At 32.3% G+C, this 60,948-nt stretch overlaps 7 protein-coding genes across 10 annotated transcripts; 5 read left to right on the top strand and 2 right to left on the bottom strand.

Annotated features, from left to right (window-relative positions):
* The first annotated feature begins 5,964 nt into the window (after positions 1 to 5,964).
* Positions 5,965 to 7,773, top strand: LOC118035691 (serine/threonine-protein kinase WAG1). The gene has a single exon (XM_035041305.2). It carries the CDS (start codon positions 6,054 to 6,056, stop codon positions 7,545 to 7,547), a length of 1,494 nt encoding a protein of 497 aa, XP_034897196.2. The 5' UTR covers positions 5,965 to 6,053; the 3' UTR covers positions 7,548 to 7,773.
* Positions 7,774 to 11,294: 3,521 nt separating this feature from the next.
* LOC118035686 (uncharacterized) lies at positions 11,295 to 18,725 on the top strand. 2 transcript variants are annotated; one of them, XR_012171129.1, is made up of 4 exons: positions 11,295 to 15,262; positions 15,376 to 15,762; positions 15,878 to 15,990; positions 18,677 to 18,725. XR_012171129.1 is itself a non-coding variant. In XM_035041300.2 (3 exons), the coding sequence occupies exons 1-2, from the start codon at positions 12,316 to 12,318 to the stop codon at positions 15,738 to 15,740; spliced, it is 3,312 nt and encodes a 1,103-aa protein (XP_034897191.1). In that variant the 5' UTR covers positions 11,295 to 12,315; the 3' UTR covers positions 15,741 to 15,762; positions 15,878 to 16,181. The 2 variants fall into 2 exon arrangements, 1 of the variants encoding a protein (XP_034897191.1); XM_035041300.2 differs by lacking the exon at positions 18,677 to 18,725 and having other exon boundaries at positions 15,878 to 16,181.
* A 1,227-nt stretch (positions 18,726 to 19,952) lies between these two features.
* On the top strand, positions 19,953 to 22,870 carry LOC118035689 (reactive Intermediate Deaminase A, chloroplastic). The gene is made up of 6 exons (XM_035041303.2): positions 19,953 to 20,221; positions 20,679 to 20,794; positions 21,036 to 21,080; positions 21,428 to 21,501; positions 21,604 to 21,653; positions 22,443 to 22,870. The coding sequence occupies exons 1-6, from the start codon at positions 20,032 to 20,034 to the stop codon at positions 22,571 to 22,573; spliced, it is 606 nt and encodes a 201-aa protein (XP_034897194.1). The 5' UTR covers positions 19,953 to 20,031; the 3' UTR covers positions 22,574 to 22,870.
* A 1,013-nt stretch (positions 22,871 to 23,883) lies between these two features.
* On the top strand, positions 23,884 to 28,804 carry LOC118035687 (OVARIAN TUMOR DOMAIN-containing deubiquitinating enzyme 2). Of its 2 annotated transcripts, none has more exons than XM_035041301.2 (9): positions 23,884 to 24,040; positions 24,423 to 24,506; positions 24,614 to 24,659; positions 25,894 to 26,002; positions 27,175 to 27,266; positions 27,364 to 27,426; positions 27,783 to 27,901; positions 28,318 to 28,393; positions 28,498 to 28,804. In XM_035041301.2, the coding sequence occupies exons 2-9, from the start codon at positions 24,442 to 24,444 to the stop codon at positions 28,552 to 28,554; spliced, it is 627 nt and encodes a 208-aa protein (XP_034897192.1). In that variant the 5' UTR covers positions 23,884 to 24,040; positions 24,423 to 24,441; the 3' UTR covers positions 28,555 to 28,804. The 2 variants fall into 2 exon arrangements, with proteins under 2 accessions (XP_034897192.1, XP_073268781.1); XM_073412680.1 differs by lacking the exon at positions 23,884 to 24,040 and adding an exon at positions 24,130 to 24,318.
* A 7,089-nt stretch (positions 28,805 to 35,893) lies between these two features.
* On the bottom strand, positions 35,894 to 38,790 carry LOC118035692 (N-alpha-acetyltransferase MAK3). The gene is made up of 4 exons (XM_035041307.2): positions 38,490 to 38,790; positions 38,271 to 38,394; positions 37,832 to 37,887; positions 35,894 to 36,483 (listed from the first exon to the last, which is right to left on the bottom strand). The coding sequence occupies exons 1-4, from the start codon at positions 38,670 to 38,672 to the stop codon at positions 36,235 to 36,237; spliced, it is 612 nt and encodes a 203-aa protein (XP_034897198.1). The 5' UTR covers positions 38,673 to 38,790; the 3' UTR covers positions 35,894 to 36,234.
* A 279-nt stretch (positions 38,791 to 39,069) lies between these two features.
* LOC118035683 (uncharacterized) lies at positions 39,070 to 42,260 on the top strand. The gene is made up of 5 exons (XM_035041296.2): positions 39,070 to 39,592; positions 40,531 to 41,242; positions 41,326 to 41,566; positions 41,762 to 41,824; positions 41,936 to 42,260. The coding sequence occupies exons 1-3, from the start codon at positions 39,214 to 39,216 to the stop codon at positions 41,504 to 41,506; spliced, it is 1,272 nt and encodes a 423-aa protein (XP_034897187.1). The 5' UTR covers positions 39,070 to 39,213; the 3' UTR covers positions 41,507 to 41,566; positions 41,762 to 41,824; positions 41,936 to 42,260.
* Positions 42,261 to 42,479: 219 nt separating this feature from the next.
* LOC118035682 (heat shock 70 kDa protein 16) lies at positions 42,480 to 48,290 on the bottom strand. Of its 2 annotated transcripts, none has more exons than XM_035041293.2 (10): positions 48,145 to 48,290; positions 46,355 to 47,685; positions 45,700 to 45,912; positions 44,900 to 44,995; positions 44,662 to 44,808; positions 44,189 to 44,392; positions 43,454 to 43,600; positions 43,244 to 43,372; positions 43,025 to 43,155; positions 42,480 to 42,786 (listed from the first exon to the last, which is right to left on the bottom strand). In XM_035041293.2, exons 2-10 carry the CDS (start codon positions 47,522 to 47,524, stop codon positions 42,708 to 42,710), a joined length of 2,316 nt encoding a protein of 771 aa, XP_034897184.1. In that variant the 5' UTR covers positions 47,525 to 47,685; positions 48,145 to 48,290; the 3' UTR covers positions 42,480 to 42,707. The 2 variants fall into 2 exon arrangements, with proteins under 2 accessions (XP_034897184.1, XP_034897186.1); XM_035041295.2 differs by having other exon boundaries at positions 44,189 to 44,389.
* Between the last annotated feature and the right edge of the window lie 12,658 nt (positions 48,291 to 60,948).

The following is a 60,948-nucleotide window of genomic DNA, read 5'->3' as shown; positions in this document are numbered from 1 at the left end:
CAATCACAACCACACTATAATAAATGATGATGAATGTATATTTTAATTGTTAAATTTTATAAAACAAAAATTACACTGTATCTTTTAAAAAAATTATAATTTTAATAAATTTTTTAAATAAATATTATTTTAAAAAATAATTATTATTACATTCTCAAACACTATTTAAAAATATTTATCTCACCTAGCGGTGGTCTAGCATCCTCTTGAGCGATCTTTGTGACAACTTTCGAGGCCTGGCTGATGGCTCTCCACGCATTCCCCTATCTAACGCTGAAGAGCAGATCACGGGTGTCTGGACAAAGGACGACGTCGCCTCAGAAAGTGAACATTTATTACATGATAAAAGATCAGGAGTACTTGCTGCGTGGAGCCTTTTGAAACCACGTAAATTTCATAAAAAAAAAAAAAAAAAAACGTAATCCTCCCAACTTAAAATATTAAAAAAATGTTTTACATTGGAGTGATAGTTATTTTTTTTTTTAAAAATAGATTAAAATAATATTTTTTTAATATAAACAAATCAAAAAAATTAGGAAATATAAAAAAATTAATTTTAAATAAAAAAATTTCAAAATTTATCTAACCCTCATTTAAAAGCAATACCAAATAAACAAAAGAGAAAAAAATCTTTTATTAATAGGTTTTTTGAGATTAAAATGTTATAATAAAATATAATTGATATGTGGATGAGTGACTTTATTTAACAAAAAAAAAAAAGAACAGTAAGATTGAAGTCTAGTAAATGACTTTGTATTGTTTTTTTATAAAAAATGAATTAAATTATTTGAATAGTTTAAGCTATTGGGTTGAAATAACTCTTTAACATGGCATCAGAGTATTAACAGTCAAGTGGTCTAAAGTTTAAATTTTATCATTCTTATTTATTTGATAAAAATTAAACACAATATAATTTAGGTTTGTGTAAGTTTCAAGTCTAAAGACTTTCACTTGAGGAAATATATTAAATAATAAATCATACTATATAGTTTACCTAACAGTTTAAGTTATTAGGTTGACATGCTTCTGGTTATTGGATAATATATAGTGTTTTATTAAATATTGTGAAATTTTAACAAATCCAACCCTCTTTTCATTTTTATTTTTTTTTTAAAAAAAAGAATGAAACAAATTCAAAATGTATTAGCTAAGGATTGCCAGACACGACCTAATTTAACAGTAGTCGAGTGCAATAATTGAATCATAGACATGGAAGCTAGCTACAAGAGAAATAAATATAAATATAATAAATGAAAGAGCTCGGAAAAAGAAAATCACACAATTTATTAATATGTAGAGTACGTAATGCACAGGCATAAACAGGGATGCCGATCGCTGATTTACGGACGCCTGTTTCCTAGCCTGGCTAGCTACCATCTGTGCATGTACGAGTCCTTTTCAGCCATTTTTATTTTTACAATGCAAGAGGACTTTCTGTCAGAACCAACCCACCCGGCAGTGCCCCATTTGGAAACGAGAAAAAAGAGTGCCCGAGAGATAAAAATCTAAGAAAAATAGAGCTAAAAAGATAACATAATTGGAATATAATTACTCTCGATATTAAGAGGGTATTTGGGAGTATGGTAGCGGTTACTTTTCAAATAGCTTTTCGTGTCGAAAAGCATGTCAATAATATTTTTTTATTTTTTATAAATTATTTTTAATATCAGCACATCAAACGATCCAGAAAGTACAAACCGAACTCAATTTTAACAAAAAAAAAATTGAATTTTTTCAAAAAAACTGTTTGGACTGGATTGCTAAACAGCTTCAAAAATTGTACACAACTGTACTTAGAAATAGTTAATGTTTTAAAATTAATGATTCTCTCGTATTGATATTACCAAGTACAAAAACCGACCTCACATGAAGCTCAAATGATTCCAAACAAGAACTTAATATCGAATAATCAAGAAGAAGAAAAAAAGACAAGGTAATGTGATATTGCATGGGAAAGAAAAAGGAAAGAAGGATTCATTGTGGACATTAATACTGCTAGAAAAAAAAACTATAATTACATCTTGAAAGATTATGAAATAAAGCCATAATTAATTAGTTGTTTGGGGTTAATTATAAACTCGCTTGATAATATTCCAAAATATAGTTAGAATTATTTTATTAAATTTTTTGGTATATCCCTAATGACTCATTTCTTCCCCATATCTCTCATATGCAACACAACCTTATCTCTTTTTTATTTGTAAGCTATTGAATCTTAATCTTATTTTTTACAATTGAATCTTTATAAAATTTTAAGTTAATTTTTATTTAGATTAATTATTTTTTAAAAAAAATATTCTAAAACATAACTAAACAACATTATTTTCTACTTGGAATAGTGGTTGTATATAAAAATAATATTCATAAATATAATTGTGTTTAAATCATGCTATTTTTCTCCGGCTTATATTATTTTTAAATTTTTTTTTACCAAACTATTATATTTTCATTAACATTACTAAAGTCCTTACTTGAAAATCTAAGAAACTCAGGAAACACCATGACTATAGATGAAATCTCATTTTTTTTTTATATAAAAAATAATTTATTAGATAATAAATTATTTGAGTTTGAATTAGTTTTTATCGAGTTAATTAAATCACTAAAAATAATATATTTAATTTTATTAACCTAGTTAATATTTTTTTTATTTAACTTAAATTTGATATATTTTAAATCATGAATTTTTTTAAGTTGTTAATAATATAACACATATAATATCAATTTTGAATGTAATTTAGTTTAACATGCTTTTATCCGACTCAAAATCTCATTCGGATCGAATTTCGGGTCATGACTTCTTTAAATCGTTACCACTTAAACAACTATACAACATCAATATTTAATGGTGGCTGACAAGCTTGCCCTAATGTTTTCTTTATTCCGATTAAAATCCCATTCGGATCAAGTTCCGAGTCATGAATTTCTTAGATTTATAAGAATTAAAAAAGTTGGCTGGCAAGCTCAAGAAAACAAGTTGCTTTGATGCTTTTTCTTCTTCTCCGGGTACATTGCATCTTGCTCAGCAATAATGATTAAAGTTGACGGACAAAATAGTACCACGAGTTATGAGTTATGAGTTATGAGCATGGATGATGTGATGTATACAGACCCCACGGCGTCGCAACCACCACGCCATCTGCCAACAATGGCGTCCATGATGGAATTGGAATATATGCTCAGTGTATTATTTCCACCATATTTCTCTTGAATTTAATTTTTGTTCTTATTAACTAGTCACTCACTCCCCGAGCAATTCAATCAAGTAGTAGCCATGCATATTCAAGTTTTTTTTTTTTTTTAATTAATGTGGATGTCTGAATCAACTTATATTTTCTCGACTAATCCCACGAACTCTAAAGTTATCGATCATATAAGCTTTTAGTGGCCATCATATTAGCAACCACATGGCTTAAACTTGAGATCATATAAAGAGCAAATCTCTTTATCGTAAACTCTTAAAACTAAACCACTTATTAGATTGTTGTATATTCATTGTCTTTAAAATTAGTCTTGATAGATACAAGTTAGTTTAGATATTTATATTAATAATAATAAATAAAAGGTAATAATAATTAGTCTTGATAGATACAAATTAGTTTAGATATTTATATTAACAATAATAATAATAATAATAATAATAATAAATAAATTCTGAATGGTATAATTTAACTAGTCAGATTTTATGTTTATTTTTTAAAAGTTATTAATTCGAGTCTTTATAAACTTTATGAATCACTAGAGATTTATATGTTTATTATTTTTATGACCATAAAGTTAATCAAGATACATATGAACTGATTTAAATAACTACACTAATAATAATAATAATAAAAAAAAAACAGCAATGGATAAAACTTAAATACGGTAGGAAATTAGGCCGGCACCTGCAGTAACAGAAGGTATATTGAGTCCCGACTTGCAATCATGAAATATTTAAAGGGTGTTATTCCGCCGCGGGGTCAAGTTTTTTTCTAACATGGAAAGTATTTATCCAGGTAACTATAGTGTTTTTAAAAGAATCTAAGAAATTAAGAGCTCGGATCATTTATTCAAGTAGATTTAGTGAGCTTGTTTAATGCGTGTTAATCTTAAAACTTGTGTTGGGAGTTAAGGTAGGAGGTTTTAAAATTATCAAGTTTAATAATAATATCAAATTTTTTTTTTAAAAAATTATATCTTTTATCTTTTTATTAAATCACTTTTTTTTTAATTTTATCATTTAATTTTTAGTTGATTTAAGACTAATTTTTATTAATTTATTTTTTATAAAATTATTGTAATCTCAAATAAATATTTTAATATTTATTTAATACTTAATTTTAAAAGTATATATTTCTAGTGTCATATTATTAAGTAAAAAATAATTTTTAAAAAAAATTACTTAACCCAATAAAATTAATGATTCAACTAAATGTTTGATGATTGAAGTTATAAAAGCTCGGATTGATCTATAATATCATCTTTAAATATAAAAAATAAAATATTATATTGAATTTTTTTAAAATTTTAACATTGAAGTTATAAAACTGGGATTGATATGTACCTCATCTCTAAATATATATAAAAATATTATATTGAATATTTTAAAAACTATATCTTAGAATTTTTGTTTTCTCGATTCAAACTTGTTTGATCCAGATAGAGGTACAGTCCTAGAAGTCGGAAAAATCCTAATTCATGGTGGATGACGTGAGAGAGCGTGAGCTGAAATAACATATGAGAAATCCAAGCAAACGAGGGAGACACAACTTTATTGCTGTAATCATGTAATTGGTGGAAACTGATCTAACCCAAGAACACGGCAAGCATAGAGCCGACTGACCGTTGCTACGTTCTCTTGTAATTTATTTTACACAGAATCCAACACCAATACGCGGCCTTGCTTCTCCTTTCCTCTGTCAGTTCCTGGATTGGAACCACCACCCCCTCTGTTTTCATGCATCGTTTTAAAAACTTTTTTTTTTTTTTTTAAAAGTTAATATTTTTTAAATTGATCTAATGTACTTATATAAAAAAAAATTGAAATTAAAAAAATAAAAATATTTTAAAAAATAACATTATCAGCGGTTCTAAACTCCTGAATTGCTTTTAAAAATTCTCGTGGTTTTGCTCCCGTTTCGTGTTATGTTCTAAAGGAGGAGTTGGGTAAAATTTAAATTTTTTTATTTAAATCCAAAACCTCAATTATTTCTTAGACCGAACTAAATTTTAAAATTATATTATTAAGAGTTTTGAAACGTTCATTTTTTTTTTTCATGAATGCATTATAAGTTTAGGTTTAAAATATTTATTTAAGATTTGATATTCTATATAAATATTCCCTTTTTTTAAATTTAATCCCAACACAAAAAAAAAAAAAAACAATATAGAAGTTCATATTCTATATAAATATCATGATCCCATCAAGAAAGGGATTAATCCGGTGTCAAGAGAGGTTTCCATATCCTTAATTTTTAAACTTAAACATTAAAATCTTCATTTAAAAAATATTTTTTAAAAAATATTAAATTAAAATTAAAATATTATATAAATGTCATAATGTAATATTATATATTATAATATATAATAATACATTAAAAAATGCTTGATCTCGTAAACTAAATATGTCATTGTTATCGTTTAAAAAATATTTTTTTAAAATAAAATTTTTATTTTAAAATTAATATTTTTAAAAAATAAAAAACATATTTTTAATATATTTACAAATAAAAAATACTTTAAAAACATAATCATAATTACACTACCATCCACGTTCAAATGCATCACAAAGTCATCGTTATTTTGTCCTTAACCCAAAATAAGTTTAGCGTCTAATGATATTTTTAAGAGTTAATTACAATTTAAAAAAAGAAATTTGCAAAAGGGTCAACCTATCACCAGCTTCCAATTTCCTTTCCATCACCTACCTGCACAGTTTGGTCAACCAACTACAATATTTAATTATGTGCAGCCAGCTCCCTCTGTCACTCCCTCTCTTCCTTATAAGCCAGCCAACCAGCACTTGTATCTCCAGCTCATTTCTCTCTGATTTTTCTCCACACGACAAAACCATGGATGTTGAAGAAACCCAGCTTCATCACTGCCCATCTGATACCGATCTTGATTTCAGCTTCAACTCCACCGCCACTGACCGCACTTTCGCCTCCTCAAGTGCTCGCTCTAGCCTTGCTCGTTCTAGTCTAACTCTCAGCTTCAACGACCGCCTCTCCACAACCTCCACCACAACAACAACGACCACCATCAAAAACTCTCTCCACCATCGTAAATGTGACCCACATTGGTCTGCTATAAAAACAGCCACCAACCTCTCTACAGATGGCAAACTCCACCTCCGACACCTCAAGCTCCTCCGCCACCTCGGCACTGGAAATCTTGGCCGTGTCTTTCTTTGCCAACTTAGAGACTGCAACAATGCAAACTTTGCTCTGAAAGTTATAGATAAAGATTCCTTAACCAATAAAAAACTATCTCATGTTCAGATGGAAGGTGAGATTCTCTCCATGCTAGACCACCCTTTCTTGCCTACGCTCTATGCCCATCTTGAAGTCTCTCATTACACCTGTCTTTTGATTGATTACTGTCCTAATGGAGACCTCCACTCTTTGCTACGTAAACAGCCTGGTAATCGGTTACCAGTTCAGGCTGTTAAGTTCTTTGCTGCTGAGGTCTTGGTGGCTTTGGAGTATTTACATGCCGTAGGTGTTGTTTACCGGGATCTAAAGCCGGAGAACATATTACTACGTGAAGATGGTCATATAATGTTATCTGACTTCGATTTGTGTTTCAAGGCTGATGTTGTCCCCACTTTTGACAGAAGGGTCCACAAAAAAATAATGGCGGGGTCCACGAGAAGAGGAGGTGGTTGTTTCGGCACGGTTAATCGGAGGGGAGTAGAGGAGGAGGAAGTGGTGGAGGAAGAGTTTGTTGCGGAGCCCACAGCAGCTTCGTCGAGATCTTGTGTTGGGACCCACGAGTACCTGGCTCCCGAGTTGTTGTCTGGAAACGGTCATGGTAATGGGGTGGATTGGTGGGCTTTCGGGGTTTTGGTCTATGAATTACTGTATGGAACGACACCGTTCAAGGGAGGGAGCAAAGAGAGCACCTTGCGCAATATAGCATCGAGCAAGCACGTGACCTTCCGTGTGATGGAAGGGGAGGGTAAAGGGATGGAAGAGGCCAGGGACTTGGTTGAGAAGCTGTTAGTCAAGAACCCAAGACAGAGACTAGGGTGCATCAAGGGCGCCACAGACATTAAAAGACACCCCTTTTTTGATGGGATCAAGTGGCCTTTGATAAGGAACTATAAGCCACCGGAGGTTCGTGGCCTCGTGGCAAAAAAGGGGAGGAGCCACCCAAGTGGTCACCTGCTAGGGAGCGTCTCTTCCCCTCGGAGGAAGTGCTGGTGGAGGTTGTGGAAGAAGGGTGGTAGCGGGCTTGCAAACTTGCTGAGAAGCAAAGGATCCAGTCCAAGATATTATCCTCTGAGCAACAGCCAACATTACAATGGCAATTATCATCATTACAAGTTCAGGAAAAGTGCCTAGTCGGAGGAGGATCCATTCCAAGCTAGCTCCTTCAAGGTTGAGACCTTCGTAAGGGCATCTCAAATTATACTTTTAGCTTTGAAAACGTTGTATAATTAGATCATAGAAGGGTGACGGGCAATGTCAATTTTGGATTTGTTGCCAATTTTGCTGCTGCAGTTTTTCCTCGACACACTGTACATGAGTCGGACTACTATAAATGAAGATTCATACTCTTAGTTGTTAAGCTTTTGTACCTATTGAAATATACAAACATTTTATGCAATTTTGTGTCGGTGCTCACGAACTGTAATTGTTCTTTTTGAAATTTTACCTCACCGAATCTTTCTTCCAATTTTTCTCATTATTCACCCTTCTTTCCTGAAAAAAAAAAATAAAATAAAATAAAAAAAATTCATACTCTCCTCGAAGCAATGGAAATTTACAATGGGTAAAATTCATTTTGGGTAAATAAGTAAATTTTTTTTTTCGGGAAACAACTTGAACCCATATCTAGAACTACATAGTCTACGCAAGCGTGTTAAGCATAGTTATAAAGCTGACTTGGAAATCCACCGAGCTCAATACCAGGGGTAAGGGTTGGGGTGATTAATTCATAAATTAATGGATTAATCCAAGTTCTGATTTAAAAAAAAAAATTAAACAATTTTGCTTCCTTTTATTTTCTTTAAAAAAAAACCCATGAATGGTTTTTTTTTTTATATAAGAAAAATAGGGTTTTTTTTTTTTTTACTTACCAAACTCGGTACAGGTCTTATAAATAGAGTATTAAGAAGCTTCGGAAGCTTCTTGGAGAGATACAAAATAATTAGTACTTAACGAGCTATTGGCAGTTATTTTCAAGGGCACAATAAATCTTTTGAATAGTTTGTTTTTAGTCATGAAAATTTTTATAAGGAACAGAAAGAAAAATATATTTATTAATTTAAAATTTATTTTTTTAAAACACATGTTTTATAATTTCTTTAATTCTCTAAACATAAATAAAATATTTTAAAAATACATTTTTTTTTCAAAATCTTCTTTTTAAAAATAAGGGTTATATTCTATTAACCTCATTTTTTTTGTGTTTATTTCTTTTTAAAATATTTTCAATGTAAACCAAAAAAGATTTTTTTTTACCTCTATATTTAAAAAAAAATTGTATTTAATAAATATGTTTACATAGTTTTAGTAAATAAATTTTTTTATTTAAACAAAAAATATTTTAAAATGAAAAATTAATTTTTTTTTTAAAAGTCAACAAAATTAAGTACCACCTTTAAGTTTATTTTTTCTTCAAAAACATGTCTATATTGCTCTCTCATTTCTGATGCAGGCGTAAGTTAATGATAACAAATAAACATAAAACATAAAAATTTAATGAGAAAAAAAAAATTGGAGATGTGAACTCTAATTCACAATTTTATTTTTTTAAAAATAATATTGTTAAAGTTTGTCTCTTTAGAATGTTTACAAAAATCTTAATTAGACAAAAAACCCTATCTCAATTAGGCAAACAATAAAAAAAATAATACAAAAAATAATAATTATAAAATTCAAAACAATGCATTGAATCCAAGAAAAACAAGAAAAATAAAAAATTGGCTCAAATCAAGACTTTAAGATATCTTAAAATTTAACGTTTGCATAGTGTTGAAGGAGTTATCATAGAAAAAATAAGTTTTTAGAAATTTCTTAAAAGATTTAAGTTTTCAGTTTCAATTGTTAAATAAAAAGTTAAGGTTCTTTTTAAGTTATTATTTAGTCTAAAACAACAATTTTTTTTTAAAATTTAAACATGTTTTATTGGTATATAAATATATCTATTAAACCATTTATATAATTTATCTGAAATAAATTTTCATATAGTTATAACATATTTACATTTATTTACTCATATTTATTTATTATCTCAAACCCGACTGCATCATTTTCTCACCAAGAAAATGCATAAGTTATATATCTCAATCATGAGATTTATATTTATGTAAAAACAATTGTTCAAGGAGTCTTAAATGTTCTACCTTTTAATATCTTCATTAAAAACCGCATGAGCTGAAGCAAGCAAGTGTGATGATGAGTCATGATTTCTCTAACAATTCTTTTTACTACAATTGGTATCATCTTTCCAAGAAAATCTACCCAAGTCAAAAACCATAAAATCTTGCAATGTCCTCAGTATCGAAACTTCCATCATGGATATAAAAACATAAATAATAATATTTTCTAAGAAAAAAATACAACAAAAAATCCTCAATAAAAATCTAGGGTTCAAAAATCTGAAAGAAACAATAATACTAGAGTAAAAAAATGAGTTTCTAAACCTAAAACTTCATATATAAACAATTATCTAATTATAAACATAAATAATCAAGTGTAAATCAGAATGTCCTTTATCTCAAAACTTCATAATTTTCACATTCAAATAATTATTTTTTTAAAAAGTGTATCATGATTCGTAACAAAACTTTTAAGAGAAAATCTTGAATGTAATTTGACGAAAAAAAAACTCTATTTCTCTTAACCCTTAATTATTTTCACAACATACATTTATGAGATAAAAAAGTAATAGTTTTATGAATTAACCTTTTAGACATCACACAATAGACATAATTTTAAGCACATGCAATTAAACAAGTATACGTGTATAAATATTTGATTTATTAAGATATAATATTGGGTACAAATTTTATTTAAAATATTTTTTACAAAAAAAAAATAAATTATCTGATTCTTTCCTTAGATTTGATCATATGTGGCAACTTGATTTATATTTTGTAAAAACATGATTTTGAAAGTGGATTGTGGAATGAAATTTGGTGATATGATATAGTAAAAAGTATTTTTATTTGTCTTTAAAATATTGTTGAAAAATTCTTATAAAACGTTTAAACTTGATCCAACAAAACTTTGTTCTTTGTCAAATATAGATGAAGGAGGTTTGAAAGCTTTTGAGAGAGTTTCTTTACTTGAAATGCTTGTCTTAAAGAAAATTTTGCATCTTTAGAGATCTTTTTTTTTTTTTTTTTTATATCTAAGACGAGATTATTTATTTTGTAGGGGCTTTCAAGTTATTTTTTAATGTCATTGATATTATTTTATTGATTGATATTTTTTATAGGATTTTATATTTATATAAAATATCTTAAGTATCTATTTTATATGTCAACCTTTCATTGAATCAAGAAATATAGAAAGGCCTATTTATTTTTCATATTATTTATTTCAATTTTGTTCTATCTTTTCATGTAAAAATGAAATAAAAATCAAGCATAACAAATTTTAAACAGTAATTTTTTTTTTTAGTTCTATAAACATCCCTCAAAAACCGGATTATTAAATAGAAAATTATTTCTCAAAATTTATCAGAAGGTGGCTGTTCACTATTGAGAATCTCCCGGCCCTGCTTGATGCTTTATCTCACAAAAATTGACTACAGGTAATCCTAACGATTTGCAACAGGCCAGTTCCTAAGCAATCCTGGACAATTTCCTGTTAGTTTTGTTGAAACTTTTTTCTTTATTTAAAATGATTGTTCTTGTTTTATATGGTCCGTGTTCTAGAACAAGAAAATAGACAAAGACATATTAGGATAATGATAAAGATATAATCTAAATTTGTTTTCGACATAGTTGTTGTTAGATACATTATATATCCTCTTTATTTTTTATATTATTGAACTCTTTATTTCGAGATAGTAATCATTTTATAGTCTTCGAATCAGCTGTCTCGAGATAATAATCAATTCGAGACATTGCTCTTGTTTAGCTTAGTTGTTTCCTTAATAACAGAATATTGGGAGCTTATGAACTCTCTACTGTGCGTCGGCAGAAGTGACAGGCGGAATCCCTGCCGACCCACTAAAACAAGAAGGGAGAGGCACACTCAGATTACAGTCTTGAAGAAAATCATTACACGAGGAGAAATGCTCAAAAACTCCATTTTGGCAGGTCTGGCAACAGTGGTAGAGAAGAAAAAAAGGTTTTTGATTGATGATCAAAGAATTTCCACGTCTCATCTCAATCATTTTTCACTCTTTGAAACTTCCAGGCAACCACAGGTCCCATCATTTCATTCTAAGTCTCTAATCAATCAAGAAGCATTATTGATGATAGAAAGTTGAGCAAAATTGGAATAGGTGGAATGATCATAATCGTAAACTGAGAAGAAGAGCAGCAAGTTGTTGTAGAAGCACCTAGGCTGTAAAGTGTAGGCGTTGACTCCGGAAAAACCGAAAGAACCTTTACATCGTGACTCTCATGGCCTCTCTCCACTTTCTTGCCCATATCAGTCTCTCTTTTTCTGTTTATTATCTACCTCTCACGTTCTATCCGTAAAGGTTGTGGGGAGGTCTCTGTCCTCGTCTCTCTTTCTATTCCTTCTCTTGGCCTTATTGATCGCTTCTCTGGCTTATTTATGTTCTGTGTTCTGTCACTGCCTTCGACATTAGTTTTCAGAGCCAAAACCAAATACCTGTTCTTAGAAGTAATTTTCAAGTTCGGTTTGTCCAAGGCCTTTATTCAAAGTTCTCTCTCTGTGCTTTCTTTTTCTTTTTTCTGTCAGGAATTGGGTGAGTGTAGAGTTGGAACCAGGGGCATGCGCTTTAAACTACACATTGCAGGCTTGATTTTTTCATTATCGACTGAATTCTAGTCATTCTTGCCTCGGAAAGTTGCAATGTTGGAGAGGACTTGATTTTAACTCTGCTGTCTTGTGACTTCTTCCATCACACTCTGAGTGCTCCATAACCGAGCTATTCAATTCTGCATCTTCATTTTTCTTGAATATGATGCCAAGCCAGTTGAATTCTCCCATTCCTTACAACCTCTTTTGCTTGGTCTTTTTGATGCTTTATTTCCATTTTGTATTCGTAATATCATTAAATCAAGAGGGTGCTTTTCTTTTGGAGTTTACGAAGTCAGTCATTGATCCTGATAACAATCTTCAAGGCTGGAATTCTTTGGACTTGACTCCTTGCAACTGGAAGGGAGTAGGTTGTTCTACCAATCTTAAGGTAACGTCTTTGAATCTCCATGGCCTTAATTTGTCTGGTAGTCTGTCTACAACTGCAAGTATATGTCATAATCTCCCTGGTTTAGTCGTTTTGAATATGTCCTCCAACTTCTTTTCTGGTCCCATTCCAAAGTATCTTGATGAGTGTCATAATCTAGAGACTCTTGACCTTTGTACCAATAGGTTTCGTGGGGAATTTCCAACACATCTGTGCAAACTTAGCACTCTTAGACTGCTTTATTTCTGTGAGAATTACATATTCGGAGAAATCTCTAGGGAGATAGGAAATTTGACTTTACTTGAAGAGCTTGTCATCTATAGCAATAATCTCACAGGCACAATTCCTGTATCAATCCGTGAGTTAAAGCATCTTAAGGTCATCAGGGCAGGTGTAAACTATTTCACAGGTCCAATACCACCCGAAATAAGCGAATGTGAGAGCTTGGAGTTACTCGGGTTGGCACAGAATCGTTTCCAAGGTTCTCTTCCAAGGGAGCTTCAGAAACTTCAGAATCTTACCAATTTGATCCTTTGGCAAAACTTTTTGTCTGGGGAGATTCCTCCTGAGATTGGAAACATCAGCAACCTAGAGGTGATTGCATTGCATGAAAATTCCTTTAGCGGGTTTCTTCCAAAAGAACTTGGCAAATTATCCAAGCTAAAAAAACTGTACATATATACCAACCTGTTGAATGGAACAATTCCTCGGGAACTAGGAAATTGCAGCAGTGCTCTTGAGATAGATCTTTCTGAGAATGGGTTAAGTGGGACTGTTCCAAGAGAGTTGGGGTGGATTCCTTGTCTCCGCTTGCTTCACCTTTTTGAGAATTTCCTTCAGGGAAGTATTCCCAAAGAGCTTGGAGAGTTAACACAGCTGCGAAACTTTGACCTGTCCATAAATATCCTGACAGGTTCAATTCCTCTAGAGTTTCAAAACCTAACATGTCTAGAGGAGTTGCAGCTTTTTGACAACGATCTTGAGGGTCATATTCCTTTTCTCATTGGGTATAATAGCAACCTCTCTATCCTTGACTTATCTGCCAACAATCTAGTTGGTAGCATACCTCCATACCTTTGCACGCATCAGGATTTAATATTTTTGAGCCTTGGATCAAATAGGTTGTTTGGAAACATTCCTTTTGGTCTGAAAACATGCAAGTCTCTTAAGCAGCTAATGCTTGGGGGTAACTTGCTTACCGGAAGTCTCCCTGTTGAATTATATCAACTTCAGAATCTTTCTTCTCTTGAAATTCAACAAAACCGATTCTCCGGGTTTATACCCCCTGGTATAGGCAAGCTCGGGAATTTGAAGAGGTTGCTCTTGTCAGATAACTATTTTTTTGGGCAAATTCCCCCAGAGATAGGAAACCTGACGCAGCTCGTTGCATTCAACATTTCTTCCAATGGGCTCTCTGGAGGTATTCCTCATGACTTGGGAAAATGCATAAGACTTCAGAGGCTTGATCTCAGTCGGAACCAATTCACAGGCTCTCTCCCGGAAGAAATTGGCTGGCTGGTGAACCTGGAACTCCTGAAGCTTTCAGACAACAGAATTACTGGAGAAATCCCAAGCACCTTAGGCAGTCTAGACAGACTTACTGAGTTGCAAATGGGAGGAAATCTTTTTTCTGGTGCCATACCTGTTGAGCTTGGTCAACTTACCACTCTCCAGATTGCTCTCAACATTAGCCATAATCGCCTTTCTGGTACAATTCCCAAAGACTTGGGGAAACTGCAGATGCTAGAATCACTCTACTTGAACGACAATCAGCTCGTCGGTGAGATTCCTGCGTCTATTGGTGAGCTGCTGAGCCTTCTAGTCTGCAATCTTTCTAACAATAACCTGGAAGGAGCAGTGCCAAATACTCCAGCATTTCAAAAAATGGACTCAACAAATTTTGCTGGCAACAATGGCTTGTGCAAATCAGGTTCTTACCATTGTCATTCTACGATCCCATCTCCTACTCCTAACAGAAACTGGATCAAGGAGAGTTCATCCAGAGCTAAATTAGTGACCATTCTTTCTGGAGCTATCGGGTTAGTCTCTCTGTTTTTCATAGTGGGAATCTGTTGGGCTATGATGCGTCGCCAACCTGCTTTTGTCTCACTTGAAGACGCAACAAGGCCCGATGTCGAAGACAACTATTATTTTCCTAAAGAAGGATTCTCGTATAATGACCTTTTGGTGGCCACTGGAAATTTTTCGGAAGATGCAGTTATAGGAAGGGGAGCCTGTGGCACGGTGTACAAGGCTGTTATGGCTGACGGGGAGGTAATTGCCGTAAAAAAGCTGAAGTCTAGCGGTGCAGGAGCTAGTTCTGACAACAGCTTCCGTGCTGAGATATTGACCCTCGGAAAGATCAGACACCGTAATATTGTTAAGCTCTTTGGATTCTGCTACCATCAGGACTACAATATCCTTCTATACGAATACATGCCAAATGGGAGCCTCGGAGAGCAACTTCATGGAAGTGTCCGAACATGTTCACTGGACTGGAATGCTAGATATAAAATTGGTCTTGGAGCAGCTGAGGGTTTATGCTATCTACATTATGATTGTAAGCCTAGAATCATCCACCGTGATATAAAGTCGAACAATATCTTGTTGGATGATTTACTTCAGGCTCATGTAGGAGACTTCGGCTTGGCGAAGTTGATTGATTTTCCCCACTCCAAATCCATGTCTGCTGTTGCAGGTTCATATGGTTACATTGCCCCAGGTATGCCTGTCATTCGAACAAAAGGAGCCTAACTTTTTCCCATCTTGATTGTGCTTAAATATTCAAATTCCATCATGTACAAACTGTAACTTTTAATTGATTTTCATGTGCAGAATATGCTTACACATTGAAGGTGACTGAGAAATGTGACATCTATAGCTTTGGAGTAGTTCTACTGGAACTAATTACTGGGAAACCGCCTGTTCAATGTCTAGAGCAAGGAGGGGACCTGGTCACTTGGGTTAGAAGATCAATTCAGGATCCAGGGCCAACATCTGAGATATTTGACAGCAGGTTAGACTTGAGTCAGAGAAGCACCATAGAGGAGATGTCTTTAGTTCTCAAGATTGCTTTATTCTGCACCAGCACATCTCCACTTAACAGGCCAACAATGAGAGAGGTCATTGCAATGATGATTGATGCTAGGGAGGCAGCAGTGAGCTCTCCATCACAATCTCCAACAGCAGAATCCCCTTAGATGAAGATACTTGCCTTCTGAGGTTAGAAATGCAATTTTCTCTCTTCATTTTATTTTTTGAATAGTTATGCACAGCACAGGCTTCAATTACTGAAATGGTTGGTTCAGGTAACAAATTTTTTTACTTTTTTTTGCAGATTGGAAGGGAGTTTAGGGATTTATTCAGAGACTACGTGCAACGTGAATAGTTTCTTCTGCCATCCATGTGTTGATCCTGTGAGCTTGTTACCTGGATATACTTCCTGACAAGGTGTATCTTCTCTCCTTTCTTTGTTCTAATACTTTTAATCCGCCTCATTTGGGCGTTGGAAATACTAAGCTCACTTAGTTGATACAAACCTAAAACTACTTGCTTAATGCCAAACCAAAGCCTTCAAAGTAACATCTCTTTGTAATTGTCCCATCCATCTTCCTGTTTATGTTGAAGTTTATTTCACTTGATGGTTTAATGATTTAATGCCATGTCTGCAACTTGTAGAGTCCTCTAAGAACCTGGCTAATAAAGTTGGCAAACACCCTATTAGCCTAGGAAAAGCTCGAAAATTGTCAGACCTGTCATCTGTCATTCCCCCTTCCCACTTTTGTTCATTGAAAGTATAATTTTCTCATATGGATTTCATATCTAAAATCATGTGTGGGATTTTCTGTTTTGTATATTAATTGGTCAAAGAAATATTCATTTGATGTAATTAGAGAGATACTTCAAAAATAATGTTAGCCCACTTCTGCAATTAATCTTGTGCTTTTAAATCAGCTGTAGATGCTCTTAAATGGCTCAGGCCTTTTCTGGGCTTCAAGCTTGCCATCTCCATTAGCTTCCCGTAATTGATTCTCTTCATTAACGTGAACTTAATTTCCTGGTGGGATTTGATCTCCATTAGATGGCATGGCATATTGAAAATACTTTCTGTGGCTGTACTTGTTCTGCAAGACATTTGCAGTTGAAATTTAATGGCAGCCAACTAAATCAAGTTTAAGTGCCATGGAGCCCTAGGAGAGGAGCCTTTCTTGCATGATAAGGAATCCCAAACCCTAATCAAATGTACTCTCATCTCAAATATTAAGTTAAACAAACAAAATGCCAATTAGTGAATGTTCTGGGCTTGATTTTACTCATCCAACGAGGTAACGAGGTATTGGCATAGTTTACAAGGAATAATAACAAAAATCTTTTGTTTTTGCATTTTAAAATTTATTTTAAAACAAAATTGTGTTTTGACGACAATGATGAATAGTTTCGATTTAAAATATTTTTTATTTAAATTTTTATAAGAGATTTTAAATACAATTTTGTATAAAAAACCACTTTTGTCATTTATTGGAACATTGCAAAAATAGATTCAAAAGTTATTATTTTGCTTTCTTTTTTAGTTATTTTCAAATTTTTAATTATTTTTCTCTGTTTAGCTCTGCACTTTTTAATTAGATCACATTTAGACCTTTATATAAATACTTTGATTTTTTGTTTATTTTTCAGAATTTAAAATAAATAGTTTGAGTTTTCTTTTTATTATTCAGAATTTAATAAAATATCAGATATTTTTCTTTATAATATTTAGGACTATAATTTTAGAGTTTGGAAATCTTAATTTTATCTTTGCAACACCCGCGTCACGAGCTAATTTCACTAGAAAATATCATCTTATCCCTGTGGACACAGCATTAATTAGATGGGACACAAAAATTGCAAAATGTCAATGCAAGATTCAATTCATTGAATCTGAAAGAACAAGTCCATGGTTTTAATTTATTGGATAAGCACAAAATACCATCTCAAGTAATCTAGCTATTTTTTTAAATAGTTTTGATAATCAAGTGGTCATGGATTTGAATCTCATCATTTTTATTTATTTGATAAAAATTAAACACAAAAATAATATAAACTTATATAAATTTTAAATACAAAAAAACTTTTACTTTCATATATTATAAATTAATTAAATAATATCTAAAATCTCACCTAAAAAATTAAATTATCGGACACATTAATTGAATTAAAGAACCACTTGGCCCTTCCTCTACTTCATCAGAATGCCCATATTTCTCAAAATATCCTCGTTTCCAGCCCACTGAAGCACTATCCAGTATCCTGTAGCACCCGGTTTTTGACATTTCCTTCTCGCCGTCCGGCTATTGGCCCCCCTTGCTTTGTTTCACTGCTGACACAGCCAATTTGGCCTCTATTATCAAGACAAATAGAGCACTCTTAGCGAGTGATGAAGCCTTTCCACCACAGGCCACTGTGTATTTATGCATGCAATTGATGAACGAGAAACTCCTAGTCAAGGAATTTGTAGCTCACCTGCCGTCTATTTGTTTCGCCGGTATCCGACCCAGTTGAGGTGCCGGATTGTCACGTTAACTTACGTGTCATTAGTTCAACTCAATTCTATCATTTATTAACTATCATCCTTTCTTGGTGGGCTTTCTTCCAGTGGGAAATGGACATTTTAAGTCCCTTTCTTAAGAATTCAAGAAGAGAAGAGTCCATTTTAATGGTTGTTGACTACCTTGTAAAGTGGGTGGAAGCAGGAACCTTTACAGAAATAACCATTTCCAAGGTGGTTTCATTTTTACAGAAATAACCTAATTTGACAGTAAAAAGATGCACGAACAAGTTCTCCTCGGTCACACACCTATAAACAAACAAATGGATTAGTAGAGCTCACAAACAAACTATAATTGAATAGTTTGAAGAAGAAAATAGAAGCAGCTAAAGGAGAACGGGCTAAGTTGCTTGATAAAATCTTACGGGTTTGCAAAATCACCTGGAAAACTTCACCTTGTCTCCTAATTAACATATGGAACTGAGACTGTTATCCCAGTAGAAATAGTGTTGAAGTTAGAGGGTGTTGTTTTTCTCTGCACCAGGGTTCAAACTTCATTGTGCACGCCTGTCATCCCTGCGGTGCCTTACATGTTCACTGGATTTGCAGGATGTTCAGTGGGCCGTGGGATTAGTCGTGGTGCGCGCAAGCTGGCCGGACACCCACGTAAAAAAAAAAAAAAAAAAGGAAGAAGAAGAGAGTGAAGCCTTCAGACATGGAGTCATTGAACTGGCCAAGCTACGTTCAAATTTGGAACAAGACCAGGATGAAATGCACGCGAGAGGTCCATAACGTTGCCAGTTTCAGTACTTAATCACACTCCCATTGAAAATCATTATATCTTATTGGAAGATTCTTTTGGATACTTAAATAGCTACGCTTTGAATAGTTTGTAAAGAAGAGGGTTGATATTATGTTGTTGAGGAATTTAAGTTAAGTATGAAAATTAAAATTAAAATTTATGTAATTTTTATAAATTTATTTATGTTATTATTGATATTTTTAAATTATACTATTTAAACTTAATATATATATATGATGTGATCTATTTAAAAAAAAATGTGCTAAGAAAACAAATAAAAACCATTCACTACTTAACAATGTTTGTTTTTCAAAACAAACGTAGTAAGATATTTGATAACAAACCAAACTATATTTTATATTGTGAGGTCTACCAATCTATTTTTTTTTTTTCTTTGTTAAAATTGATATATTTTTTGGTGTTTTCAGATCGTTTTGTTGCGCTAATATTAAAAAATAATTTTTTTAAAATAAAAAATAAATTATTTTTGATGTATTTCAAAGTAAAAAAGTACTTTGAAAAACAACTATATTTCCACCAAATATTTTATATATATTTTTTTGCTACACATGAATTTCAATCATAATTTTACCAAACACGTATCTAAATCCAATTAACCATAGCTAAAAATATTTTTTTAAAACTTATTTTTTTAAAATCACAACTACAAAAATTACCTAAAAACCAAACACTCTTTTTATTTATTTTTATTTGTTTGTAAATGTGATAGAGGTAATTTTTTTTAAATATATTTTATTCAAAAATATATTAAAAAATATTTTTTAAAAAAATTATTTTTAATATTAACATATTAAAACCATACAAAATATAATTTAAAATAAAAAAAATCAATTTTTTTCTCAAATATGGATGTTTTTGATAATGTGATAGTCATTACGATTTAAAATGTTTTTTTTTTATAAATATATTAAAATAATATTTTTTTTTATTTTTAAAAAATTATTTTTAATATAACATATAAAATGATTAGGAAATATAAAAAAAATTATTTTTAAAAACATAATAATTTTCTTTTAAAATTTTAAAAAGTATAATTTTAACCACGTTAGCAAACTTACACGGTACCGTAACACAGATAACAGCTTCTTTCCGAAAAGAACAAATAATAACAGTCTCGAGAGACATAGACAAACAAGAGAAAATGTCGTGGTGTTTTCTAAAACCCTTTAATGTCTCGTTGATCAACGTCGGTGCAGTGCGCAACCGAATCCCATTTGCTATCGGCGGCATTGGTTGCGCCTCCGTCGTCGCAACTGGTTTTTGGCGGCAGTGTTGTTCCAATCGATTAACCACCCCTCCTTTCGCTTCCTTGAACACGTGCACTTTCCCTCGTAACTCCCGCCCCCCCTCGCTTTCTTAAAAGTTTTATCTCCTTATTTCGAATTGATTAGCTAAATGTGTGTAACTAATTGAATTGGATACAAAGTTTGAGACTTTATGAGAATTGATTTCTGGGTTTTGGTTAATGTGTGATAGTAATGAATAGAGTAGAAAATTTTGGATATTTTATGGGAATTGATTTGTGGGCTTTGGTTAATATGTGTGTAACTGATCAATAGAGTGGAAAAGTAAGTGACTCTTGTAATATTGAGTTTGATAGTATTGGCTTGATGGATGTGTCGAGTTGAAAACTTTCTCAATTGTTGGGTTTAGAAACTTATTAAGGATTTTGTGAGGTTTGTTTGTTCAAATGTATGATTGTTTTGTTTGAAAGTAGGTTTATTTATATGGTGATTCGATTTTGAGTATTTGATGGCTGACAATGGTCAATGTCTGTTTTGAGTGTAGCTCAAAAGGAGGCTGTTAAAACAGACAAGGCTCCGGCAGCACTGGGACCATATTCTCAAGCAATTAAATCCAATAACCTTGTATTTGTTTCTGGTGTCTTAGGTCTCATTCCAGAGGTATGGTTTAATTCTCCATTTTCATTTTGAATAACCGTTTGATGGCATTTCAAATTTTTCTGTTCTTTTGGTTTTTGTAACTGTACTTTTGGAGCATCAAATGTGCTTTTATTTGGGTCCTTAATTATTCTACTGTTACGTGCATGTTGAGACCAAACCACGCTACTGCATTTACAATTTTTTTTCCCTTCAGAATCCCTTTCCTGGATACTTATGATATTTTCTTGATACATTAATGCAGACTGGGAAGTTTGTCTCACAGGATGTTGATGATCAGACAGAACAGGTAAATATGCAACTTTTGAATTAGCAACTCATGTTGTAGACTTGTTTTCTTTCTTGAGGTGGTGTTCTGTTCAAGAGGCCAGCTCTGATAGCTCTGTAAATTTAATTTCTTAGTTTTGCGTATTCTACCTTTTATGATAAACCTGCTTTATCTGAGGATGTACTGAAACTGTAGCGAATAGGCTTTTCCACTGGTGTAGTGCCTCCCTTGGTTGTATATCGAATTAGCTTGGTCCTGTTTTATTGATTGCCCTTAGTTTGATTGCAAATCTGCTATGGATAACTTCTCAGTTTCAAAGCTGCTAAATGGATTGATAACTGACAGATTTGACTTCATGAACTTTACAGGTACTTAAGAATATGGGGGAGATACTGAAAGCTAGTGGTAGCGACTATTCCTTAGTAGTAAAGACAACGATAATGTAGGATTTCACCTTTTGCCTTGCAATATTGATTTTTTTTATTATTGAAGATTAGAAAGAGAATCAACTTTTTTCTGCTACTTATTTTTGTGTTTTCGGCAGGTTGGCTGACTTGAAAGACTTCAAGAAAGTGAATGATATCTATGCAAAGTGTATGTGTGATCGATTTTTTTTTTTTTTTGCAGAATATTTGTACTGGTATGTTATGGATCATATAGCCTTCACCCTGTCTGTGTTGCAAATTACTATGTCTACTTGACCTTGGACCTGCTATCAACAAGAAAACGAAAACATGATATATCACTCTGCAAACGTAGGATATGCTTCAGTGAAAATCTTCACTGCCTAGCATTGCAGATACACTTTCCACCCATGCTGACTTTCAAGTTTTCAATAATTTAATGATAGTCAATTATTGTGGAACTCTTGTCAGTGCAGACTAAAAATCCAGACCTGTATAATCAGATAAATATTGATCAGTCATCTAGACAGGTTAAGAATTGTCTGTCTCGGCTGCAGTAGGATTGTTAGAAATTCATCTATATGATTGGCTTGCCATTAACTTGGGATGTCGAATGAAACTGGAATATGTGAATCTTTTTGGCTGACTATGGATTATCATGCATCATGCATGTTAGAATTTTGTGTCTTGCTTTATTTTTGGCATATTTCTTCATTTTCTGGTAGAGCTTTTCTGCAGCATCATTTTTTTCTTCTTTTTGCTGATAAGTGCTTACTGAATGACATTTTTAAGCTTCTGAAGGATCTGTTTTTGACATTAGAGCATGCCCCAGGAAATTTATTTGAAATCTATTTTGTCCGTCATTTTCCTTGAAAGAGAATTGTTATCCAGCCTTGGTGAGAAAATGCAAGTTGTTATCTAGCATCTTTGACATAATTGCACTTTGCAACCTAAGTTAACAGTATGGTTTGTTTTACAGACTTCCCCGCACCATTTCCTGCTCGCTCAACTTATCAGGTAGCAGCGTTGCCTCTGGATGCCAAAATTGAAATCGAGTGCATTGCTGAACTTCCCCAAGAAGTGGAGCCTCAGCCAGTTTCGCACACATGACCTAGCCATCCATGGAAGGAGCTCAAGGCTGTTTTCAGAAAGTGCTCAAACTAATAAAGTGGGATGACAATAGCGATTTACATACCCTTGGATGTATCTCCCAATATTAGCAAGTACATGCTTGAGAACATGGGGGAAGTGCTAGGGTAATCATGGAACCAAAAAATGAACAAACATCGAGGAATTTTCACTTTCAACAAGTGCCATTATTCGATGAATGTGTAGTGGGGTTCTAGACAGACTTTTTGAGCCCTGCAATTTGCAACCTTTATGTTAACCTTGCATCTGACGCAGCGCGTATTCCTCTCTCTAGTTGGTAATCTCTTGGGTTTGGTTGGCTTTCAAATCTGCTCTTTTTTGGGTAGGTGACTCTCTGCTTATCTGGTATATATTCAAAGAAAGATGCTAAGATATTCTCTTAGGTGCAGTTTGGAATTTTGTTTCAAACAAAGTTTTATAATTTTTATTTTAAATTAAATTAAATTTTTTATATTATTATGTTGCTCGGATGAGTTGATATCAAAAATATTTTTTTTAAAAATTAAAAAATGTTATTTTAATATATTTTTTTAAAAAATAACTATGATTATAATTACATTTATAAGCATTTTATTGGCATTTCATGGGAGCGAAAACCGTCCATACTAAAATGGTATCTCAATTATATCACAATTTTATTTTATTATATAACACATGATATCTAAATATTATCGCAATTAATTTAATTTTGATTTATATTATTTTATTTTATTATAACTTATGAATATTCAAATATTTTTAATAAAGTATAAATATAATGAAATACCCTACCTGTAAATACTGATTAATGTATAAATAAAATTTGATACAAAAGGTAGGTTAACAAATACACTATGATGCCAGCTCGAAGTCTCACCTTCCGCAAGAAGTATGATACTGTAGGGCAATATTAAACGCAATATAATAATTGATATATAATCACAATTTAGAATTTTATTAGTTTGATCTCTGCGCTTTGTAGGTAGAAGTTTAAATTCATTTCGAAGATAATAAAAAAAACATATTAATATTGTGAACGTTTTTTTTAAATATCATGTTTTTTAATTAAAAAAATGTATACATGTTAATTTTTTAATTTTAATGTTCTTATTATTTTTCTTTTTTGGAAGTTTCTCTATTAATAAAATTCTCTTAATATTGAAACTTAATTTCTCAATAAATTCACTGGTTAAGTTCAAGAAATAATCAATGTTTATTGTAAATGATTTTCTAATAAATATATTATTATTATTTATTATTATTATTATCTGTTTTTTCAGATTCTTCAGCCCAAGACACAGTTGAAAGCTAACAAATAGTAGATAGGCAATGGAAACCCCCGCCTTAAGAGGGAACATCAAAAGGCAAAAGCATACCGATAACATATACCAAACGACATAAAAATCCTTCTCTCTCTCTCAACCACTCCTCTTTTCATTTCCAAAACCTGTAAGATTTGTTCTTTATCTTATAACATCATTATTTCCATAGATAATTAATCTTTTGCCTGTTTCTTGCTTTGCTTTCTTTATCTTTTCTTGTTACTTGAAGTTACTTTGCCTTAAAGTTATGTTCTTGATATGCTTACTGGATCTATCAGCATATATGCTTCTTGTGTGCATTTTTTAAATTGCTTATAAAGCATTCATTTCCTTTTCTTGTTGTGTTTCTGCATCTGGGTTGGTTTTGCTTGGTGGAAATTTGGGTCCTTTTCAAGTTTTTGGAAGGTGCATAGTAGTTGTTCCAAGTTTTTAAATTCGGGTTCTTGTAAATTTGAGCACCTCTTGAATTACAAGTATAAAGCTGATATTTTACCTGGGATTGCTTTCAGGTTCTTGATTATTGATATAATGGAAGGAATCGTCGTTAGAAGGGTCATTCCCTCGGACAATAGTTGCCTGTTCAATGCTGTTGGGTAAATTCTAAACTATGATGCCTCTGTTTTCAGTGATTTCTTGTGTCAATTGAATGAGTTGCTGGTAAAGTCTTAACCTTTGATGCTGTTGTTTTGCTTGTTCGCAGCTATGTTATGGACCATGACAAAAATAAAGCTTATGGGCTGAGACAGGTTCTTGCTTCTCATCTTTATTTTAGCTTTGCTTCCAATATGCTAAATTTGTGTAATTTTTTAAACTTTTGATTTTCATTATGTGGATTGAGTGTAGTTAGAGCAACTTGATTCTTAAAATTTACATTTAAATACTTAGCATAAAGTTTCGATTTTTCAATTGGAAAAGGTGTTTACCATGTTCAATCTGGTAGCAATACTGTTTATTGTAGACGAATAATGTTTGTATGATTCCTGGTCTGGAATCACTTCTTAGATGTTTAGTGCACTGCTATTTGAAGGACTGGATGTCTAGATATTAATAAATGCATTCCATTTTCACTTTTTAATTTTAGTTTTTTCTTTTTGGTAGAAAGAATTGTTTTTATCATAATTAGAGATGCCTTAAATTCTCTTTGGATGTATTTTGGTGGATTTTGAAGTTGCAAAATTACAAGAGGAAGGTGACAAATAAAATAAGAAAATGGGTAGTTTCAGGGACAAAAAATGGAAATTTTCACCTATATTAAGTGGAAGCCATGGCCTCTACACTTAATTTAGATGTGAGAAGAAGGTTTTTATTTGGTGGATCCAAGTTGTTAGAGTTATTTGTTATTTAGCTTCTTTGGTTAACCAAGTGAAGATCGTTTTCTAGTTGTGAGAACAAAAATCGTTGGCATAAAAGTAACCAGTTTTGCTTTGGCATAACAAAAATTATTTGTTATTTAGCTCTTTGATAATATGTCGTGTAGGAATGGGTTTAAGGTCTTGATTAATTTTTCCCAAGCAATTCTATGTACTATGAAGAAGAAAAGATAATGATTATCACACAAGTCATATCCCGAGTTCAAGATCCTAATCAGCTGAATCAAAAAACACATGCTTCGTTATGGTTGTAGAAATGTGAAATATGCTATGGAAGTAGAATTCAGAATCAGTCCCCCTTAATTATTGATGCTATCAGTGAGTGGATCTGATTCTAGAGCAATATTTTGCATGGAATCTTTTACAGAATTGCTTGTCAGTTTGCCAAGTGTAAGGACATGTAATAGATTGCAATGGCTAGGCACTGACATTGCTGGAGTTGCTATGTGTTATCCTGAAGTATCATTGACGTCTTGATACTTTCCAAATCATTGATAAAGGAACAACTCATGCTTTCCTTCCACTTCAACAACCTGCATTATTTAAAGTCTGTACTCTTTTTTCCTATCTTATTTTCTTGATGTTCTTTGCAATCAATAATTTTTGTAAGGTTATAGCTGGAACAGTGGCAAGCGATCCAGAAAAATATAATGAAGCATTTCTTGGGAAGCCAAATGGTGAATATTGTAATTGGATTCGTGACTCTGAGAAGTGGGGAGGTAGGTTTAACTTTTTTTTTCTTGCCTATTGAAATGGTTACTGGAATGAAGTGATTAACCATCTAACAAGCTGCAGTGTCTGTGGGGCTCTCTTTAGTCAACAAAATTACGTTCATATTCAATATATGATGATCAAAATTTAGCAGCATATAGGAAAAGCCCCCTTTCACCACTGAGTCATTAGAGTCCTAGAGTTTGGCATCTTGACTTCATGAGCTAAAAGAGTTATTAAAGATAAATTGCCTTTTGCACTCATGTTTATCATTGGGAATCTAGTAGCTTTATGCAACATCACTCTCTATTCTCTTATACATTGCTTTATACCATGTTCCTTTATTCAGTGTAGAGAGAGACTTGGATTCTTGAATCTTTACAAAATAAAACACCTTTTAGTTTTTGTCTTCTCTAAAAGAAAGCTGTGAACACGTCAGTTTTGTAATTTGACTTCAATTAAAGAATTCTTTTTATCTCTCATAATAACATATTTTCAATCATATATAAAGAATTTATAGAACAAGGAATTTAAGACTTGGATTCTTGAATCTTTACAAAATAAAACACCTTTTAGTTTTTGTCTTCTCTAAAAGAAAGCTGTGAACACATCAGTTTTGTAATTTGACTTCAATTAAAGAATTCTTTTTATCTCTCACAATAACATATTTTCAAGCATATATAAAGAATTTATAGAACAAGGAATTTAATATTTTCTGCCTAGGAAAAGGGAACCTGTTTGATGAGGACACTTGTCTACAAATGTCAGTGCTGTAAAGGTGGAGGCATAGTTTCCTCTGTATTCTATGAAACCCAATGGGAAGCACTTGAGGAATTCCCAGCAAACAAATAACCTATAAGCTGGAAATCATGTCTGCAGTTTTCAGTAGAAAAATTGATATTCTCATAATGATCTAAATACTGGAATTGGAATCCTAAGCATTACATTTTAGCAGTAAAAGGATTGTTCAGTTTTGGCTTGTATTCAGTGTCTTTAAATTGTTTTGATTTGATAGGCACCAAATTATGTCTGCTTTTCTTGAGATCTTTATCCATTAAAATCTCTTAGGCATTCTTTTCCTTTCACAATCATGCACTAATTTCTGTACGCTTTTTAGATGTTAGTTGTTTGCTCATTGAACTATTCTGATTACTTTTCTTCTTGGTGCTCTCTCGTGAAGGTGCTATTGAGCTTTCAATATTAGCAGATTATTATGGACGTGAAATTGCGGCATATGATATCCAGACCATGCGGTGTGATTTGTATGGTCAGGTCAGTGTTAGTGATATGTTATTTTTGTTTGAAATATCTCCAACTTGAGCAGTACTTAATGTTTACGGTCATTTATCTTTATCTTGCTATTTGACAGGACAGGAAGTACTCAGAAAGGGCCATGCTGATTTATGATGGACTCCATTATGATGCTTTAGCTGTATGTTTTTTCACTTCCAATATTTTTATTTATTTAATTTTTAGCATGAGATTTCTTGTCAAAATGTAGAATTAAAGGAGGATATAATTACGAAAATGTGTGATCTATGGATCATGGAATGTCTATGGTCTCAGTCCCTACAAGGAAGATCTTGTGGTCAAACATGGTCCTAACCATCAGAGATATTGAACAGTGAGCTTATTATAGACTGCAGGATTGTTTAGTTTCAAATTCCCATGCTTGCTATGCTGTTATAATAATTTATTTAGCTCTTTCTGCTGTGCTCCATCAACAATGTGTTTTTTGTCCGTGTATCCCACTTATGGGACCCTTCTCTTGGTTATGCATACAAACAGATGTCTCCATTTGAGGGAGCTCCAGAGGAGTTTGATCAGACCATATTTACTGTACTGAAGGACAGGACCATAGGACCAGCTGAGGGGCATGCTCTTAATCTTGTCAAGGAGCAACAAAGGTATTATTTATGTAAATAAAATAGGCAAGTGCTTTAACACATTGAAAGAAGCTTCATACTCAGATTCTTTTGTATATCGTGGTCTAAATACATAATGGGACTGGAAGTAGATTACATCAACGGATGAAATACCCTCTAGACAAAGTCAAAATAATTCAGAGTCTAGAGATAAGCTTGATGACCGTGGATCATTTTTTGGCATCATAGTTCATATCTTCTTGAAAATTTATTTTCCTTTCTAGAATTTTTATGAACCAGATTTTAAGACACATCTAGGTCACAGTAATTCAGTTTTTGCTCCGATGCTGCTCTGCATTTCAAGGGCATTAGATACTTCCCTTCTTGTCTCCATAGGTATATGCTGATTGGTGAAACCTTGTAATCAAGAAATATTTATTTAATTCTATTGCTTGTAGGAAAAGAAGTTACACAGACACTGCCAACTTCACTTTGCGCTGCGGGGTATGCCAAATTGGAGTCATTGGCCAGAAGGTTAGTTCATGCTTGCTCCATTCTCCGTGCGTGCTTGTATTGAGGTTTATTGCTCCATATGTTGAGCTATTTTACTATGTTGTCATCTTCATGTTAATATGTAGGAGGCCGTCGAGCATGCACAAACCACTGGCCATGTGAACTTTCAAGAATACAGATGATAGTAACTGTGCAAACCAAACCACAGAAAACAGAAACGTCTTCTTTCTCAAGTTCCTCGGCAACTAGAGAGAGGATTGCTGTACTATCCAGTTTGTCAAGTTAATTTGTTTTATCAAGGAACCCAAATAAAGATGTTTGTGTGTACTTTTGTTGTTTTCGTTGCTTTGCTGTAACCCTAGCTTCTAGTTGTGTGTACTTGTGTCTGTAATCGATAAAATGTGTTTGGTAACATCTAATTCCTTGGTGCCAGCTAAATTCTTTTATGCTGCTTGCAAACCTGGTCTGAGTTTTTCCCACAGTAGCATAGTTTGGAAAATAGTTCTCATTTTAGTAGAGAAACAATGATCACGCCATCTTAGGTCGCTTTTTTCTACAGTTTCTATGGATTCACGTTCTTTCTTTCTGATATTTTTCTGATTGTATAGAGAGTTTTATCATTGGAGGAGCTCCGGTGTCTCTCCATTCTTTCTTTCCTTTTCTTTTTTTCATATCTCTCCTCTCTGGCCTTTTTTGGCCGCGGCATCTTTTTTTTCTAGCCTTTAGATCATTTTTTTTAATAGGATAATCTTGGTTTAATAACTCAGGTTGTGTTGATCCATGTTAATATTATTTTTTTTCTTGTATTGTTTTTACATTGATTTTGTTTTTTCATTTTATTTATTTAATTTTTTTAATTTTTATTTTTTTGACATAAATTGTATGTTTGGCGTGTTATCATAGGTTAATTTAGATTAACTAAAACTATTTTAATGGAGTTATTTCATATTTATGATTATAATTAGGTTGAAAATTAGGTTTTATTATTAACTCAAATAAAATAAATATTTTTATTTATTAAAAATACACTAGCGCTAAAAAAATTTTTTTAATTTTTTTTTCCATTAGTCGAGAAATATCTAGTGCAATCTATAATTTAATCATAACATATATAGATTGACTAGGCCTTTGAGCCAACTATCACGGAAACATAAGAAATGTATATATAGTTTTAAATGAAGCAGATAGACACGGTCCCTTCAATTGACTTAATTAGCCCTAATTAATCCGATCACTTCTTCCTTCATTTGTGCATTTATTAAGTGTATGCTTTTTCTATCTGCAGTTGCATGACAATGACTTGGCTCATGAAATGTTCAAATGGTCACTGTAGATATTGTCGGCCATGGCCATGCAACTTGAATCTTGTATAAACTAATGGATCTCATGGTCTAATATATAAAGCCTCTTTCTTTCCTTTTCCTTTTCTTTAATTTTATTGTTTTTTAATTTAATAGTGAGCTCTTTTTTCTTTTTTCTCCCCTTGATTTTAAGCAAAATCATCTATTAATGTTTGAATTTCATATATTCACGAGTTTTATTTTTGGTTCTATTTTTTATCATTTAAACCTGAATTGATAATATTAATAAAATGTTGTTCTAGTGGTTAAAATATTGTTATATTTTTGTAAGATTGAGAACACAAGTTTGATTTTTAAAAAATATATTTATTGAGAGGGATTAACCTTATCCTTTTAAGGTGTGAGGATATAAAAAAAAAATAAAAAATCCTAATTTGATAATGACATTAAAACTGCTAAATGGGATCCGAGGGGTGGCATGACTTTCCATTTACAAGTCATGCATGTAATAATTATTATTTTTTCTATAATTATTTCACATATTGGTTATCTCTGAGATAGCATTTAATTATTGTCAGGAGACAAAAAGGAAAAAAGAAAAAAGACATATATCTCACATACCTCGTATGAGAGAAATTTATTCTAAAACTGTTCTTGAGAAACTAAACACGTTTCTGTTTCATTTGTATTTGACTGTTATTATAAGTTTCTCCGTCTATCCTTTAGAATTTGAAGGTTTGTGCATCAAACACAAACCAACAAGCTCCAAGAAGGGGCCAGTAACACAGTATTATATATATATATATATATATATATCAGCCGTCGATGAAAATAAAATAGAAAAATCCCTGTATGCTTTTTAACATATGATTTGTTAACAGTAAAAGAAAAATAACATATTTTTTAACAAAGAATTAAAAAGAAAAAGGAACGATTCTTTTAGCAGTGAAACCAAAAACTGGTTCCTGTATATATGTATGTGCAGGAAAATGCAAAATGTATAGAGCTTGCTAACTTAATTAACTAGTAAAGCTACATATCTTTTTCCCTACAAAACAAAACTCTGTACAACAAGAACCCATAAATGGATCATCGTCCTATCCCTCAGCAAGATCAGCTCGTAATCACTCAGGTATACTCTGTAAATTAGGCCTCCAAGACTGCTGTTGTGGCTGATCATATGATCTATGATCACCACTAGCATTCATCAACTGGGACAGAATTTGTTGCACCGATAGTCCCTTTACTTCAGCCTTACCCAGCAACTCCTTGAGTTGTTTCTTAGTAATCTTGATCTTCACTGTTGTACTTGTTGTTGTTGTTGAAGAAGAAGATGTGAAATCTCTCAAGTTATTATGATCTTCAAGAGGCCCTTTCTCTTCTATGTTGTTCATGGCCTTCTCTTGCATGTCATGTCCTGAAATATGCCTCCAGAAATTTCCCATTTTTTTCTGTGTCTTTTGAGGGTGTGATGGCGTATGGATGTTTATGCAGAGAGAACAAGTTCTGGGCATGGAGAGGAATGGCATGTTATATAGGGAGGGACATGGTGCGTTGTAGAAGAAGGTGAGGGAGAAACAGTCAGACCTGATTTGTTGCCACGTGAGATGACATGTTGAGTGACCTGGCAAATGCTTGTGTTGACCATGTTGCCACTTTGCACGTGATGGCAGAGTTATCTTATCCATAATAAAGTTGCTGCTGGTGGGGGGCAGCTGTTGCCGGGGTGGTTGCATGGCTTGGCTCAGCTTGGCTTAATTTTATGTGGTGTTCTTCATCAATGGGGTTAATATGGTGATTCAAGTGTAATATAATATTTTAGGTCTGTTTATTTGGTGGATAGTAATTTTTTTAAAAAAATAAATTTTAAAAAAGTGAATTTATAAAAATTAAATTATTTTTTAATATTTAATAGTGTAATTAAAAATAAATTAAAAAACACTTTCTAGTATTTAGTTATATCATTAAAAATAAGCTGTAAAATAACTTATTAATATTTTATTTTTTCAAGTTTATTAAAATAATAAGAAAAAAATCTTACAAATTAAAAATTGAATGAGAATGAAATTAAAAAATATATAATTTTATAAATTATATTAAAGAAAATAAATAATAAAAATCAAATCTTGTTTTTTTTTTTAATGATTATCAGTATTTTATAATATAAATATTTAGTAATTATAGCTTGAGCACCATGAGATTTTATTTTATGAATAGCTAGATAGAAAAATATAAAACAAATTATTATGTAGAAATATTAACAAGGATAATCCTCTTATGTTTGAATAAAAAGTAATGATAAAAGGGTCCGGCTAACGGCTAGAAATAGCCTGGGACCAAGCCAAAACTAGAAGGACTAAAGAGTGGTTCTCTAGGTGTGAACACGGTTTGAGATAGAATCTTCAGGCTAAAAGTGCAAGTGTGAACGCAAACAAGCGAAAGGAATCTTTCACCTGGATGCCTTTTGCCACTGCACTATCCCGTGTGCCGTCCTCACCTTTATTATAATAATATTTAATTAAAGTAATTTAATTAATCATTACCACAATTATACAATCAAAGCTTATCCCCTAATTAATCTATTCCCTTCACACCAATCAGGATGGTCCTGTCCCTTTTTTCTTAGAAAATTAAATAATTTATATTTCTTTTCAGTATTATTTTTTCTTGTATAATTGTAGCATGAGAGGACCACGTTATTTATATTTTAGCATTTGATGTACATATGGGAGAAGAATAATGAAAATAATTTAGTTAGGAAGTCAATTCTTCTATCGCAGTACTTTCTTCGTTCAAATATGTGCAAAAATTATTATAATTCACATAGTATTTATATGATTAAAATAAACAAATAAAATAAATACTCACGCACACATTTTAGTTTTTAAATTCAACTTAATTAAGGCTTAATTTGTTTTTGTGTTTCAAAAATATTTTAGAAAAAATTTAAATTTTTTTTATTTGCTTCAAATTAATAATGTTTTTTGTATTTTTAAATCATTTTGATGCACTGATTTTAAAAATAAAAAAAAATATCATTTTTAATATATTTTCAAATAAAAAGCACTTTAAAAAACAATTGTACCCACACTTTCAAATAAATAAAATCCGAGAAATCCAAAATTTGATCATTGCGAGGTTTTATTTTTTAGTTTATAATGACAAGATTAAACTCATTTAAATTAGATTATTTTTAAATGATTTAATTAATTTAATTAAAGTCAGTTCATCCTTTTTATATATTAACCCAATAACCCAAGTTTTTTTTTTTTTTTTTTATTATTTTTTCACATATTAGTCCATAGTATTAGAACAGACAACTATGATATATATAAATTATAGGCAATTTCTATAATCTCATATGTTTGGATGTAAACTTGGGAAAATCCACACCTACTTCAAGTCTTCTCCTCTTTTATATATATATATAACATGGGAAAATCCACGCCTACCTATAGATATGGTCTAATTCTGCATGCACAATAAAGAAGGCCATGGAACTGATAAAACAAGGTTTATTAAATTGATCAGACGAGAAAGTTGCTGGCAGGCTTGACACTAAGTTGAACTTCTCCAGGATGGTTGGTGGGTCTAACTTGGCTACGTTCACTAACCTCTCGCACAATCGATCCCATGCATGCTTTATATATATATATATATTCAAGGAAACTTTATTTCTTAGAAAGTGTACTTCGAGGTTTAGGTAAGTGAATAAAATCATGATTATCTCATGCTTTTATAAAGAATATATATTCTGACTTGAATTTAAAATCTATTATATAAATCTTAAATTCTTTATCATCACACATGCTGCTTGGAACAATCACATGCATATTTTTTTTTTTTTTTGATTCAAGAAAACCTCACTCCTCGGAAAGAGTATTTTGTGGGTTCAGGTAAGCAAGTAAAACCTCTGCTGTCCCAGGCTCTTAAAAGAGGTGCACGTCCTGACTTGAACTCGATACCTGCTATGCAGATCTCAAATCCTTTGCCACCATGCCACGCTTATTGGGACAATCACATGCATACTGCTATCCTTCAAAATGCAAATCGAACCTCAAATGGTTAAGAACCCACTAAAAATGGATGCTTGCCTCTGGCTGCCCTCATCCTCCACCCAACTTAATGGGCTCCTTACACGTGGCACCCCTTCCCTCATTGCGTTTCTATGGTTTTTTTATTATTTTATGCGAGAAACTAATCTTCAAGGATCTTTACTGATGAGAAAACAGAGTGGTTTTTGAGGAAGAAGGAAGAGGGGAGATTAAAATAAGATGAATCTAAACACTTTGATGGCTCAACAACATGAAAAACAGCTACACTGTGATGCAATCCTGAGAAAAAAAACTCAAATAAATTAACCAGACCGGACGTACGTGTGCTAGCTTGTTGTTTATTATATAATATATGGTCTTAAGACTAGATCAAATGACTCAGATCGATCTATATATATATATATATATATTCTTATTTAAAAACGTGTTGAAAGCCTCCAGAAATTGAAGAGAGCTTTGCTACTTCCTTGCCTCTTGACTCGCAGAGGAAACCCTAACCAACCGTACCATGCAAATCATCATATATATATATATATATATATATATATATATATATATATATATATATATATATATGTGCCGATGGAGAAAATGCTTGGAAATTGTGTGCCATATATTTGGGATTTTCTTGGGTTGACTGTTTTTCATTGGCTGTTATGGTAATCTTCTCCTGTTCCAAGTAATTATCATTTAGAATATATAAATGTTAATTTATTATTTACTTTTTATTCCATTTTATGAGATAAGAACAACACATATTTAATTCCCCTTAAGGTAACTAACTATATATATTAAAACTTTAAAGTATTACTAGCTCCTTTATTATATGTCTTTTGACTTGAATAGAAAGGCAACGCGCATCTTGATTGAGAAAAAAAATAATTTTTTTTTTTTAAAGAACACAATTTAACTATACTTTTTTTTTAAAATACGACTGAAAAACCTAAACACACCGTATCATGCAAATGAAATGTTATATATTATGTAGTCATTAGAGAAATGCATGGACAAAATTGTATACCATTTGGGAATTTCTTGGTTTGACTGTGTGTTCGTTGGCTGACTCGAGATTGGAAAGATTTAGCTAAATCAGTTCGTCAAAGTTGTGAATTCAATAACAATCAGTCAACAACTTGATGCTTCGTTTACTCGCTCAAAGTCATGTACATTAATTTAAAAATAAAAGTTTCTATAATCCCGTAGATTAAATATTTTCTTCTTATTATTAATCTATTATTGTGTTATGATATGGATATTCTATATTTGACTAGGCAACAAAAACGAAATTGTCTTGATATATGAAAACTAACATAAAAACATTTTTATATGAAGTTTTAAAAAATTCTTGTACGATTATAGTTATAAAACAGGTCAAAATCACAGATTGACACTATGCATGGTCTTCCACCACCAAAACTGCTGAAAATTGAAGAATTTCACGTACACAACACCTTTTAAATGTCACCAAGAATTTGCTTACTGTAACTACAAAACATTCACAGAAGCGTTGAGCATTTCCTTGTGTTGGGATATGAATTAGGATTATACGAAAAAACAGTCTATTTATAGTATTTGCATTATATTATCCGATCCAATATTTTAAAGTCAGATAAATAGATTAAAAAAACTAAGAAATGAATATTTTAAGTGATCAGGCGGCGAATAAAATTTTTTAAAACCTGATCAACTTGATCAAACTCGTACAATTTAATTTTTTTTTTTTTTATATATTTATATTTGATATTTTTGAATTAAATATTTACTTATATTTTATTTAAAAATATTTTAACTCCAAAGTTTTTATTAGTCAGTTTCCTACTAAATGTTTTTACATGAAAATTGAATAGGAGGTATCTAAAATTTAATAATGGTGCAATGTATGAAAATTAAACCTAAGATTGAAGTGCCATGACACTTATATTCCATGTTGTAAATTCACTTCTAAAAATATACCTATAAAAATTAACAATATAAACTCAATTAATGAGTATATGTAATATCCATAAAAAAATTTAGCCTAACATGATATATCTAACCCTCTTGGGTTAAAAAAAATCAGATTTACAATTTATAAAATATTAATCAGATATAATTATCAATCCAAATCCTACCCCTATAACTATAATATGTAATATTTATTTCGGCCCATGAAAAAATCTGGACTAGATGTTTTAAGCTCATTATTGGAGAAAAAACTTTGTTTAAAGCAAACAGAAAAACAATGGAGTGAAAAAGTTGACCTCAGAAAGATTGACTGTTTTAATCACAGCTGACACGTTTCAATGTACACGTATTACATGTATGAGGCCTTGTATAGTAGACATTTCTACTAGACAAAGCCGATGAACATGCACACAACTTCAGTAAACAGAATTGACTTGATCAAGAACCACACTTGTGGGAATTCCTGTGCAAGTTGTGAGGCTGTGCTGCTCTCTAAATATCAAATATCACCCCATTGTTTGTAGTTCACGGAGACCGCCAAGTGCAGTGAAAATGTCCACTTTTACAAGTTTCTATGGAGCTCAGAAAACTCTTCTGACGGTGGTGAGTGATCATCATGCTTCTGGGTAGCATCTCTATCAACCATCATAGGCAAAAAGGGGTGTAACTCTGGCTGGGGAAATAGCAGCTTCAGACGAAAAGCATCTACTCCATTCAAGTAATAGCGAAAGAGTCGTTTCGCTCTAATAAAACCAAGACGGCCATAGAGTGCGAGTGCTCCTTTATTTGTTACTTCTGCTTCCAATGTTACCTTGGGAGAGGAAAAAACAAAGACACAAAACAATAAAAAAAATGACAACCAGAGACTTCATCTTCATGCTAATGAAAGAATTAGCATGCTTAAATGCATGAATATAAAGTTGGGATATCTTAAAGCATAAGCAAATACAGGAAATGTACCCATTCAACGACCCACATTCTTTGGTGTGGCTTTCATATGCTATGGAATAGACCATTTACGATCAGATTAGCAGAAAAAACAGTCCGATAATCACATGAAGTTCTTTTCAACTGTTCTGATATCTTCCATTCATATAGTAAATGCAGAAATCCATACCGTTCGAACCAACTCAATATTCTCTGATCCTGCCTTTTCTTTTTATGTTCTTTGTCCAATTTGAAAAAAGGGAGCATATACAAATGGAAGTGAAATAACTAGAAATAGAATTAATGCATTATACACAAACATGAGGACGATCGGCAAAGCAAACAAATTTTAGAAGCAAAGCCTCACAAATTATTGGCTTCTTGGGACAACAAACATTTACGTAAAACTTTGGAAATATGACACTGCAGCAAAGAATGGAGATGCCATATGCATGCAACTTTTTATTTTCTTTTCATGGAAACACTTTCAACATGGAAAATTGAAAATTTATGGGATTGTTCAATTTAACCATATCCATAAATCAACTTTGAGTTCCTAAGGTCATGTAGGTGCAATCAGTCATTGAAAGTCAAAATATCACGCATAACCTGGCATTACATTAATAACACGATTCATTGTTTGCATGGTCTGATGTTTAATTGCAGGGATATCTCCAAAGATACAGCAAGCTTAACCCTAATAATGATTGACACAAGAGAGATGGATTTGAAATAACACATGCAGAGAGAAATAACTAAGAGATCACACAGTATACACGTGCACAGATACCAAAAAAGTTCAGAAGAAATTGTTTTTGGAGGCTTGAACAAGAGACCAAGCATCACCATTTACACATATGCCAAGTTGCCAACGAATTCAAGAGGAAAGCTTGTTTTCCCCTTAGGTTTGAGATCAAGAGTGCAGAGGGACAAGTATTTATAATAGTATTCAAATAAGGCAGTGAAGGTAATCACTTAAGCAGTTGCCCGATTCTCATTCTTTCCTATGCTGTTTCAAACCTCAAACAGACACTTAATGTTTGATGATGATGCTTAAGAAATGGAGCTATTTTAAGGCTGCTCTACTAGACCCTCGTTCAGTACCATTGAAAGTCCAAATGAAGCTTAAGGGTAAAAATTCATACTTTCTTTATGAATTGTGATGTTGTACTAATAATGCTACATTAAGACGAGTACAAACCAAAAGGCACAACAATTAAAACTCAACAAACCTCTTCGCATCCTGATTCCATCATCACTTGAATAGATCTGGTAACAAGTTCTGTGGCTGCAATATGAAGATAATTTCAATACAAGTTACAACACGCCCTTATACAAATAACATGACATATCAACACCCAACCTAAAAACTATAAAAAACCTAAACTACATGCAATCCATTGTAAATGCCACCCCAAATGTATGAAAACAAACAGTTGACCTCGAGTTCAAATCAAATACAGACAGTTAACATACACAAGCATCCCAAACAAACATATTTCTACTACTGATGTCATCAATGGATGCCCATTTTCTTGACAAACTCACCCACCTTGCCTTCAGCGTTTCTAATAAATCTATAATACAGAAAAAACCAATTCAAGATACGATCCAAAACAACCTCAAACTGTGCACAAAACCCCAACCCGTAAAGAAAACCGAAACCATTACCAATGCCTCTTCCTCGATAAGGTTTGATGACAACTAACATAGCAATGTAACCTCTAAAAGTTGAATTCCGATGATCCCCCATCTTACACACAACAGTCCCTACACATTTCCCTTTGTGAAACGCCTGAAATTGAAAACCCACCAACACAAACAAAATTACAGCAAAACAAATTCCCAAGAACATAAAAAAAAGAACAGAAGGAAAAGAATCACACTTACCAAGAAAGAAAGTTGTGGCCAAAGATAAACAAAGTAACGGTATGTGAAGATGGAGTAAGGTTCACTAAGTTCTTGATCAACGAGATTCATGATTAATGGTAAGTGATGCTCACCACCGTAGCTAACGTATTCGATCTCTGAAGCATCGAATTCTTCTTTTCTCTCTCCTTGAGCCTTTTCCATTGTTGTCTTTCTGCCTGTTTCTTGACGACGACTGTGCCAGGGGTTCAAACTCCAAAGAGTAGAACTGAAGGGTGGTTGTCAGAAAATGGAGTTCAATGTGCTGGCTTACGTGTTGGGCTTAGGAGGATTGGTCTTTATATCTAGGCTTCATGCTTCCACCATTTCTCAGTTTCGTGCTAGGTTTAGCAAAAGGCCCATGATTATTATTTTCCGTCCATTTAATTAAATAACTTTTTATAATTTCTTTTTTAAAAAAGAAAAGTTATTTACATTCACAAAAACTTTGTCATATTGATTGTAAAAAAAATTATTATTACTTCTAAAACCGAAAATTAGATTCATGGAATAATTCAGAATATAATAACTATTTTAAAACAAATATAACATGAAAGAGTGAAAAGTAGCTTACCTAGCTTTTTTTTTTAAAAAAACTTAGATTTAATAAGCAAATAAAAATCCCTCCAAAATTCAACTTAAGAGCGCGGCAAGCCAATGCCCATTTCACCCCCTCGCTTCTCCATTTCCCTCTTTCTCGAAAAAAATGGCAGATATCGAGCCTCCCACGTTCTCTCTCGGGTTAGATTTAGATATCGAATCGGAGCCCCGAATACCCACCCACCACTTGCAAACCTCCACGCTCAATCCAGCTCCAAATTCAAGCTCAAATACACCATCAGACGACCAAAATGGGGGACCCCAGGTCATGGATTCCGAAGAAGAGGAGGAAGAACTCGGGCCCGATGTCATGGATTCGGATCCTGAACCCGGACCTGGCCCGACCCGGGTCTTAAGGCGGTTAAGACGAGGACCCGCGACCCAGAAATCAAAGGTGAGGAAGGTGGAATTGGAGGGTTTTTGTTGTGATCATGGAGATGATGATATTGAAGAGTTCTCCTCACAAGAAGATTTTGGTGTTAAAGGTAAATTTCAGAAGCAATGGCTTTTGTTTTTAGTTATTTTTAATAGTTTTGAAATCGTTTTTTTGAGATTTTTTTTTGAATAATCTTGAGGTGGGTTTTGATGATAAAGTTGGAATCTTGAGCGAAATTTATGATTTGATTTTGTGTTATCTTTGAGGGATTGAATTAATACTATTTGCTTTGTTGTAGAAAGGTAAGAATAATTTTGAAGTTATCTTTTCTATGTTGAATATGTGCTTTTTAATGGAAATGATGATTTGGGCCAATGTTGTTTCATGGGGTTTGAGCTATAGTATGTATGTATTGATGTTGTAGAGTAAGTCAGTATAATGGGCGTTGCAACAACAGATCTTGAAGGTGATAAGAGATAGGTTTTGCTTAGTTGTTTTGGCGAGGGACTTTAGATTGGGGATGTTTTGTTAAGTTGGTGTTGTATTGGGAATTCTCGGTTTCCTAATTTCGTAGGAAAATATTGCTGGTTAGTAAATAAGTAGATGTATGGAACTTTGGTTAATTTGGTGAAGGACTTTATGCAATTTTCTCTTGTAGGCTCCATTTCTAAGAATTAATTAGCTTAGAGTTATGCTTTAGATTCTAATATGTGATTAAGTTTTAGTTCATGTCAGGCATTATGTTGAGATATTGGCTCTTTTGGATTGTTGGTGTACATTTTGATGACGAGGATTTATCATATTGTGAATTTCAATCTAACCCTTGGATGGTTGTAAATTCCTTTTCCAAAGCAGTTCTTCAGTCAGTAATGGTTATAGAAGAACATGTATTACTGCGACTAGGTTGTTTTCATTAGATGCTTCATTCTCTGTTTTTGGTGCTTGTTTTATAATTTGATGTTGATATCTCAAGTGCATGTTCAGTGTCTGTTCTGTTGTTAGATTTTAGTTTGCAGAGATGTAAGTGCCTTTTCTTTTTGACGACAGATCCCAAAGTATCAACTCAGTTCACTTCTGTTTGTAGTAGTTCAAAGGTTCCACTGAAAGGATGTGGGGTTTTAACCAGTCAATCACCAAGCTTACTGAAGGGAAATAAAAAGGAACAGGCTTCGATTGCCTCTGTGTCTTCCAGTTTGGAGACAGGTCACAGCGGGTTGATGTTTCCGAAGTTAACAATAAGTCCTCTTCGAAGGTTTCAGTTGATTGATTCTGATTCTGAAGAGGATTCTATCAGTGCAGATGCTAGTGGAAAAACTCAGAAAACTGATTCATCCTCGAAGAAGCAACAGCCAACTACAAGTAAATGTAAAAATAAAATGTTGTTGGGTAAACATCGAAATGATGATTTATGGAAAGATTTCTGTCCAATAAAGAGTTTTCCGGTTCAGACACCTGTTCTGGATGAGATGTGTAATGAGTATTTCCAATCTCTTCAAGATAATAAGAATACAGCTCATAAACTGCAGAGCAATTTGCAAACAAGTGACAGCATACGCTTTCATCAAGATCCAAATAGCATGGTGGACTTTCAGCAATGCTGGAATTTAGCCGATCCTCTTCCTCCAGCTCATCATTACTTCTTCCATGAAGATCTGAGGATTCAGAGATTGGTCCACAGCCGGTTACCCTACTTTTTCCCACTGGGCATTGTTAACAACAAAGGAAACCAACTAACTACTGAATCAGCTATCGATTACATGTAATTTCCTTTACATCTTACACTTCAGTCGCTTCTTCATACACAGCATCAATTTTTGTTATGATGCATAGTTGTCATTTCAGGAGCCAATTCAATAGAGAAGCTTCTAGAAAGCAAGGAACTCAGAGAACTATCAGCGAGAAAGGCTCAACAAGGGGAAGAAACAAATCCAAGAAATCAAATGCTGGAGAAGTTTCACTTGCTTCTGAAGGATGGATGGACCCCAAAAGCAGTACTGCCATTCCAAAGGATGCTGGGAAATGACGGGTGCATGCAAGTGACCAAGGTGGTGGTCATTGGTATACATCGCCTGAAGGGCGGAAGGTATGTTGAATTACTGTACGGGGAAATGCAAATTTTAAAGGATCCAAATTCTTTCCGACAGATTCAATAGCAAAAGTACAAATTTCAACTTATAGGTCTTACAAAGCTTTGGATTTCTTGTTGATGGTTGATGACCAATGCAATCTTTCTGTACGATAATCTGCAGCTTTTCCTAATAATCTTGAACCTCTGCAGGTTTATATCTCCAAAAATGGTCAGGAGTTGTCAGGTCAAATTGCCTACAGACATTACAAGAAGGTAAAATTTATGAACTTAAATTGTTTCCCTTGCAGGCATGGACAAAGATGTTTTATAGAATATATCGAGTATTGGTAATAATCAGTAACCATATGCATTTCTTGCTGACAGGATAGTGGAGGGTTTAGAAGGTCAAAAAAGAAAACAAACACCAAGGGGAAGGGTTCACAAAGTCAAAAGAAAACAAACGCCAAGAGAAAGAGAGGCTGATTTTTTGTTTTTATTTTTCTTCGAGGGTAAATGAGAGGCTGGACGACGAGTATTAGACAAAACATGTGGGCAATATATGTTTGTGTCGTTTTTTGCCTGCAGTCGCTGTATAACGTTCAATAAACTCCGCATGCCTTCCATTGGTATTTGTCGCTATTTTCTCCAAGATGTGACAATAGGAAGAGAAACCATTAATCCTGTACAAGCTCTGATTCAGAGGGTTTTTATGGCAATGTGTTCCGTTTAGCAGTTAATTCCAAAGTTTTAATATTATATATCATGCTTCTACTAACAATGGCTCATTGTTCAATGAGCATGGTTTCCTCACAAACCATCTGTTTTCGTAGCAGCTCGTCCTAACAATGCTAATGCAGAAAAAGATGATAGAGCAAAGCTCATAACTTTACACAAAGGATATACTTAACCAGATAACCACACAATAGTCTTGGATGAAACACTGAAGAATCCTATATTCATCGGTACTTCACAACCTACCCTATGCTGTGACATTTTCAAGCCACCTTGAGAACTGGTGGGAAGCAAAACCTAATTCTACTGAGTGCTTTCCTTGTTTAGTTTACATTATCCAAAATTGTTATCCTAGGTTTGCATATACTAGGCTGAATTACAAGTCTGGATAAACTGCAGAACTTTTCTGAGGTCCAACACGAACCTATTCTTGCTGGTCCAGGCTACTACTTTCGTCTGAATTTGCAGGGGAAGACTTCCTTCTCAATATCTGCTTGCATGTGCTGAAATCCATGAAATAAATAATTATGATCATTAGTGGAAATTTGTGGATGACAAGAATCTCCTAGCTACAGATGTCCATATTTCCTAAACATGACGTATAAAATATTTCATCCGATGGATCACAACACCACCTTCCCTTTGAGGTAGATATATGGAGACGATTTTGTTGTATAATAGTTACCAGAAAATAAAATTCTAGATTTTTTTGAAGAGAAAATGAAAGGCAGAGAATATTACGAGTTCAGATCCTCTGTCCTGCTTTTGATGTCTCTTGACCATAATACAGGGTCTGCATTCTTAGGTAAGGAATCTTGTTGTTGGGTTCTCTCTCTCAGCCACTGCTCAGCTTTATTGCACTCATCAGTGATCTGAAAGAAATCAAAGTCACAGACATTGTTCGTAAGTAATTAAGTGTCGTGGATATAGTTGTCATCATTATTTGTTTCATTAGCATACCAATCCTCTATCCTCGGTTGGGAGAGAATCCGTAGACATTCGATGATCCACAATGGAATTTAACAAATCTCTTGTTGCTTGTGCTCTTGCTTCTTCATCTTTATATCGATTCTCAACTGGATCCACCAACTATTAGAAACCAGGAAAAATTGCATGTTAGGAAAAGAGGAGAATGCTAAATTTGAGATTTTGATAGAGATAAGTAATTACCTTCTTAAGATCCTGCATTTTTGCAGTATAAGCATTTTCAGTTTCATCATCACCGTCCTCATAAAGCCACTCTTCAGTCTCCTGTAGGCTCCTGGAAATTCCTTCCCTCTCCATATCACTAGCAAAGCTCCGATACGTGTTGAAAAGCTATTCAAGTGCAGGTCATTATTTTTCAAAGTCAGCTTATGAAGAAAAAAAAGTAGCTATATGACCGAGAAGACTTTCTGAGCTTCATTGAACTAATATATCCAGCATGGATAAGAGCGTCTCAGACAATCTACATAGGATTATTCATTTAACTAAGCAATTGGCATTGTCAAGGCAAGTTTTTGCAAATAATATCTCTCCCTATAACTCACCAGCGAGATTTGCAAGTGCATATGTTCCGTCAACTCAAAAGAAATTTACAACTTGATTAGCTGGCAATTGACAGGGAATCATCCAGTATGCAAACATAGAGAATAAATGAGTGGTAATTATAAAATACAAAGCCATGTAACAATTTAATTTAGCGTTTTAAGCACAATATCCAATCCATGACCGCAGCTGAAAGTTTGTATTTTAAATCTTCAAAAGATCCAGCAGAAGCACAGTGCTTTTCAAGAAGGCACTCAAAACCCAATTCTTTGTAACCATGTAACTAAGTAGTTTCATTAATAAAACCGAACCATATCTAGATACTCTGGCATGAACAGATAATCACAAACTAACAAAGTCATTAAGTTGAGGTTGTACCTTACTTCGCATCTCATAAACATACGACTCCAAAGCGTTCTTCTGATCTTTGGCTTGTTCTACAGCTTTATCATGTTGGGCCAGGTGAAGTTCCTTCTCTTGAGCTTCTGAGAGCTCATCTTTGGTCATTCCACCATATATGTTCTCATTCACAGGTATCTCAAATCTCTGATTAGCTTTATCTTTTAGTGTACCATTACCCTGCTGAAAACAGGAGTGCAAATGAACTAAATGTATGTTCCAAAGCTTTTCCACTTGAATTTAGCCACTTAACAAAAAGAAGAGAGATTACTTTCCCAAATAAAAACTGCATACTAAGTTGAAAGAATATGCGCGTTGTGTATGTGTGTGAGTATAAAAACCAACAAAGAGCACAAGTACAACAAATACAACTTTCTGATCCCTTTGTACAACAACGGTTGAAAAGAATTGTTGCATTACAAAATAGAATTTATGAAAAGAAAAAATATTACAGTAGCATCGGATGACTGAGAATGCACAGCAGTATTATCTTCACTATTTGCAACATTTGTCGATGAATCAGAATCCATCTTTGTTCTGTCCATTTGTGGATGTATGTTACCCCTTCTAGCAGAATCATCCATATGGTCTTCCACCAACTGAATTCATTACAAGATTTGGACCACATTAAAAATCTCTTAGAAAGTGACAAAGCTAAAATGGAAACCGCAAAGAAGGGAGAATTCTTACCATAGCTGACTCAACAGTTACAATGCCATGAAGGTTTAGTTGAACTTTAACTTTAATCTTTGCCTTTTCATTAGAGGAGGCTTGGAAAGGACCAATCTGCATTAAAAATAAATAAATAAATAAAAATTTATCAACTTATAAGCCATCCTGGTTCAATTATAAAAGATCCATCCAGTGTACAAGTAGCAAAGCATATACTTCCATGGCATGTATTCAAAGAGAAAGCAAACGAAAATCATTTTTAAGTCTTGATTTTTCATGTTAGCCATACTTAAGCGCCCACAAATGACAACAAAAAGATAGCAGTTGAGATAGAACTGTATAGTATTTAGTTTCCATGTCACGCAAACAAATCTACAGATCTTAAAATAAAAGCTGCCTTTTGTCCTGGATAATCAATATGCATATCACATCAATGCTTTGAAGTTTTTATTCAGCTCATAGATAGCTGGGTCAGAAACAGACAGCATCAGATAAAGCACATAAGATGAAGATGGTCTGTGAGTGTGAAATCATAATAGACTGGCGTTGTAACATTTGTTGAAATTTCCTTAATGACAATGCATGTGTCATGCGTGCGCACACATGCACGCATTACATGTGACATTGACAGATTCATAAACTTGAACACTATTAGCTCGTCATTGTTGACAATGTACATGTATCACACCAATCTTTCTAGAAAATAAAAACTTGCCTCATCCTTAATCCAATTGCTTCCAATTGACTGAGATAATAGAATAATAAAAAAAGACAAAAGGATTTAAAGTTTTCTATCAGACAAACTCTAGTAGGCTTACTGTGAAAGAACTCATTTTTGTAGATACACCAGCAGGGAGTTCATTCAGATTGGCATAGAATGCTTCCAGATGTAACAAGTTACTCCGTTGAAATGTCAAAACTTTGGTACTTGGAAAGGGTTGGCCTTTTGGAAACAGTATGCAATTAGAACCAGTGGAGATTTGGGCACCATCTGATGAGAATCCAATGGAGAAAGGAAAAGCATCCTGAACCTGCACAGGATATGATGAAATGCCAATCACTCTTGTACATAAGAATGTACCAAACATATAAATTTGTGTCTCCATGTAAGAGAGCACGCAGCAGATCAATTTTACTTCATTGTATTTCTGCGATGTTATTTTCTGAGTTGAATATAATGACACCTATGAGGACACACACACAGATGTAATGTCTCCAAAATAACCTGGTGATGAATTCTATCAGACATGGAAAAACAGGTTTGCTTTCCCTGGGGGGGGGGGGACTTAATGGTTTAAGCATAGAAAATAGTCATGGTTCGGGTAAATCTGATTAACCAGGCTGCATCAGAAGAGAAAAGGACCAAAAGGGACATCGAACTTTGGAATTCACTCTGATAGCTGGAAGAATGGCAAACAACAAAGTTTGATAGAAAAGAATTCTGAGAAACTAATCATTCAGATAAATACAAACCTCGTATTCTCTGACCCGAAAAATTGGACTAAGCATTGCACACTGGAGAGCACATCCACGTGCCACACATTCACTTGAATTCAGTGTCCGGCTGGGTTCTTTCCCATATAGAGAAGATAGTAACTTACTAATTGCTGGTATTCGAGATCCTGATCCAACAAGCTCAACAGAATGGATTTTCCTCACAGATAAACCTGCATCCTCTAAAGCTTTTCTGGAAGGAACACTTATTCTTTCCAGTAATCCTGATGCAAGCCTCTCAAATTCCTCTCTGTTGATAAAACCTTTGACATCTTTCTCATCCATCAAACACTCAATATTTAGAGGAGCCTCTGCATTTGCACTCAAAACCTTCTTCAACTTCTCACAAGCTGACCTTAGCCTAATAGATGCTTTCATGTTAGAGTACACATCTATGTTGTAAAGCTCCTTGAACTGTTTTGCAAAATAAACAAACAAAACATCATCAAAGTCCCTCCCTCCCAAACTGCTATCAAAAGCATGTGACAGTATCCTCATATGCCCAGCCTCAAATGATACAATAGACACCTGAGTATCACAATGACCAATGTCAACAAAAGCAACATAAGTTGGCCCTGTTTTAGAGAAATCTGTTTTGTATGTCCCATAACTGAGTGCAGTTGCAGCACAGTCATGCATCAATCTAAGAGGCTTCAATCCAGCAATTGTTGCAGCATCCAAATATGCTCGTCTCTGCAAATCTGTGAAATATGATGGTACCCCAATCACACAATCTGTTACAGGAATTTCCAAATTTTTCTCTGTTACATCTTTCAAATTTGAAAATAGCATAGCAAGAATCTGAACCGGGGTAAATGTGCGTGCCTCACCCAAATATTTCAAGTGAATCAAAATGCCTCCATCCTTCCCTTCAGAAGTTTCAAATGGTAACAACTTTAGCTCATTTTGAACCTCAGGATCCTTAAAATTCCGGCCAATCAGTCTTTTCACTTGAAAAATAGTTGATTTCGGGTTCATCACAGAAGAAGCAGCACCTGCTGACCCAAGGAACCGCTGCTTCTCCCCAAAACATACCACAGCCGGGGTTTCACGTTTTGATTCATCATTCAACAAGACATCAACACCCCGTTGTTTCACCACAGCAATAACACAGTTTTCATTACCAATATCAAACCCCACCACACTCATTTCAGTTCACCAACACCCTATACTGTTGATAACAACAATTATATTATAATCCCACAAGGAAATCACTCAAATCGACATTATTCTTCTCCTTGCTTCAATTAATCAACCCAAGTACTCATCACCAAATCCCTTACAGCCTCACCACAAAAAGGTACAAAAAACTACATAAACAAAAAAAATTAATAAAAATAAATTCTACCGAGAAATTCAGTTATTGCTTAGCAAACAAACAAATAGAGCAAATAAAAAATGACTTCACTAAAATCAATGCATTGTTGGGTTACTTATAAAATGTAGGATCAGAAAACATTATCAAAGTTTCAATATTTACATCCTCAGTGGCTCAAACTCGAAAGAAACAAAAAGCTCATGCTACAACCACCAAGATAGCAATCGCCCTTTGTAGTTTGACTCACAAAGTTCAAACCTTTCTAACCTTTTTAAGCCAAAACGAAAGGACCCAGATGAAAAATATTCTCACTTTCTTCCACATTCCTCGATTTTCAAAGAAACCAAGCAATATGTGAAAGAGCCCAGTATTATTAACAAGGAAATAAAATAAAAAAATTCAACAGAATCTTGGAAATGATAAAGTGAAAGAGGCAATAGAAAGATAGTACCTTTATGCATAGACAGTGTATGTGATGAGAAGTTGGAGAATTATGAAAACGGAGGTGTGGAATTGAAGAGAAAATTAGCGATGGTAGAGAGACAAAATCGCCGCTTCACTCGATGATGCCAGATACTACCATTTTTCTAACATGTCCTTGCATGAAGAAAAGTAAGAAATAAGAGTTACAGTATTTATTTATTTATTTACTATGAGTATTTTGTAAATAAATGTTACTATAACTGATTGATGTTAACTGGTTGGTAGTGCGATAAAAATTGATTTTAAAGTATTTTTTATCAATAAATATATTTATTAATTATATATATAGCACTTATTTTATTTATATAAATTATATTTATTATTCATAAAAAAAATTTATCTTTAATATTTATTTATATTTGATTAATAAACTTCATGTTTAAATTAATGAATTAGTAAAGATAAATGTTCTAGAACAAAAATAATTTGCAAAAAAAAATTATAAAGTTACAATAATTATAAAATTTTTATTACATCAAAATATTATTTATAAATGTTCCTGATTAATGTTCTATTAAAATTGAACATTAACTAAAGTTAAGACCGATGTATATTATGTATTTTTATGAAAGTAAACAAAGCTCTCATGAACTTAGGTATGAGGGATACTTGAAACTAATATGTAGATATATGTCAAATGACATGTACACTAAACTAACCCGCAAGATAATTTCATATGGAGGGATCACTCATGTCTATGAAAAGGCTCTCGTGATAATTGCATGAGTGATCCTTATACTTGAGATCCCTAAGTTATCTTATATAAAAAAAATATTATGCTTTGATCCTGATCACGTATTGTTCTAATCAAGGGTAACAAATAGACACATAATAGGTATAATATAACATAAATTATATTTGTTCTCAATAGTATTAATTGTGAAATCCTTCTGTCAAGGTGGAATAAGTTTTGAAAAGAATCTTAAAATTTTATTCAAGTAATCAATAACTATAATGTTGAGAATTAAAATAATTTAATAAAACATCATATTTCATGATATAATATCTAAAACGAAACATTATTGATGAAAGGATAATAATTATACTAAGAAATTAGTAACTGAAAAGTTAAGTCAAACCACTTATAACTTTCTTAATATTTGGAAAGTCATGACAGGTTGCTAAACATTGTATTTGATCTTTAAATATAAACCAATCAATTTTTGAAATGATAATAAATTAAATTGTTTAATTTACTTAATCTTATTTTATTTAGGATTATGATTTATATTTGGGTCAATTTATTAGAGAACCTAATGTGCCACGCATATAAGAACCATTGGTCAAAAATTAAAATGAAATGATTAATCAAGTGTGATTTGATTGTAAATAAATTTTAGAAATTAAGGACTAGAATGTAAATAATATAGGAGATTATAATTCTAGACCTTGAAAAAATCAAGTAGGGACTTGATTGAATAAATTTAAAGAATTATCCTAAAATAATATGTGTGATATTATTTAAATGACAAATTGATATTTTATCATTTATAGGGTTTTTAGATTTCTCTATAAATAGAATGTTATGTCTTTTATTTTTAAAGAAAATGTGATAAGAATACAATACAGAAATACCTAAAAAAAAAAAAACTAATACTCTAAGATATAACAATCATTTTCTACTAAAAGAGTTAAAAAAGATTTCTCACTAATAATTCATGTGAATTATTATTAGAAATCGGACACTTGGACGCCTTATAGTTTGCGGCAATCCAATCTTGAAGCACTTATTCAAAGTTAAAAAAAAAAAAAACATTTGATCTTTAGGTAATCTTTACACAAACTCTAAATAACTCTAGATTTGTCTAACAGGATCTTTAAGATTCCTAAAAAAAATTAGATTTAGCGTTTCCACTGCATGTATATGTTTCAAGAAACCTAACACTTTTTACTTGAAAATGCATTAAAATAATTTTTTTTTTAATTATTTTAAATATCATCATATTAAAATGATATAAAAACATAAAAAATATTAATTTAAAGCTAAAAAAATCAATATTTTTCAAAGGAGTGATCCAACCATAAGCTTGAACACACCCTAGTAAATAACAAATAACATTTCCCTACCATTCATAAATCCAATTAAAAAGGCATCATTCATTTTTCATTAGTTGATTTTTTTGATTAAATAACTCTATGACAACTCTTTGTCAAACCATGTTAGAAATTATATATAAATAATGTTTTCATATTTTGTATTTGATTAAGGATTTTTTAAAATAATATATGTAATAAAATCATGTCAAAAATCTATTTAAGAATTTTAAAAATAAAAATTTGATTTTAAACAAATATTCATGAGTAATTTATTATTATTTTTCATTTTATGTGTATAATAATTAAATTAAATTGTTAATATTCTAATAAAAGCCTATAATATTATTTAAGAACCATATTAAAATTGAGAAGTTAGTGAATAATCTTAGATTGCCAAAAAGAAAGAAAGGGGTCAGCCTAGCTCCTAGCTCAAAAAAAGAAGGTTAGTCATATGCACATATAAGCGAACGACGGGTTGTCTGCTAATTACTAGTTTCAGCAACTTCAAGTTGCTGGAAACTTGAAAACATATTTATAGCCTTAAAATAGCAAAAAATCGGTTAAAAATAAAATAAAAAACAAAAATTACAAAACTTCTCAAGACTCAATCTACTTTTTATAGCAAGATATGTTGACTTTCTTGTAACTCTTAGATTGTAGTAGAAACAATAATTTAAAATTTTTTAGAGTTTTAAGGATCTCATTAGATAATTTAGGGTCATTTAGAGTTTAATTAAAGATAACATGAAGATCATATCTTTTTTTTTTTTTTGAGGTTTGATCAACTTTTTACAGGAAGAGTTGTTGCAAACCACAAACTGTTTAGTTATCTGGTCTCTAACAGCAATTCACTTGAGTGTTAGCTATTTCTTTTCTCTATTCTTTCTATTTCTATAGGTGAAGTGTGTACAATACATTTTGTATATTAACCTACAAAAAAATATGATGCATATCATTCTATTTATAGAAAAAAACTTAATGACTATATAAATGTCAAATTAACACTTTGTCCCCTACTTGATTTTTCTAGGTTTAAAATTATAATCCTTTGTATTAATTACTTTTTAGTTCTCAATCTTTAAAATTTATTTACAATCAAGTCACATTTGATTAATCATCACTATTTAATTTATGAATATTGGTTCTTAATATATGTGATCCAATAGGTTTCTAATAAGTTGGTCAAAAAATAAATTATAATCCTAAATAAAATAAGATTAAATAAATTAAACTATTTAATTCACTATTAATTTAATAATTTATTGTTTTATATTTAAAGATCAAGTGCAAATCTAGTAGCGAGTCATGATCTTTAAATATTATAAAAGTTTTACGTGGTTTGACTTAACCTTTCAATGATAAGTTTTGCAATATATATAATTATTATCCATTCATCAAGAATGTTCTAATTAGACATTACAGCATAAAATATGTTTGCTTTATCAAATCGTGTTTGTTCTCAACACCATAATAAATGACCATCTTTTTTCAAATCTTATTCCATATTGCATAAGGATTTTACAATTAATATTATTTGAGAACATATGAAACATTTTTAATTTACCTAAAATGTTGAATCCTTTCTTAATCATTTAAATATCTTCATATAATTCTGTCATGTTATACACAATATCTGCCCATTTATTACCCTTGATTAGGACAATGTGTAGTTAGAATCAAAATATAATATTTTCTATATAAGATAACTTAGATATCTAAAGTTTAAGGATTTCTTACATAACTATCATGTGAGTTTTTCCATAGATACAAATGATTTCTTTATATAGAATTCTCATACAGTTCAATTCAATGTACATGTCATCTGCAAGTACCTATATATTAGTTATAGGTATCTTTTATACCCAAGCTTATAAGAATAAACGTCTTATTTCATAAAAAAAAGAGCATAATATGCATCAGTTTCAACTACTCTACTTAATATCCAGTTTTAATAGAGCATCGATTAAGAACATTTAAGAGCAATGCTTTGATGCATTAAGAATCTCATAATTATATCCACTTTTTATTTTTCTTTACAAAACATATTTGTTCTAAGGGAGATCTTTATTCTAGATCCATTAATCAAATATTTGATTTATTAATCAAATATAAATTAATATTAAAAATAAAAAATACCTATATTAATAATAAATATGCTTTTATGTGAAAAAGTTAGTGCTGTGTGTAATAAATAAATTGGTTACAAGGCATATACAGTAATAAGATGAAGGCAAAAAATCACCAGTATCAAACTTTTTTTGTTGAAAGGAACTCGTTGACACCAAAATTATCATTTTCTATGTTGAAATCTTGATGACAGTTAACTTTCTCTCTTTTCTCTTGTTTTTCAATGACTTTTTCTCTCGTCTCTTTACCTAAGAACTGGAAATTAAACTTTTGAATCAAAATAAAAAGGTTGATAATTTGGGAATGATCACGAATTTTCTCTTTTTTTTTTTTTTTATATTGTGGTCCTCTCTTTTTTATTTTTTTCTTTCTACTACAATCTTAAACTTCATCTAATGAAATTAGATAAAAAAAAAAGAATTAAATAAAAAAATAACCAAAAATATAAGGGCAAAGTTTAATTAAAAAGGGATAAAATAAAACAAAGTTAAAGTGCTTCACTATTCATATAAATAGAGAAACACCTTGAAGAATCATCAAATATTTTAGTGTTTTTTTCTTAATTTTAATTGTCCAAACCTCTAGAAATAAAGGCATCTTGATTCATAAATTAGCCTATGTGTGGTTCTTTTGAGTATTTGAACACTAAACAATTAGGGTACAATGTTTGCTTACTCATATAGGAAAATGAATGGTTAAAAAATTTATTATAAAAAATAAAGTAAAAAAAAAAAAAAACAACAACAAAACAAACCACCTTAAATATCTAGTGTTGGAAAATTTATCAAAAAAAAAATAAAATCTAATCATTAAAAAAAATTGTCTAAATCAAGTCAACCTAAAAGATTTAAGTGAAATTAGAAATATAAATCACTATGAAATAAATTCTTGAAAAAGTACAAAATTCTTTTTTTCCAAAAAAAACAAAAAACTAGGAAACTCAATAAATAAAGAAAGGGATATAGGGTCTATAACAACCCCTAATAAGCTCAGCTACTTGCTTGTGATGGTGTCCTAAAATGAGCTTTCTAAATTGTGGTGATGATGCTACCGAGTTTGTAAGCACTGAAGGTTCTAATCGGTGAGGAGGATCTGATATAACTTGAAGGGGAGTTGATTATATAGATTTTACAAAAAATGCTTTTTATAAAATTATTAAATCTAGTAGTATTTAGCATAACATGTTGATATCTAAAACTAAAAAAAAAAATATTAGATTGCTTTAAAAGTAAAAGCAATAAATAAATTAAAGGTGAGTAAAAATAAACATGAAAGGGACAAAAAAAGTGAAGAGAGAAAGAGTAAAGAAAAAGAAAAAAAAAATCAGGGATATTTATATTTTTTTAATCAAAATTTAAATTTTATGTTAACATGATTTATAAAAATATGTAATTTTTAAAACATTGAGGGAAAGTGTTATGGTATTTAAATATTTGGAGGGTCAAGGTAATTTTTGAAAAAAAATATTTAAATCATAGATATTTTTTTTTATCAAAATAAAAAATGTAATAAATTGATTTTTTAAAAAGACATCATCTACTAATAGGAGTATATATTCTAATAGGAGTGTGTAGTCAGAGCATCCTGAGAGTGTGTAATCCAATTACTTTGTGACTAATAGGAGGGATAACATCCTTTTGATTTAAGAGGAAAAAAATCAGATAATTAAAAAATAGTAGTAAAAAAAGCTTAATTGAGATAAAATTTAAAGTAGTAATTAAACACCATTAATAAAAACTTAAGTACCGGATCAAGCATACTCAGCAGCCAAAAAGCCAAACTGTAAGAAATTAAATCTTGTGTTCATCTAATAATTAAAGTATAAATTTTTAAAAGATAAAGATAAAATATTTATTGCGCGAGAATTGGAGTATTTTCTCTAAATATAATTGATATGTTATAAATACTATTAATCGTAGGGTTAAATGTTTTGTGTTAGCAAACAATTAAGAGGAAAAATAAGTGAGAGGTTTGAAAATATATCAAGTAATTAACTATCCTTTTTTATTTTCTACATCTTTTTAATGACAAAAAATAAAAACTATAGATTAAAATTAAATAGAATTTGCTATATATATATATATATTCAATCTTTTAATTTATTTTTCTCGAGTTTTCGGATTAATAATATAGTTAATCTCAATTTATATTATCAAGATTTGTGCAAGTCCGCTGTAGCAAATATTGGTGTTACTAGTAATTTTTCTGCTGAGCTTATGCTTCATAATTTTACTGTGTTATTAAAATTAATCAAGAAATTCAGAAACTAAACATAGGCAGGCAATAAGTTGTGACAGAACAATCGTTTAATTCTTATTTAATATATAAATAGTGGAAATTATTAACTCATTTAATAATTTTCTGGTGTTTGATCATCGCAGTTGTACCAGAATCTGCTCTTATCACTGTAGGGATACAAACAAGTGATTGTATGGAAAGCATAGGCAAATATCGTTTCTGCCTGCGCGATCTTAATAGAATAATTGCTTAATTTCTTATTTAATATATATAGAGTGGAAATCATTAATACATGCTAGCTCAAAGAGACAAGAACCTAATTGCTTAATCTGCTACAACATGAAATTAATGTCCCTGTGATCTACTCACTGTTCCCTCGGCCATTGCCGGCTTTGATCATCGATCTGCATCCCTAACCTTGAGGAGCACAAGCCACAGCTTCTGATCACGCCTGAAAGAATAGACTTGGACAATATCATCCACCTTTAGTGCTCCCGCATTCCTATCCAAAACATCATTCCAATTGGAGGTTAACACATAGGAAACGGTGCTATTAATCTGCCACCTCCTCAGCCTCATTGTGCTTTTATGAACGTTACCACCTTCAAGACCCAGTTCCACTAGCTTCACTTCTGTGCTCTTGCTCTCGCTTCGGCACACCTCCTCCGTCTCCATTTTATTCAGAAACTCGTGGCCGCCCTTAATCTGATTCAAAGGCATTGAGAAGCGTTCCTGGTGCTTGTCCATGTCAGTCTTGAAGATTTGTTTCATTATCCTTAACTTGATTTCACTGTCACGGCCTTCTTGATAACTTATCGCGGATTTTATTTGAGAAGAGAAATCGGGTGGTGGATACAAACCCAGCTTCTTGAAATCCACCCTCTTTCCCACCCTCTTCCTCTTCTTTGATGATCTCTGTCGAAGATCATCTTCCACGTCGATCCCCTGGCTTTTCAAGACTCGCTTTCTGCCTGCTGTCTTTTTCTCCTGGCTACTTTTGATCTCCGTTCTCAGATCATCTTCTTGATCGAATATGGTGCAGTGATTTCTTTTCCTGACAAGCTTGGGTCTACTTGCCCTTATTTTCTTCGGTGCGAGAATAGTTCCGAGTGGGTTTACATATTCATCAATGCTGATAACAGTGCTCTCGGCTTTTTTATCAGGACATTGGGTTTTCATGGAAGGAAACCCTAGTCTTCCACTTCCTCTTCTTTTCTTGGGTACGAAAACCCTACTGGTCAGGGTCTCCAAAAGCTGATATCTTTCGGCACTGGGAACCAGCTTGGACGGACCCCCGAATTCCTTCTCCAGAGGATTTGACGCTTCTTTTTCATATTCTGTTTCCTTACTAAGCCCTAGATAATATTCATCAACATCATCAAAATATGGATGATTGTTTATGCCACGCGTGATCAACATCTTTCTATCTCTTCTTCAACAAATACGAGAAGACAAAAATATGGCAAGAAACTAAAAAATCAAGACTGCAAGGAGAGATTTAGAGACAAAACCAAGACACTTGAGAAAGTAGGTTATCTGGATGGCTATATTTATAGAGAGAGAGAGAGAGAGGCCGGGCAGGTAACAAATCCTTTTACAAACCGGATAGGTTAAGACAGCTAGCTGTCTTAGTTCATAGCTTTCCGAGAATATTCAGGATACAATACGAATTAATTTGAATTTTTCCTAGTACAAAAAGGTTTTCAACCGAAAAGGTTTCTCCCTGCTACCATAAAAAAGCTTCAGTTTTTTCATGGTGGCACCATGCTAATCAAGGCAGATAAGAAGCCAACTGAGAAAATTAACAACGCTAGCAGAAGCAAGAAAGAAAAATGCCAGAGTAGAAGAAGCTGATCAGAGCCGAGAATGAAGAGAAAAGTGACTTCATCAATAAAAATCTTGAAATCTAGCTAAAAAAATCCAAAAATAACTAGAAAAATAAAGAAAAATTCTAAACAATATTTTATAGGACTAATTTAAACATAAAAATGACCTTACCAATCTTCACCATTCGTAAGTTTGTTTCTTTTAAATCCAACCTTTTGACAATTAGAAATTTTTTAAATAGAAAATATTCTTTAATCTCTTATATAACGATCTAAGAAATTCTTTTTTAGAAAGAATTATCATTAAAAAATCATCATAATAAGGAACGTATCTATGATAATTATGAGTTAATTAAGACTTCAATGCTTCGCTTGTCATAAACAACACTCTTTATATAATCATTATGTTTGGATGGTTTTGTGAAAATGGATTTGGAATTTTTTTTGATCTAAGGTGGATCTCATCGTGACATTTATATACATTTCCCCTTAGCGGTTGATCTAACCAATTCTTTTCAATAAGGTACTTTATGCTACCTACTTGGCTCTCTATGATGCTTTTTGAGCCCTCATGGCTTCGTAAACGTATAGTGAAAAGAAACTAGGATTTTACAAATACTGAGGTTACAATCTAAACAAAACTTTATTTTGAATATTAATTATATTATGGAAATAAGCTATTTTTTCTAAGCTAAATGGATAGATAATTTATAGTTTTTGCTTACGAGACATTGCAAAATCATGCATGCACAACTATCTTTTAGATACACTAGCTAGAAGATTTGATCTGTTGTTTTAAATACTACTATTTTGCTCAATTTGAAATGCAGACTCCTATGGTTAGGCTTCGTTTTTATTTTTTATTTTCCTATTTCAAAGGTTTTGCTACAGAGTTTAGATGTTCATGTCCATAATTATTGCCCTTTCTGTGGGTTTTTAGATTGCTTTTCCTTTCCCTTCACTATTCTGGGATATATAAACCATATCAATGCCTATTCATTTCCTTTTACAACCCTTTTGTGTTGTAGACTTGGTGTTCTGAAAATTTCAGTCTGATGCAGTCTTTTGAACTTAGTAGTCGATCATTCTTGGCACTGGGTTTTTGTTCTAAATGCACTTGAAATTGTTGTAACTTATTTTTGGATTCTCACATAAAAAAAATATTCAAAAAAAAATAAAAAAATATACCAAACTGGAAAGGCGCTTAAATAGAGGGGTTGCAATTATATCGAATCAGAGACCAAATTGAAGAAATTAGAAGTGTATTGATCAATTGAGGGTCAAATTACATAAATTTGAGACCAGGGATCAATGTGAAAAAGGCGGCCATCTGGCGGTTGCACAGTGGTTGCCCCGTCCATACCTCTCCCCTGTTTTTGCCTATAAATACAAGGGAGACGAGGAGATAAAGAGCGAGAGAGAGAGCACAATGGAGGTGGAAGACCAAAAAAAAATATATGAAGAAGCAGAGAAGAGAACAAAAAAAACTAAGAGAGAAAGAAAAGAAAAAAAAATAGAGGAAGAAGAGAAGGAAAACAGAGAAAAAGAAAAGAAGAATAAAAACATAGAGGAATAGAGAGAAAAAAGAGAGGAGCAGATTAGGGATAGAGAGGAGAGAACCGAGAGAGGAAAAAAGAAAAGAAGAAAAAGAAGAAATTAAAAAAGAAAGGAAAAACAGAAAAAAGAGGAAACAATGAGAATCATCATAGTGTCTTGATGATATTCGTTTGAAGCCTCTCAATGTGCTCAACATTCAATTTGTTGGAGCATATATCTCTGAAGAAATGACTGATCTCCATGAGTGCATCCCATATTATCTTTAGCAACAAATCACGAAAAGCTAATGAGATGAGTGTTTGTATAAACACATGGTAGTCATGACTCTTCATTCCATAGAATCTGCAGTCTTTTATATTAACCAGCCTTGATATGTTTGATGCATGTCCATCCAAAAAACACAGACTCTTAAGCCATTTGAAGACTAGTAGTTGTGTGTTTTTCTCTAACACGAAGCTTGCTCTTGGTTTTGCGACCCATGACTCATCATAAACCAACTCTATATTTTTACGGTTACAATATAAAGATATATCCAATCTAACCTTGATATCCCGCACTTCCATCGGAATTTGTGGCAAAATTCCATCATGTTTACTACTTTTCTCAAAATCCTCAAATTCTCATAAGAACCCTAATTTAACAAAAATCAAGAATATAAGAAATTAAATCAAATTTAATTGTCATTGTTTGATAACTTACTCAAATAAACCCAAAAACACTTCATTCAAGTAATAATCTAAATTTTTCATGCTTACCAAGCCAAGTTCTCCCAACTTTTCTTCTCCTCCTAGTGTGGCCAGCCCTCCTCACCTTTCTTATGTCTTCCTTCACTTGATTCTTCCTTAATTTAATGTTCTAAGTCTTTCAATCTTACAAGTTTCAAAACTCTCTCTCTCTCACTTTTTCTTGTTTTTCTCTTGATTTCTCACGTCCTTCTCTTATTGTTTTTTTTCTTTCCACTTTTGTTACTGCCCAGCCGGCAGTTCATAATAAAAAGGGGCTGCCTTGTTTTAGTTTTAATGGAAAATTACCATTTTACCCTTAATGAGCCTTTTTGCTTCTATTTGACGGTCCTTATTCTTTGCTAGCACTACCGAGCTCCGTTAATCCTAAAATTTTAACCAGATTTTATTCAATATATTTTAAGGTTCCTCATAAAATTTCAGCTCAATCTGATGGCCGGATTTAAAATTACGCCCAATAACGTAAGACTAGTCAAATTGTGATTTTTCGTCAACTTTTCCAAATTTCTCTAAAAATTCTGAAATTTTAACCCAAGCTAAGGCATAATATTAGAAGGCTCCACGCAAATTTTTAGAATTTTCTGATAACCCAATCAAGAGTTATGAATTTTTTTCTTTTTGTTTTACATGAAACTAGTCAATTTATAATTTTTCGCCTAGAGGTTTTACATTCTCCCCTCCATAAAAAAAAAATTCATCCTCGAAATTTAAATTCATACCTATATAAGAAAATAATCCAGGATACTTCTTCATCATTTCTGACTCTCTTTCCCTGGTTTCTTCTTCTATTTGAGAGTTTCTCCACAATACTTTTACTAAATGCACCTTTTTATTTCGTAATTCCTTTATACTTCGGTCCATAATTTGAACAGGCTGTACCGCCATAGTTAAATCTTCCCGCACTTCCATCGGAATTTGTGGCAAAATTCGTGTAGGATCCAGATCTGCTTTTCGTAGCATCGAAACATGAAACACATTATGTATCCTATCTAAATGTTTATAATTAAACATGATGGAATTGAGGTAGAATAGTATAGAAATAGTGAATGTAAGTAGCAATTAAGAAAGAAATTGAATAATTTTGAAGAAAAGAACTTGTAATTAAGGATGAGGAAATATAGGGATGAAGTTTTGATTGTTTTATGTTTGAGAAATGATGTTCTTTATCTTATGTGAAGTATTCAAAATATGAACAAGTGAAGAAACATCATGAGAATGTGAAAAGAAGAAATAAATAAATGGTGAAATAGTTCATGGGAGAATTCTTTAAGTGAATTAAAAAAATAAAATTGATTAAAACTATATGTTGAAAATAAAGTGATAAATGAATGAAAATTTTGGTGTAAACCCCAATTAAATAAAAAAAATAAATAAATATTACGTGCTTCAAATTTAGGCACGTAGGAGAAATAATAATGTAGTGCAATTTGATTTATTCAGGAGTTGTTTCGGGAGTAGGGCATCAGGCAGGAGGAGCTGGGCCATCACGAGCAGACGGTAGGTGACTCATCTCTTTCTTTAAAATTCAGAGTTTCATTATTAGTTATGAGTTGTTTATGACATGTTGATATGGAAGAAGTAGAAGAAACTGTTGGTATTATAATGGGGATGTTGGGTGGTTGTTATAGAATTACCGGTTGGTTAGCATGAATTACCGGTTAGTATAGAATTGCATGTTAATGTGATAATTAGTTCAATATGAATCTTTGGAATTTATAATTGTTTGTGATTAATGTTTTATATGTTGATGATGTAAGGTTGAGAAAATACAATGAAGTATAGTTATGTGGAAAATTGTATGATGAGATGAGATGAGATATGATCCAAGATGGTTGGATCAAAATGAAAGTTTTGAGTATTGTGATTGAATGAAGTATAGTCGATAACTTGGTAACATCAGAAAATAAAGGAAACTCTGCCGAAATTTTCAAAAAAAAAAATCCCACAATCTTCGACATATTATTCAATACTTGATATTAGTAAAGAAATGGTTGAGATTTCATGACATCATAATTTGAGGGTGTTACATTGTCCTTTGTCTTCCCATTCACATCCATGATAGTGTTGAAAATGTTCTCAAACACGTTCTTTTTTATGTGCATGATGTCAAGGTTATGACGGAGCAGATTGGTCTTCCAATAAGGAAGCTCCCAATAGATACTTCGCTTTACCCAATTATGGGTCAAATCAAAACTAGGAAACTTTTGCTTACCTAATTGAAGACTAAATACAATGTCACCGTAC

This window comes from Populus alba, chromosome 11, assembly GCF_005239225.2.
Source record: "Populus alba chromosome 11, ASM523922v2, whole genome shotgun sequence".
Lineage (NCBI taxonomy): Eukaryota > Viridiplantae > Streptophyta > Magnoliopsida > Malpighiales > Salicaceae > Populus > Populus alba.
Note: the sequence above shows the minus strand (reverse complement) of the source record. Positions and strands in the feature narration are given on the sequence as shown.

Bases quoted from the DNA above. Each gene is read 5' to 3' on its own strand.
- LOC118035691 (XM_035041305.2), top strand. From the start codon at position 6,054: ATGGATGTTGAAGAAACCCAGCTTCATCACTGCCCATCTGATACCGAT.
- LOC118035686 (XM_035041300.2), top strand. From the start codon at position 12,316: ATGATGCCAAGCCAGTTGAATTCTCCCATTCCTTACAACCTCTTTTGC. The intron at 15,263-15,375 runs GTATGCCTGTCA...TTTCATGTGCAG, and splicing joins ATATGGTTACATTGCCCCAG to AATATGCTTACACATTGAAG.
- LOC118035689 (XM_035041303.2), top strand. From the start codon at position 20,032: ATGTCGTGGTGTTTTCTAAAACCCTTTAATGTCTCGTTGATCAACGTC. The intron at 20,222-20,678 runs GTAACTCCCGCC...TTTTGAGTGTAG, and splicing joins GAACACGTGCACTTTCCCTC to CTCAAAAGGAGGCTGTTAAA. The intron at 21,081-21,427 runs GTAAATATGCAA...TGAACTTTACAG, and splicing joins TTGATGATCAGACAGAACAG to GTACTTAAGAATATGGGGGA.
- LOC118035687 (XM_035041301.2), top strand. From the start codon at position 24,442: ATGGAAGGAATCGTCGTTAGAAGGGTCATTCCCTCGGACAATAGTTGC. The intron at 24,507-24,613 runs GTAAATTCTAAA...GCTTGTTCGCAG, and splicing joins TGCCTGTTCAATGCTGTTGG to CTATGTTATGGACCATGACA. The intron at 27,267-27,363 runs GTCAGTGTTAGT...GCTATTTGACAG, and splicing joins GGTGTGATTTGTATGGTCAG to GACAGGAAGTACTCAGAAAG.
- LOC118035692 (XM_035041307.2), bottom strand. From the start codon at position 38,672: ATGGAAAAGGCTCAAGGAGAGAGAAAAGAAGAATTCGATGCTTCAGAG. The intron at 38,395-38,489 runs GTAAGTGTGATT...TTTCAATTTCAG, and splicing joins GGCCACAACTTTCTTTCTTG to GCGTTTCACAAAGGGAAATG. The intron at 37,888-38,270 runs GTAATGGTTTCG...TTCATATTGCAG, and splicing joins TTATCGAGGAAGAGGCATTG to CCACAGAACTTGTTACCAGA.
- LOC118035683 (XM_035041296.2), top strand. From the start codon at position 39,214: ATGGCAGATATCGAGCCTCCCACGTTCTCTCTCGGGTTAGATTTAGAT. The intron at 39,593-40,530 runs GTAAATTTCAGA...TTTTGACGACAG, and splicing joins AGAAGATTTTGGTGTTAAAG to ATCCCAAAGTATCAACTCAG. The intron at 41,243-41,325 runs GTAATTTCCTTT...TTGTCATTTCAG, and splicing joins GAATCAGCTATCGATTACAT to GAGCCAATTCAATAGAGAAG.
- LOC118035682 (XM_035041293.2), bottom strand. From the start codon at position 47,524: ATGAGTGTGGTGGGGTTTGATATTGGTAATGAAAACTGTGTTATTGCT. The intron at 44,809-44,899 runs GTAAGAATTCTC...TAATGAATTCAG, and splicing joins TAACTGTTGAGTCAGCTATG to TTGGTGGAAGACCATATGGA. The intron at 42,787-43,024 runs GTAATATTCTCT...CATGGATTTCAG, and splicing joins AGGACAGAGGATCTGAACTC to CACATGCAAGCAGATATTGA.